This window comes from Arachis hypogaea, chromosome 13, assembly GCF_003086295.3.
Source record: "Arachis hypogaea cultivar Tifrunner chromosome 13, arahy.Tifrunner.gnm2.J5K5, whole genome shotgun sequence".
Taxonomy (NCBI): Eukaryota; Viridiplantae; Streptophyta; class Magnoliopsida; order Fabales; family Fabaceae; genus Arachis; species Arachis hypogaea.
The window spans coordinates 144,477,249-144,545,316 of NC_092048.1; the positions used below are offsets into that span (position 1 = coordinate 144,477,249).

The following is a 68,068-nucleotide window of genomic DNA, read 5'->3' on the forward strand; positions in this document are numbered from 1 at the left end:
AACTGCGATGAATCTGACCAGCACACTTTTCAACGAACTCAAAGAGCGTGTGTTGAGCAAGGCAGAATTATGGAGGATGAAATCAAAGAAGAACACCTAAGTCAATCGGTTGGTACTGCATAGGATGCATGGTTCAACGAGCTCTAACGCTCCTGTCCCCGAGTTATTATTAGGATGCTTCCTTTTTTGTTTTTTATTTGGTTACATTGCGAACATATGTAGCAATTGAAGTTTGTCTTACTGGCAAATTAAGACTTCGTGTGTTTACGGCCTTTGCCTTTTATGTTTCATCTATATATATGATGATTAGTTAAAATATTTTTAAATTTTCACCTTTCTAGCCATCAACTAAATACGCACCAATGAGTAAATACAAATCTAAATGCTCTCAATTAATAAGGTTAGTTATCTTCGCGGTGCATAAATGCGTTTTTTTTTTTGAAAAAAATGAAAATGAATATCCATAAGGATAAGATGCGACGGTTTAGGCCGAGGGAACTAAATTCGAAAGAGCGCAGTGGAATCATAAATATGTCGGCACACGTTTTTACTACACTACTGGATAACACCGTCAGAAGCATATCTCATTCCATGCCCTCATCCAACGGAAAGTTGGAATGGAGCGTTTCTCTGCTGCCGTCGACCTACCCGCGATGTTTGGTTAGCCATAGCCATTAAAGTCGCGTCAAACTCGATTGAGGACCTGTGCAAGTTCCGTATGATGGGTTGCGCTGCGCGCGATGCAGGCGAAAAGGATATTGTGTTCAGGATGGTTTCTATACCACCCTTCGCATGACATGAAGTGGTGGTGGAGACGCGACCCAATAGGACAGATTTTTCGAGAGGTGCTTTGAGGTTGGTCACCTGGAGTTTCTGTTTCAGAAGGCACTGCGGGAGCTCTACACACAACGTAATGCATCAAGCAATGGCTTTGACGCTGCCAAGTACGCAGTTTCAATGGAGTTGCTCAGTTAAAAGGACGACAACGAGGCAAAAAAAAATGGTTTGGAACTATTTCGCGCGCTTGAAGGGGGTGGTTTACTCCCTGCGTGTTACTCGAGTTGCTTGCGGTCTGTGAGTCGACCAAATGCTTGACCCGAGGCTACATGGGTCTTCTGTATGACTTCTGCCGAAAGGTGGCAAAGCAAGGGTGGACGGAGGTGCGGACCATATTCCATGCATCTACTGCCGCGCCGACTTCGAGGTGGAACGATACGTAGACATACCTAGGGTTTAGGGTTGCCATATTATGGTTGACGGATCACACTGAGTTTAGGATTGCCATATAATTAAATAATATATTGTTTATCGTATCATGAATGCTATATTTTTTTATATATAATGACGTAAATATTTGACAACAATTTATATTATTTAGCCGATTACTCCTTTATAAATCGAATCTAATATATTCGAATTACTATATAAGAAAGTGTTTATTTTTTTTTATAAAATTACTATTTAGATAGTGCTCCAAATAAAACATACTGTGAAATACAAAATTAATAAATTCTTGTGTGGTATAATTTATTTAATTTAATTTAAAAATATATGTACTCAAATTTTAAGTACAATACTCTTTTACATAATCAGTGATTTAAAAAATTTTAAAAATAATATTATTCCATACAAAATAATTTAAAAAAATTAAATTTAAATGTAAATATTCATGTATCCAAATTTTAAATATAATACTCTAGATAATTAATAATTTAAAATTAAAAAAATATTTTATTTTATACAAAGCAGTTAAAAAAATAAATTATCAAAATATTTATAAGACTTTTCAGTCCATTTTTTTAGCTCATTTTTTTAAATAGACTAAAAAAGTCTCGCGAATATTTGTTATCTCATTTTTTCTTTTTAAACTGCTTTGTATTAGATAATATTATTTTTTAAAATTTATAAATTATTGATTATGTAAAAAAGTATTATATTTAAAATTTGAGTACATATATTTTTAAATTAAACTAAATAAATTATAACACAAAAAAATTATTAATTTTATATTTTACAATATCATTTATTTGGAGCACTGTCTATATAGTAATTCTACAAAAAAAATATAAATACTATAGTAATTTGAAAAAAATAGAGTTAATTTACTTGGAGCCTGTCTATAGTAAATAGAAACATATTGTTACATTACAAAAGTGTAAATTGAATTCAATTGATTGGATTTACCAATGCAAATGAGACAGATATATAATTAATTTCAGTTTAGGATATCTGTAATTTAACAGGGTAAAGTATACTTTTTATCCCTTAAATTTGGCAAAAAATTTAAAAATACTCTTAAGTTTTATTTTGTTTCAATTTTGTTCTAAAAGTTTTCAATTTGCATCAAATATACCCTCGACGGCTAAATTTTCAAAAAAATTTAAGACCAATCTAACAATAGTGCATGAAAATTATGCTTGATTTGCTTGTATTAAAAGTTGTTTTTATGAAATTGTTGTTGAATTGGTCTTAAATTTTTTGAAACATTAGCCGTGAGGAGTATATTTGATGCAAATCGAAAACTTTTAGAACAAAATTGAAATAAAATAAAACTTAAGAATATTTTTAAAATTTTTGTCAAATTTCAGGGACAAAAAATATACTTTACCTTTTTTTTCTCAATTCATATGTCTATGTAATTTACCCAAATAATTAAGTATACTTACCAAAGCTTGATCCAACAAATCTGAACTGTTTTGTTTTCGTAAATAGTAGATGGATTGGATTGCTGCTTTGGGCCTGGGCCCGTCGCTTGAGACCCAATATTATTTCAGCAGGCATTCGGTATGGTGAATGTTTGAACTTTGAAGGGATCTGTTCAAGAATTGATTCTTGCATGAGCCATGAAGTTGCAAGTTGCAACTCATTTTTGGTTCACGCTATACATACATGATACATCTATCCTACTATCTATTTGTTAGTAGTACAGAAGCTAAGTAATGTTCGTTATGACAGTCTTTAAATGCATCACCCACTTCATTTCCTGTGTTGTCTATCGTGTTGATGATTATAGTTGTATTCCGCCTGAAAGCCATTTCAAGTTTCAACCCGCACAATCAATTTCTTGCTGAACCTTTGAATTGCTATCATCTTGGTTGTTGACTTGTTGCAATCCACCAGCGTGAATTTTGGTGAGCATTTCAGAGGAGTAAATAAATTGTTATGACTTATGATGAGTAAATAACGTTCGTTTTCTTTCTTCATTGCTGGTTCGCAGTGATTTGAAAGCAACCATTCAATGTTACAATTACTAGCGTGCCAGATCTGATGGATGTATTACGGATGCATCAGTTTGCAAGTGTTTGATTTATCAATTTGGGAGTCTGCCACGGTAATCGCGTCATTTTCAAATCATATTCTCTAATTACCTGTCTCAATAATGTATTTGTCTTTTATGAAACGTGTTCATTCATATTCCACCCAGCTTAATCCGACAAACACTTCTTATATATACTCTCGTTTGGAGACATTCTACTATACACAGATTAGAGACGTATAGAAAAAAAAATTATTTTTATAATTATTTTTTATTATTTTATTATTATCCAAAATATAAATCTCACCCTTATTAATCTTTCTTTCATTTTATTAAAGAAAAAATCTATAAATTTACATCTTTATCATATAATTCATCCTCATTTACTGATTTTTTTTGGTAAAGTATTTTTTTATTAAATTTGACAAAAATTTTAAAAATATTCCTAAATTTTATTTTATTTTAATTATATTTAAAAAAAATTTATTTGCATCAAATATATTTTTAAAATATTTAAAATCAATTCAATAATAATTTTATAAGAATAATCTTCAATACAAACAATTCAAAAATAATTATCATATATTGTTGTCAGATTGGTTCAAAGTTTTTGAGAAATTCAAATAAAAAATTTAATAAAATTAAAACAAAATAAAACCTAAAATTATTTTTAAGACTTTTTACAAATTTTAAGAGAAAAAAATTTATTTTATTTTTTTTATTATTATTTTCTTTCATTCTTAAAGCATTAAACTCAGCTTTACAAATAATAGAAAGGAAAAGTCTAGAGGGTCAGCAGTTTTATTGAATATTGGCCAGCATATAACGAGCAGAAGAAGATGAGCGATTGGATGAAATTTCACACCAATCTCACACCATCAAATCATCATTGATGGCTAGTTGATGGCTAACAATCACAAAAATTGCTGGCCCTAACATTGCTCATAATAGAAACGAAGTAACTCGATGTAAGCTAACTTACTTTCTCATTCAATATTTAATTGATTGGAATGTTTCCACTTATTTACGCATGGAAAATATTTAATACTCTTGAAAACATTATTGAAGTTTAAGATATCGCAAACTAATAACGCGAAAAAAGTTTAAGAGTACAAGCATAAAAAAGTCTTAAATAATTAAGCAATGTTTTTTAAAGAATGAAACCTTAATTTAATTTTTTAGAATGTTTGATAAAAGCATTCTGTCCCCGGCAGCAAAACAAAAGTGCTTTAAAATTATATAAAAAAAAAAAGGGGAACAAATTAGCGAGTTGGTGTGGTTGCAGAAAAGCCTAAAGCTGCAAAACTGCAAGAATAAGAACCCAAAATGTGTGCAACCTCTAACCTTGTGAGTGAGGGTGAAAGAGGATTGTTAATCCAAGTGGTGATAACTAAAAGCAGAATCATAAGGTTCTCGTAAGAGCTGAAATTCCTGAGAGCGGTTGGTGATGGTGTCGTCGCAAGTTGGGTAGGTGAGCCACATGGTGGAAGCCAATGGGTGTTGATCAGTGTGCCAGTATTCTGAGGAAGCAATAGGCAAGCGCTGAGGCTGATGAGACTCGGTTGACAGAAGAGAGAGAGCACTCTGGAAATCTTGAGTATCAGAGCACGTAGTTGAATCCTCTACACCTGAAAATAAAGACTCAGGTAAACAAACAAGAAATATCAGAGAGAGTGAGTTTGAATCAATCTGTTAAAAGTATAAGAGTCTTGCTTGCAAATGCAATGCCTTTGGAATTATCCTCTGTGACCATGCTCACAATACTTGGTATCTCATTGTTGCCTTTCACAGCCTTCAACAGAAAATCTTTCGTCTGGGGGAGCTGCTTGCTCCGCCGCATGTCTTGCCAAACTGTATTCGCGGCTCCGCTCGTTGTATAAGTGAAGGGGCTAATCTGTTGCCTCCCAACTGCTGCACAAAAATTGCAACATCAACTCGTTAACAACTTATGTTAACCATTTCAAAATATGCTTACACTTTTAGATTTCTTCTGGAAGAAGAAATCTAAAAGTGTGTAAAACAAGGAGCCATTGCAAACCAGAATCAGCTACTAATTAACAGTCATAGTCATATTGCGAACAGAGTTTTACCAAAAGGCGACGGAGTCAAATCTGATGGATTTAACTGGACAGTTTCAGGATGAGGTTTCCGGCGCCGTGCATTGTGATCTGAAAGACGCCGTCTGCAGCTTCTTTTGTTTTCATCAAACTCTGACAGACCATGGAACCTACGAAAGACAAGCAATGTATTTGATTGACTAGCTTAAATCCTAATATGTCACTCTGAGAACTATTTATCATTAATCAAACAATCAGATATTTATTTAGAAGCAAACCTGCTACATTGCTGGCAAAATCGACGTTCCAAACCAGCAATAACCACCTTTGGAGATTTGGAATGATTTTCACAAACTCTATGTTTGCGATGATAATCTTTAGCTGACAAGAGGTCAAGGCCACAACCTTCAACCTGGCAGCATGGATATTGCATGTTCTGAGCATTGGACTTAGATTTCTTTCCACTACTCACAGCTTGAATCGGAGCACCCGAGGAAGACTGGTTCTTCTTGGCATCACTTCCCGGACAAACATCCTCAAAATACAAGCGTTTACCAAGCTTTAGAGTAAGCAACGGTTCGCCAGAGCCAGGAGGGGCCTCATGCGAATGAGAGTTTTCAACCAGCTCTTCTTTTTTACCACTGGAATCATCTTGGGAACTTTCTAAGGTGAAGATAGATGTTTTGCTATCCCTATTGGAAGATGAATTGATGGAAGCAGATTTCGAGCTTCTTGATGAAGATGGGTTCATGAGCTCAGACTCAGAGCAACCACTACCACCAGAATTGTCCAACAACCCAACATTGGTTTCTCCATTTGCTTCACCACTCCAATCTGGTGGTGGTTGTAATTTGGGGTTTTCGGTTACTTTTGCATTGGAGAAGAACAGGTGCTCCCACTCCCATTGTGAGGGAGATTTTGCATTCCACTCCATCGGAAGAGCTGAGAAATTCAGTGATCTGCTAGGCACAATCCAAAAGAATTCTACTGTTAGTTTCTATACAGGTAAGGAAGAGTAATACAAACTCTTTAAAAACAATAAAAACCAATCTCAAAGAAACCATACACAAACTGAATCAATGATTCTCAAAAGCAAGGTGCACATTTGCAGATAAATCATTAACCGGGGCACTTATTAACATCCAAAATTGGTGAAACTGCCACAAATTTAATACAATCAAGGCATTACTAATTGCTAAGGCAAAATTAACTAGTTTTTTCAATCAAAACAAGAGTGTTATGCAGATCTAATTCATGTGGTTGAGAGGCAGAGAGGCGTGGCAGTAGTAGTGTAGTGGCAATAATTCTCAAGGTGATATATAACAATCAGTCCCCACCAAAAGAAAAAATAGTTTTATCTCTTCCTCCAAGTTACCAAAACTTGCCTTTGGAAAGCTTTCAAAATCCAATAATTCATGGTTATCACAGAGCAACGTCAGAAGTAGAGTCGGTCATTGAATGAGACCCCACAACAACAACCACCCAGCTTATGATGAAAGAAATATAGACAGACAAGAACTTGCAAAGTTAGAAAACAATAGCAGCAAAGCCAGATTTAAACTCTGATTTTTCCCCATCAAAATCTATGGTGGGGAACAACCTACCTCCGAATCATAAATACCCAAAACCAATGAATCTTGACCCCCCACCCCAACAAACAACAATACAAATACACAATGATTCGTGTTAAGTGTATCTCATGGATCTCCAATGAGAATGACCCCTCTAGCTGACTGTGACATTTCAATCATAAAGCTAAAGCCTAAAAACCAACAAGGTAAAGCATAGAGAGATTAAAGGGTAATTATTCTGATCAGCTACTTAAATATGAAAACCAAAGGATTAGCGTAGTATTTGCAAGTACACAGGGAAAGTGCTGGTCCCTTTACCCTGAAAAAAGCAGTGAGTGAAGCTCAATGAGCAGAGAAAGAAAGAGAGGGAGAATGGAGGAGTGAATGCAAATTTCATGAAAACCTAGCTTGTTTTTCTTGGCATTTTTGTTTTCCGAAGAAAAAAATGATAAACCAAAAAAGGACACACAGATATGAGGATGAAGAAGAAGAAGAAACCAAAAGAAGAAAATCATCTGAACCTTTACTTACATTATTTAATATCTGAGAGGCTTTCAGAAAAAGAAAGCAAAGTTGCAATGTGAGTCTACCCACAAATGGAAATAAAGAGTTCAAAAAGTGGCAGCAACATACCACACATACCAGTAATCATATTAATCTAATTCTATAATACTTAATGCTATTAATTTAATCCACATACTACAAAGCTCTTTTTAAAAAGGCTAAACCAAATAATTAAATATGAAATTAAGAAAGAGGGAAGAAAGCAGAGTCTTACATTACAGGGACTGAAGAAACATATGAATACAATAACAATTAACAAGTTAACAACAGCAATAGCAATACGAATAAGGGAACGGTTCATTTTAATTTGAAAAAGTGGATGGGTGTTTCATTTACAGAGAGAGAAAGGCGCAGTGATTCAAAGCAGAGAGCAGAGAGCAGCCACAAACAGTAACAGAAACAGACACGTGGACGTTCACGCATATCATATGGTGCACTTGTTCGTGCCACGTTAGCACCTTCCTTTTTTTCAAGATTTGTCACTCCTGTGTCCTTTCTTCTGCATTATTCCAATTCTTCAACAATATATTTAATTCATGTTGACTAAAAACAAAAGAAGTCTATGATTATTTTAACATAATTTCTCTTCAGAATTTATTTTATTAAAAATATAAGACTAAAACGCGCATCATTAGATTTTGGATATACTACTTTACTTTATTATTGGAAGTTATTAAAATTAATTAAACTAATTTTTATTTAGTCAATGCCAATTTTAAGTGAGATATCACTTAAGTACAATTAAGTCAACAAAAGTTAGCGAATAATCAATTAGATGAAACAAACGGAAATGCAAATTATATACTTTTAGCTAGCATTGGTTCATACATATCCTTTAAATAAATTGTTAACTTATGACCAACGTAACTTGTTTGAGCGAGGCTAAAATAATTTAATCAGCTTGAAATAGAATAGGTATGATAAAAGCTGATAGATAAAAAGGATTTTCACTTGTCATTCATGAGGGAGAAAAGAATTAACGAGTAATCTGAATTTCCCTTAAAAAAAACGTTTATAATTTGAAGATAGATTCAATATATCATTGTTTTCTAATATTCCAATTCAGGCTTTATAAAATGTTGCCCCTAAATTAAAATGCGTCCCATTATGCAAATAATTTTAACACGATTTACATATAACTAGGGCTTATGTAAGTGTGTAACAATTCATGTGAGAAATCAATGGCTTAGATCGTGTAACTCAAAAAAATATATTAATATATTGATAGAAACCTTTTTCTTTTCTTTTTAATGCATCTAGGTTAGAATTATTTACATGAATACTTTGGATGCCTCTCAAATCTCAATTATTGGTCGTGGAACAAATGGCAGAATAGGGAATGCAGTAATGCACAGTACATACAGGCTTGTCTGAGTTGTGTTTTTTCTTTTCTGAAAAACAAAGTTGAATAAAAAGCTCAGGATTTAAAATAAAGGGTTTAGTTAAAAACTAATTTAATATATTAATATTTTATTATTTATTGTGATTTGTGAATTGTGATTAATATTATAAGCAGTTAAGCACTATCCTACTAAGTATTAATTTATTTTTTAATTAAATATATATTAATAATAAATATGAAATTAATCAAACTAGAAAATATTTAATATTTTAATAACTGGTTCTTGGATTTTAGTATTTGAATTAATAAAATTATATTATTTATAAATCGTATATAAAGTGATACTTGAAAAAAATTGTACTCATTCAGTCATTCTCTTCCATATCTATATTATATATAGTAAATAAAAATAAATAATAGATAAATACACCGAAACAATTTATTAACTAACTAAGAATAACAAGTATAAACCAAATGCAGTGATCAATGATAAGTGAAGGTTCCAAATGGTCGGCTGAAGCTAATGGCCTAATGCTAGAATCTAGAACGATTGTTCCAACAAGCCTTATTAAGATATAAAATTAAACATAAATATCTTTTGATTTAATATTAAAAATTTTTTAAATAATTTTGACAATTATTTTAAAAGGCAACGAAGATTTTAATAAAAAATATTTTTTATTTTTAATCTCTATTTTTATAAAATTAATTAATTTTTTTGTTAATATTTTTTTATATTAACAGAATAAACTTACATAACATATTAAATTGTTAATTTATTGTTAAGAACTAATTAAAATTGATAATTTTTTTGTTAAATGTTTTTTTATTTTTTAAAAATAATTATTAAAATCGTTTAATTATTTTTTAATTTTTTAATTATATTAATAATTTTAAATTATTTTTATTTATAAAAATTAAATAAAAATTATATTAATTATTAGTATATCAGATAAATATATTATAAAAAGATAATTAATAAAAATTTAATTATATAAAATTAAATATCAAAAATCGAGATGAATATTCATCTTTTAATATTCATCTTTTAAAAGTAGATGTATAAATAAATAAATAAAATGAGAAATGAAAAGTGGAAGATCCCTGTCAAGGCTGCACATGATTAAACCAAGAAGGTCCACGTGAGCACATTCGGCGATGTGTACAGTAAACTCTGCCTCGGCCACTTGCGTTAACTTTATAGTAACCCTTCCCTCGTTTGTCGTTTCCACACTAGGCATGTGTCAAATAAAATATATAATTCCATTTAATTACAAATTAGCAAGTGTTACTTTAGTTTAGAGTTGAATCCAATTAAAAATAGACGAAGTACAGGTCTAATTAATTTTATATAAAACTAATAATAAAAATTATTAAATAATTTAATAGATTTTAGTGAATTTTTGTTCAGTTGTACTTATGGCTTTTAGATTCTGTTTGTTCTACCTAGTATGTTGAACTTTTTAATTCAAAAAAAAATTAATAAATTTTATTAAATTATTATTTAATAATTTTTAATTATTAATTTTACATAAAATTAACTAAATTTTAGCTGAGGGTTGGAGCCGGAGGGACAAATCAACGTTTTTTGTACGCAGATCGATCAAGTGACAAACCGAGTTTACGAAGACTACACTATAATAGTCTTACTATATTACATTGTTACTGAGGATTATTGGTTAGCATGAGCTTACAAGGGAGTTGCAAGTTAATAAAGAAGTATATTAAAAATCATCAATCATAACTAGCCACCATATATATTATTAATCATAACTAGCTACTATATATATATATATATATATATATATATATATATATAATAAACAATATTATTTATATATCACTTTTAGCTATCAATTTTAGTTATTTTATAGAGATATAATAGAAAAATACGGATAAAAAATAAACGAATACGAATATAGAAAAAAGACAATGTGTCTAGAAAATAGATAAATTTTTTTATTGTTTTCTGTTTTCTTCTTTTCCAATAGTAATTTTTATTTTTTTGACAGAACAATTTTATTGTATACACTTAACACTTTATTTCTCTTCTTTTCGATTGCACCTCTGCATACATTTCATTTTTCGCTTTTTTCTCTTCTCTTTGCTTCTCTCACGCACTTCACGAAAGTTTTTTTTAATACCGTTTACTTATAATTCTTATTATCTTAAGATTTTGATTCTATTTTAAAAAAAGTTGATGTTTATTGATTTAAAGGTGCATCAAACCACTGGATACAAGTCTTTTGAGCTGATGTTGTAGCAGCTAGTTGAAATTTTTTTTTTTGTTGCAAATTAGCTGATTAATGTGTTTTAGCATATTTTACTTTTTTATATTTTTATAATTTAATTATTGAATGAGTTTTATTTTTTATTTGGATTCTTAAATTTGATTATTGTATATTCTACTTGATTCATTATTTTTTACCACAATCTGTTTAGTAAAATGTCAACATATTATCATCTTAATTTTAAAGTACTTTTTTATTTGGTAAAATGTCAATTGTGTGAAAATATCATCAACTAAGTTTTATTTTTTAGTATTGGACTTTTTGTGAATAATTGCTTGTTTTTGTAATCCTAAAATCACTCAGCAAATTTAAATCTTCAACTGTTATTGCTTGTGCCTTGAGTTGGACATCTACATTTGATTTGAGAGTTACCTTTTCTTAGACTTGTTATGTTAAAGTTTTCTTCATGATAAGATTTTGTTCTATAATTTAGACCGTATTTAAATATAGTTTGGTTATAACATTAAACTTTGCTTTCGATTATTGAATTTGATTATTATGAGTCTGTTTGATTATAATCGGATTCTGTATTATGATTTAGAGCATATTTGATTATAATCTAATTATAGTATATGAGTTAGTTTAATTATGATAAATGTTTCTTTCCTCTTGTGAGCGAAGTTGAGGCCTTTACTGCTTCTGCTTTGCTCGTCTTCAGTTTGTGGCGGGCAGTTGATCAAGGCTTAGAAAGAAAAAAGAAATAGGACTCTTTTATTATTACAGAAGACTTCTACAAAGACGCTGACTCAAAACAGCAGCAACAGAAACTTCAGAAACTTCCAAACATAAATATACACAAGAAGACATCTTATCTAAAACGTTGAATATTATGAGAAGTCCAACATCACGCTATTAGAGAGTTTAGGTATTTATTGGGAATTTTCATCATTATTTATACTTGATTCTTTTATCATATTCTATTTTTCTGTACCTAGAAAAGAGAATTATACAAAATTAATTATGTGTGTAACACATGTTGTCTTGTCTCCAATTATCCTCTGTTTATCAAAGGATTTGTAAAGACTTGTAGATGTTTTGTGATGTATCAATCATTTGAATCGTTAGTTTTCTTATAATCTTTAATTTCTTTTATGGCAGTTTTAATATAACAAGATTTTGTACTATAATTTAGAGCATATTTGATTATAATATGATTATAGTATTAACCTTTGATTTTGATTATTGAATTTAATTATTACCATAAATGTGTTTGATTATAACCAAATTTTGTATTATAATTTAGAACGTGTTTAATTATATTCTAATTATAACATGTGTTTGAATTTTAGTTTGAATGTTAAGTTTGATTATTATCTTGAGTCCATTTAATTATAACTGGATTTTATAATGATTTTGAAATATATTTAATTATACTCTAATTATAGCATGAATTTGAACTTTGATTTGGACAATTCTTAAATTTGGTTATTACCTTGAATATGTTTAATTATAATCAGATTTTATAATATGATTTGAAATATGATTGTTTATAATATAATTAATGAGTTTAAACTTTGATTTGAATTCTTAAATTTTATTATAATTAGATTGTAGTTAAAATAAACGAGGATTAAGACTCTGGATACATTCATTCTTAGCACAAAAACTAAAAGTTTAAAAAGGCATGCACATAATGCAATCAAATGCGAGCAAGGTAGACAAAGTTTGGAAACATAATTAACTCCAAGTGCCAAAACATTCATTGAATTTATGGTTATTAACCAAATATTTTTTTACTGTACTACAAACAAAATCCATCTAGAATAGCATAATAAAATGTCTGAAATTGGCACTTGCATTACAATAGAAACATTAATTCATAATTCAATATAAAAGAAAGGAAGAAAATGAAAAAAGAAACTATAACATTGACTATTGAGATTTGAGACATTAACACATTTAAGAAATCATTCTTGTAACTTTGAGTCTGTATCTATTCAACATGCATATTAATTCCACAAAATTTCAACTTATACATGAGTCATTCTTACATTCAGTTCCAAAATCTCCTCGTCCTGTCTTATTGCTTGGATGATAATTATCAATAGTCATTCTCAATTCTTTGTCACACAAATGTTTAACATTATCAAGTGGATAACCTGAAAAATAACACAAGTATATAAACTGCATAAGGCATTAAACATAGCGATAAATGGGTAACATTGTCTATATAAAAGAATTAATAACTAGTGCCTTAGAATTTTTGAACAAACCGTAGCAGTATTTTTATCAAATATAAACCAACCAGTAAAACAATCAAAAGATCTCTGCTGTCAATAGTAATTTGGTTATGTTTTTGCTGGCACTGAATAGACATCAATAACAGTAGATGACTACAATTCTATAGTAAATTTCTTTTACTTGTTAGACCTTTCTAGTGACCATAAATCAAGGTAAAATCTACCTAATAATATTCAAATTGAACAAATACTAACATATGGACTATGTTTACTTTTGAGAATAGGACATGACAAGACACTGAGAACAGGATAGGACAAGACACTAATGGATTGAGACACAAAATTTTGTGTTCTTGTATTTTGTTTGGTGATAAACTAAAACAAATTATGAAAATCAAATTTATTCTCATTTTTTTTCATTCAAAACATTTGAGATGAAAAATATAATAATAAAAATATAATTATGAAAAATTAACAAGAATAATAAAAGAAAAAATAAAAAATAAGTTGTGTTAGTGTCTCTGTATCCTTCCTGTCAGAATGGACACAAAATACACTAATTTAATATCTCTAACACAATATCTCTGTCCATATCTCCTCTGCCAAACACGATCGTGTATCTTTGTGTCTCTATCTCAGTGTCCTGTCTCTATAAACAACCACAGCTATAACTCCATTATGCAAAACAATGTCAAGCATATATATTAAAAAAATTTGAACAAGGGTTTAAGAAGCATATTTTAGATACAACTTCTGGAACACAAGACAGAAGAGCTACAACAATCAACGATCAAGGGGTGGAAAAAACATTATTAAACGATTGGAGCATTAGAAACCAATTTCTTCTTGATGCCGTGACAAGTTCAATGTCTTTCAAACAAATCATGAACTGTAAAATCTCTCCATTGATCACACTTGGTAATATTATGATCAAACACAAACAATCATAGCTCATGCTATAATCAAATACCTTCGTATAGTGATAATCAAACTTCAAAATCCCTAAATCACCAATAACAGGACCAAGCAGAAAATGACCAAAATCCCTAAAATGCTTGTATGCAGCTCAACAACATTTAACATCCACATAAAAATTTAATAATAGAGTACGAGTGAAAAAGATCCAAGTATGGCAAACTAGCCAATAAAGATAAAATAAGGGGTTCCTTTGAAGTAATTAAAAAAATATGAAAAATTAACCCTTTTTTTAGTTAATACTAATTAATTTTTTTAAAAATAATTTTATTTATATTAAATTCTAAAATTTAAATTATAAACTCTTAATTATAAATTTTAAATTAAAAATAAAAAAAACTAATGTTAACTCACAAAAATTAATTATTTATATTTTTTCATAAAAAAATAGATAAAACATCTCTTCCTCTTCCCACTCTTCCCTTTCTTCCTCACCTTCTCTTTTCTCCTAAGTTTATATTTGCTTTAGTATTTTAAACTTCAATATTATTTTATAGTATTATCTCTTTTATCGTGGTGATTTTTTCCCCACTTTTATAATAGTTTGTTCGTGTTACAAATTCTGAAAATTTTATATATTTATCGAGGGAAGTTTTTTGTGTGCGAAAAAGAATTATCTACTCTAGAAAGATATTTTACTATAATACTTATGGTGTAAGTTAGAAACTAAAAAATTGTTTTATTATTTAAGATTTTTTTAATCAAATTGTGTATCTATAATACAATCCAAAAAATTTTACTTTACTTCTTTAAACTTAAATATAATGTTTTTTTATTTAATGAAATTTTATCTCTTCTGTAAAACAAAATAAAAACAATAAAGACTTTGATGAAGAGTGTGGAGGGAGAATAAAATGCTGAGTGTTACGTGATAGTGCATGCATGAGTTTTTTTTTTATATATATATAAAATAAAAACGTAAACAAAAGATGAAGGATGCATACAAAAGAAGAAGGATGCAAATATGAAATGAAAAGAAAAGGAAAAGAAACTAACCATTGTTAGGTTACTTTTCAACCAATACTTTTTTATCATTACTAGCTTGATGTTAATCTTTTTAGGTTGGAGATTTTTTTTTGTTCGGTGACTGAAATAAATTAAATAAAAAAAATAAAAATAAATAACTACTTAAATAGAGGGACAATTTCGTTTAAAATTACTCTTAAACTCTTCTTAAGGTGAAAGAAGCTCCACATACGAAAGTTGTAATTTCATCGTCATCTTTGTCATAGTATCTGCTACCGTGTTTGCATCTCTCATAATTAAACGAAAATCAACACACTAATTCCAACACATAATATCTCTTATTTTGAGCACCAATTGATCAATAAACCCAAAATCATCTTGAGTAACAAGATTAAATGCTTCCACATAATCCGTCTCACAAATAACATCTCGTTGACCCATATCCCAAACTAAGAGATATCCTCTCCAAATAGCAAACAATTCTCATTGAAGAATACTATTACTCTCAATCATTCCCAAACACCCCCTTTGCCAACTCCCATTACAATCTCTAATAACACAAGCAAAACCAACACTATCACCCGAACCAAAATAACTAGCATCACAATTAATCTTAAAAGTACCAATGGATGGGGGATTCCAAAAACCATTTAGAGTAGAGGGAATGGACATACGTTGTAATTCAAAAATATTCCTAAACTCCTTTTCTGAAGTTAATGCTAGACAAATCACTTTTTCCGGAGGCCAAGTTTAATGGGGATTAAAGATGTCATTATTTCTTACTCGCCATATCCACCAAAGTCCCGAAAAGAACTTGAACGGATGCTCTCTATTATGATACAAGAACCAGCTCTTCAAATCCAAAGGATGACAAGAAATATCCAACTTATGCCAGACAAGCTGAGCTTTTGGACAATTCCGAATACAATGTAAAACTGATTAGTGGCTAGAAAAACATCTTGGATACCTATCCGATGACGACATCCATCTTCTAAAGCGAAAACTTGCAGTAGGAAGAGCCTCCTTAAGACACAACCAAACTAAAAACTTATGCTTTTCCGGAACAAGCTGACGCCAAAATCAAAGTTAATTATCCCTCTCCTCCCAACCAAACAGCTGCTTACACAACCACAAGTAACCATTGCGTGAGTCATAGACTTTGGCAGCAGACCCACTCCAATACCAACCCACTTCCGAACCTGCTTGCTCATCTGGATTGTAAAAGAGAATATTACCTTTCAGATTTTGAGATAAAAAAAATAAAGAATATCTAAATGCCACCTACCAACCTACCAAATACCACTTTTAGGTTTGAGATTGATGCTTTACAACACCTTTCAGTGCCATCCTTCATTAAGTATGCACCCTCCAATTCTTTATTTCCCTTTTTTACGATGTTTTTAGTCATTTCTTCTATCACTGTCCATACCTCGTCCGATGCTCTTTTTTTAAGGAAATTTTCAGTCGATGAATCAATCATCATCTTTGAGACTTGTCCATCATAAAAGAATTGGACTAAAAGCCATTTAGGTAGGGCATAGTGTGGATTCTTTTCTAACAGCTTCTTATACCTTTCACAAGTGTAATATAATGGTTCACCCTTCTCTTGAAAAAAGGTAACAATAGCTTTTCTTATCTGGTCTAAATCATCTTCTTCAGCCAACTCTTCAGTTGCTTCCGAGAATGGAGTTTGAAAAACTTTCACAGAGTTGAGGAAGAATTCTTCTTCAATAACCTCTTGCACTAATCAATTAATTAAGTTAACTTTCATACAACTTTATGCTTTATTTGGATATTGTATGGCTTTAAAAACATTGAAGATCATTTATTCATTATGAATTCTTAATATTATTTTTTTTTTGAACATCTATGAATGTATGTCCAGTGATTAGGAAAGGTCTTCATGTCCAGTGATTAGGAAAGGTCTTTTCAAGATTATAAAAGCACTCTTATCTTTTTCTATATCAATGATCACAAAGTCTGTAAATTTTTTTTTTACCTTGACTAATAAATTTTTCACGACTCCATAAAAAAATTTTATTGATCTATCCGCTAGCTGGAGGGATATCCTTGTGGCGCAACTTTTTCATTATAGACAGTTACATTAAATTGATACTTGTTCATAGATTATATAGTGCTTTTCCAATGGTGATTTCTCCAATAGTGTATGAAATTTAAAAGCTCTCAAGATCTTTTAATTTCTATGGCAATTTCGTTTGAATGATAGCATTGCATTCTTTGGTGAGAATTACTGTCTTATCTTTCTTTAGAGTTATTTTTTTATTAAGCAATTCTTTCATGAACTTTGCATATAACAACATTTGCTCCAAGACTTCTGCTAATAAGACGTTGATTTGTAGTTTTTTAAACACTTCCAATGTTTTTGATATAAAAAAGGACCTAGTTATAAAATTAAAATTAATATAAAAACTCAATTAAAAAAAGAGATATAAAAATTAAATTGTAAATTTGATAAAATTATAGACACTAACAGAATAATTAAACCTTACTATTAAAATTTTTTTTTTTGGTAGTATCAACTATTAAAGTTTCAAAATTTTGGTCTATGAAAAATGAGCCCTTTTTGTTTTGCGCCTGACAAGGCAGTTTCTATTTGGGCCTATTACTATATTATTAAATGGCCCATTATAGTTGTAACCAGATAGTACTAGGAAGGGGCCTAGCCTAGCCTATTAAGAACATGACCGGGCCCAAAATATTAGCACATTAAACGATGAACTCCATGAAGTTGTCGAGGCCGAAAAACAAAGGTCCATGAGCTTCCCCTGTCAGATTCAGATATGTGCAATGATGTTCACACTTGAGCGCCTGCCTCATTCTCATGGATGAATCATTATCAAAGTCCCCAAATACGTCATCATTTTCAGGCAAACAAACAACAATTCACTAATTACTTACACATATTTTATCGAAAGCATGCATCCAATGGAATGTATTCTCACGTTCTGGAGAATTGCTTGTCTCTCTTCTCTTTTAATTTTGTTTTTGTAAACGCCAAGAAATTAAATCATAACACGTTATTCCCCAATATATTCTATGCGTATTTGACCGGAAATTTGTGTTTGTCAAATAAATGAAGCACATTTTCTAAGAAAAATTGTATTAAGGAATATGGTGCCCGTAGAATCATTAGAATTTATATGAAAAGGAAGGAACAAGGAGGGAAGAAAATAGAAAATAGAGTTGGTAAGATCGGCAAGGCGGTGAGATTAAGGAATATAGAAGATAAAAAAGGGATCTGAAAGGCACACGTAGAAGTAATGGATGGTTAGATGGATGCAATTATGCACACGTAAAAGAAGGGAATCCATGATGATGATCATCATGAGTTATCAAACCATATATTTATGTACCAACCCACCAAAGGGAGGGTGGAATATATGAAATTATGAATATAACCACCTAAGTAGTACTTATCTATGTATCATTTCCATATGGGTAGCAAATGAAATCATTACTCACCGCAAAATATGCATCCCCATCCCTCTTTGTTTTTTTTCACTAACCTAATCATTCTATTCAAGTTTCAAAAGAACCCACTCTAATCCCCCTCTATTACTAACTCCTCCTTTTTAAGTCTCTCATTAATCATGACACTCCTTAACAAAGCTTCCCAACTTTATCATTTTTTTCTTTTCATTATACATACCATACCATAGTCCCCATTATGTTTATTAGAATAAAGATGAATAAAAGTTTCACTAGTCAGCTTCTATATTCATTATTCATGAAGATCAATTAAATGACAAGACAATGAAGAGAAATATCTTCGAAATTATAAAGCTTTTTTATTTTGGAGAGGTTTCGTCCATTTGGGAAATTTTTAAGTATTTTGGGATTCAATTTTTATTCTATGCAATTGTAAATAGCTTGGGAATGTTGGTATGTATATGAGTTGATTTGGTGAAGGAGTACTTGCTACCTACAAATACCCATCTTCTAAGTCACGATTTTTTTTACAAAAATAGACTAGCCAACAACAGTCATTCATTTAAATACTAATTATTATACAGACATATATGTTAATACAATGATGATATTGCACTGTATTAGTCTAACATTCATTATATTTAATTTGTAGCATAATTTCTATCATAATACGGCATTACTCCAAATAATTGTTTATTAAGTGGCTTAAAAGTGTAAATTCCAATGGCAGAGAGATTTGAAACCATAGGAGTCCCTATGTTTTGTATTTGCCTAACATAAAGTATAAAATAAGAAATTTATAAAAATGGATGAAATAATGATAGATGATTAAAGAAGCGAGTCAAAAGGCGTGGGGAGGCATAATGACTACCCCTTGGCGCAAAGGCACTTATGAGGAATGAGTAGTAGTGGAGGGTATTTGGGTAAAAACACGTGACGATGGAAAAAAGGTGTGACTGTGTGGCACTGGCCTGCATTCTGTTGTGCTGTGTTGGTTGGTGATCGTACTGAATTTGCATATATGCAATTATTCAGTGCTCAAATTCATTCCAATTCTCAGACTCTTCTTCAGTCGTACATATTTTCAAAGTTACATTCACGTTTTTGCATGGAATTGGAATCCCACAAGGCTAAGCCAATTTACTGGGCGATTTTAAAAATAGTTAAAAAATAATTAAGGAGGGAGGGGGATAAAGTAAAGTGAATAGTTGATAAGAAAGGAAAATGCGGAGTGAGTGAAAGAGAGAGAGGATAAAGTGGGCGCACGGGTGAGCCTCAGCTTATAACTGCGCTGTTTTTCTTCTCTTCCAACGTGGAAATTCCTTCCATACTCAGAACACGCGGACCTCTCTGGTTATGGGTTAGAGAGAGAGGGGGGTTTCAGAGACACAGAACTGCAAAAGAAGAAGAAGAAGGAGGAAGAAGAGGGAGGCTGCCATGCTGAGGCACCTAATCGCTCACCTGCACCAGCTCCTTCACACATCTTCAACCACTTCCCCAACGTCTCCTTCATCTTCCTTCATCCTTCAGTCTTCTTCTCTTCACAATCATCCCAGGTATCTCTCTTTCTCTTTCTCTTTCTCTTTCTCTTTCTCTTAGATCTATTTCCATTTTCCCATGCCTCTTTTGCTTTTTACTCTCTTTAACCCTCCTTCGCCTCGCTTTCTTTCTCTCTGTTCTGCCGCCCTTCAATTTCTGCTATCGCCTATATCGTTGCGGTTCTGATTCCCTAATTTCTGGAACGGTAACCTAGTAAGACGCTAAAGTAACTCGCTTTCTCCATGTTACATTTTCTTTTTCTTTTCCCTGCCTAATTCTATCACGTTACAAGCATCGTTTGTGAAATTCATCACCATATGTCTTCCCATTTGCCCCCAAAATTCTTCTTCTCTCACCTTTCCTAACTAATTCATCATCCCTTCATGACTTTGTTACTTATTTGTTTATTTTAAATTTGCTGCATAATCCCATTCTGTTTATTTTTAGTTTTGGAAAATCAAAAATTGGTTTGCTGATCAGCCAAAATTGAATGCTATGAACTTGAACTTGAAATACTCATTGTTCAGGAGTTTAGAGCAAAGTTTTACAATAAAAGGAGATAATTAACAGAAGAGACATACTCACACTGTAGAGAGACCTGCTATTAAGAACATTAGAATCTTCTTATTTTTACTTATTGCGGTTAAGGGTGCTTTATTTTTTTTAGCAGCAAAGTGTTAAGAACGATCATTACTTTCCTTTGCATTTGAATGCGAAGATGTGTTTGTACATTACAATACTGTTTGACAGTGATTTACTATTAGCATTTTGAAGATTTCCTGTTAATAGTAGATGGATCACCTTGGTTTGCTATCACCCCCTACTAAATATGGTTGATTTCGTGCACTTCTAGAGCTAGGAATAGTGACATAATGAACTGTACATTTGACATTGCGTTAAGCAATCATTGCAAACTTCATGGCTGGATTTTTCTACTTATCATGTACTTGCTACTTAGTAATAGTATCTCTAGCAATAGCTGTTTGGTTTTTTACTATTAACTAGATTATATTTGAAACAGCCATGTTTGTGGTGTGAGCTGAGATTTTGTTCACTATTGACTATGCAACATATATTCTGGATATTGTGCATTATTTGCATCATGGTGTTACATTCTCGATCGTTGAAGTATGATGTGGCTCAATCTGAATTTCAAATAGAATATCACTTTGTATATAAATGTGTAACGATGATTTATTATTATTATATTGTGAATCATGCTGATCTTAGTATGCACATTTATTTTGCTAGTTAATGGTGTGTAGTATGTTAAACATTTTCGCTTATATTTTTTACAGATGGTCCTTCCTTGATATTGATGATAACTCTGTAGATGACTGCTGTGGCCTTGTAATGGCAGCTGGAAAGTCTGGAAATTTGAGGATGGTGGAACCTCTAAAACATCCATCTACAAAGAAGCCCCGAAGAGATCAGAGCAGGGGGAAATCATCTGGAAGGTCCTCTATGACTGAAGTTATGGAACAACAAATTTGGAAAGATTTTCCAGAGGATTTAATAGAGGCTGTGATTGCTCGACTTCCCATTGCCACATTTTTCCGTTTCCGTTCTGTATGCTGGCGTTGGAATTCCTTGCTGAATTCTCCAAGTTTTTCTCAGCATTGTGCGCAAGTTCAACACGCAAACCCGTGGTTTTATATCATAACCCAAGAGCGTGCAAATTCAGGAGCCATGTACGACCCTTCTATTAAAAAGTGGTATCACCCAACCGTGTCAGCACTGCCCTCAAAGTTGATTCTTTTCCCAGTGGCATCTGCTGGGGGGCTAGTTTGCTTTCTTGAAATTGGTCAGCGAAACTTCTTTGTTTGCAACCCATTGACTCAATCCTTCAAGGAGTTACCTGCTAGGTCAGTTAAGGTCTGGTCTCCGGTTGCTGTAGGGATGACAGCAAATGGGAACTTAACTGGTGCAGGCTACAAGATCCTATGGGTTACTTGTGATGGAGAATATGAGGTTTATGACTCCATGAGGAAGTCTTGGAGCCGTCCAGGAAACATGCCTGTAGGTATTAAGCTGCCATTAGCACTCAACTTCAAGTCCCAATCTATTTCTATTGACAGCACAATTTACTTCATGCATTCGGATCCAGAAGGGATTGTTTCCTATGATATAGCAACTGGGGTTTGGAAACAGTACATAATCCCAGCCCCATTGCATCTAACTGACCACACATTGGCCGAGTGTGATGGCCGGATTATGCTTGTTGGGTTGCTCACAAAAAATGCAGCCACCTGCGTATGCATATGGGAGCTGCAGAAGATGACGCTCTTATGGAAGGAGGTAGACAGAATGCCAAATGAATGGTGCTTGGACTTATATGGGAAGCACATTAAAATGACTTGCCTGGGGAACAAAGGTTTGCTTATGTTGTCCTTGAGATCGAAACACATGAATCGATTGGTTACTTACGACATAGCAAGCAGGGAATGGCTGAAGGTTCCTGGGTGTGTGGCGCCACGTGGAAGAAAGCGGCAGTCTATAGCATGTGGTACTGCATTTCATCCATGCTTAACTGCAGTGGCTTGATTTAGCTTTTACGATACAGCAATGGTGTGACATTTTCCCCTCCACTGATGTGTTTTCTGGCTGTTGGTGCCGATGTATTAACGATAAGTGTTCATTGCTGGCTAAACAAAGTGTATGAAAAGATGATATAAGTTTGTAATGATTTGTGTTTCTTCATGCTATCAAGCATGTACCTGATAACCTAGTTTTTTATTCAATATGTTTGTGAAGAAAAGTGATTGCTATGGTTTATACTTTATAGGTTACAGCGATTCAGTTTCTTCATACTGTCCAGTTTTATGATTGTGTAGGTCTCTTATGTTTTGAGTGATTGGCTTTCATTTGAATCCTTGAGGGCGAAGGTTTTGATTTAGGGACGGATCTGCTTGGATCTATGATAAATGTTGAGGTTTTTCTTAGTGTGTGTGTGTGTGTACGCAAGCAATGTCCCCATTATTTTATTTAAACTTGATTCCACATTCAAATAAAATTGGTGTAAAATGTTTTATATCGTCTTTGATCCACTAAAAATTTCCTGAAGCAGAACAGGGTATCGAGTTACCAAGTATGCCACATGTCAAGGGGTCTCAAAAGTCAAAACGATGGTGAATTCTTGCTCACACGTTACAAGTGTGACAATGATTTGTACTTTTACAATTTGCAAACTGTACTTTGGAAGTAGCTGGGATTCCAGCTTTGATGCCCCAACCAATCAAGGTACATTTTAACTAAACTTATGAAGGTAATTTTCTCCATATTAAGCCAAAGAAACAAGGAAGCAACCGCTGTAATAGAGAAATTAACATATCTATCAACATTCAACACTCACTATTTGACATGCAATATATAAAGTTATAAACTGAACACAAGGCCTTATGCTACATCTATCTTGAAGGCAGTCATAGCGAATAGTTTTGGGATGTTGGCGAAGACGTGAACAGATGCATTTTGGTGTGTGCTGCTTTGATGAGAAACCCCGATCGTTCTAAGCCCCTTCTTACCAATGACTTGCTATAAATTTTTGTATGTACCTATGTACATTTAATGTGTCTTATAAAAGTTAAAAAGAAAAAAAAAATCAAAACTCAAAGATTATAATTGTTTATGAACCATACATTAAATGTGTTCCGGCCTGTGAACATCCAAATATTTCTCATGGCTCTACAGTCTAAACAGAGAAATATATGTATTTTTATCTTGTATTTGAACGAATAGTAATCAATTCTTCATTTTCTTTTCTAACATTATCTTTGTTGTTTTACTCTTCTATGTAGAATGATCCACCCACGAAAATAAATCCATCTAAGAGAAAAAGATAGATAAGGGAAAATGAAGAACGCCGAATGAAGAGACCCATTTTTACGTAGATATAAACCCATCTCTTTTGGACATTGATCATGGTAGTTTATGAAAGGAGCCACTTCTCAATGCCATTTAGCTTAATGATAGAGCTAATGCCCTATGCGGCCATGCGGGCGTGTTGGCAAATGTCAATTGGCCCCCTTACCTTGTGTCATCTGCTAGAGACGGATTTTGGCAATCCGCCGCAGCCTATTAGTTTTCGTCTCACTATCTCGCCCCTCTCAAATATGCTTGTTCTTATTTTAGTTTAAATTTACTGACACCATCAAAATATGTATGGATAAATAACAAAATGCATGTATCTTACTAGAAGTCTAGTTTATTAACTATATTCTTTTAATGCTATATGTATAAGGACGTTTATATACCAACTCCTACCCAACCCCGTGACAAAAATTGATGTTAGTATTTTATAAGGTGGCACCAGTTACGTGAAAAAATGATGGTTTTATTTTATTCAACAAGTGCTTTTTTTCCACCTCTATCTCTTTGCAACGATCTATCATCTCTTTTGGTTTTCCCTATTTTTAGTCTCTTACAAATCATGGTTTAATTATGAACTATATTATTGCTAAAATTAATACAAAAGTTAAAGCAAAATTAAATACAATCCTAAGTTAACTAGTTTCAGAAAGTCATCCGGTCTGTATAAAATTAAAGTAGGCATAGATAGCAGTAGTAATACTGTAGTAGTAGTAATTTTAATTAGAAATCCTCATAGTTCATCAAAACGTGAACAGGAACCGAGTCTAGTACAAGTACAAGAACGAGTACAAAAGTATTGCCATTTTCTACAGCGCTAAGAGATGACGACACAGTCCAAAGCATATAACTCAAATTATGCCATGCCTCCACTCGTTGCTGTCCTGATTATCTGAAAGATAGCTGCCAAAGGAACCCACACAAAAAAAGAATCAGCAACACTGGAAAATTGAAGGCCATGAATGAAGATGCTAATGGAAGAAAGGCGCACACAGTATAAAAATATTACAAATCAGCTACCAAACACTATCCTAATATTCAAGAGAAAACTCTATGTCATCCATCCCTACACTTGAAGGAGAAACAGATATGAAAGCAAGATCCTGCATGAGTCACCAAGTAGAATTGCAATACAATCGACATAATTTTCCGAATTTTGCAAAGGACATTGCAGAATATCACCGATGTTTTTTTTTGTGTAAACAACACATACATCTACCAAGTAATTACTCTATATCATTATGATCGGTAAAATATTAATCCGAAATAAGAATGTAGTTCTAATAATAACGGCAATTTAGAATGAGAAAGAGAAAGGGGAAAATTAGGAACAAGTAGACTCACATGATCCAATGACAACAAAGACGAAGAAACCGAGCAGGACTGGACCAACAGGATAGTCTTTTCCCTTTTTAGTGTTAGTTTCTGGCACAAACCCTCTTTTTGTGATGTTCTTCTCAAACTTCTCTACTTTCCTGTCCGCAAGTCGCCTTGATGTCGTCTACACCCAATTTCCCCATTTTTATTAACAATAATAATAATCTCAATCAAAATCGTTACATGAATTGAATCAATCCAAATCACAGAACATCACATTGGGAACACATAATTGACTTGTTCACCGAATTAAGATCAGATCCCTAACCCTAAATTAACCTAGGGGCAATACGATCCACAAGCTATTAACGAAAATTCTAAGGAACCGTAGGGTTCAGGAATTAATTAGTTAATATTGAATATTATCACATGTTAATTAGAAGAAATCCGATCAGAATTGAGAGAAACCAATTTTCATATCAAAGCATCAAACGCAACAAATCCGGTTCGATAAATAAAGAAAACCTAACTGCAGCTGAGAATCAAGAAGCGAACATATTAGATCTAAATCTAGGTTGAGATTCAAGAAAGATGAATTTCCTTAGATTAATTTAACCAAAAAAGACAAACATAAAGAAAGGAGGAAAAGAGGAATACCATGGTTGCTGGGAGATGAGATGGCCGGAAACGGTTGGAAGAAAGAACGATATCGCCGGAAAACGAAAAGAGGGTTTTCTGTTTCCCTTCCGGCACAGACTCCCCAACCTTATTGATTTGAAGTGGGTATGCGCGTGTCGGACACTGCGATCTGAATGAAAAACGATATATTTCGCCGTTTTATTTATTTACGGAATTATGGATTTATAATAGCACGTTACCTAATTCAGATGAAACCTTAAATATAATTATAAATTAACGGGGTCCCCGAGCATTGCGTCACGCCTTCTTTATGATTGGCCAAAGCTATGTAATTCTTACCACGCGGCGTCTTCCTATTGGAGGATACTCTAATTTACCTACATTCTTTTATATTAATAGAAGAGGGATGAGATAAATATAAACTATTTCCTAAAAAGTGACAACTGTTGCCTTCTGTTTACCATGGGATTTTTTTTAAATAAATAAATTAAATATTTTATTTACTTAAATACATAATTTAAACTATTTTTAATTTATATAATATTATTTATTTTGTTTATAATGTGAATGGAATAATTATATAAATATTTCGTTTCCAGTGATATGTCAATTTTTAATGTTATATTTTGAATGCAAATAAAATATATATAGAAATATTTAATTTTTTTAAAATATTTATAATATAATTTAAATTGTTTTATAAAATAAAAAATAATATAATTTATTATTATTTAGATCGAATTAAATCAATTTATTAATAAAATTTAAATTAAAAATAAAATTTAATGATAAATTAATACTGTTCACCAAAAAAATCACCTAATTTTTAAAAAAATAATTGTTTTTATCTAAAAAAATAAATAATTATTTTTCTTATCATTGGATATCCACTCATTTATCTTTATCGTTTACATTATATTTTTTTTAAATTTTAAAATTTTTTATATATTGTTTTGAATACTAATTAAAAAATTAATTTTAATTAAATAAATTTTAATATAACCTTTTAAGTACTAATTAAATTAAAAACAATTTAAATTGATAACATGGTATAAAATTACCTCACGTCTTCTTCACGATTGACTAAACTCGATTTTTTTTTTACATATTGGTATAATTTTGGTGTAATACTTAATCATTGGATTTTACGGTGTTTTTTGAAATTGTGAGAACAGTACAATACGTATTTGACAATACGTCCTCCTTGTATTATATATTTTAAATTAAAATATACAATACAAAGAGGACATATTGTCAATACAAGAGGGGCGTATTGTATTATTCCCACAATTTCGAAAAATACCGTAAAATCCAATAATTAAGTATTACACCCAAATTTTTTCAATATATAAAAAAATTAACCACTAAACTCATGAACTCCGACATTTTCCTATTGGAGGACACCCTATCTTAGCGCGTGGGATCAGTCCATTTTAGCAGCTAATCATGTATTACCTACACATTCTTTTATTTTAACAGAAGAGGGAAAAGATAAATATAAACCAATTTCTTAAAACTGTGGCCTTCCATTTAGATAATACAAAGATTTTTTTCAAATAAATAAATTAAATATTTTATTATTTAAATATGTAATTTAAAATATTTACTAATTTATATCGTATTATTTATCTTATTTACTAATTTATATGTAATTATATAAATATTTCGTTTTCAGTGATATTAATTTTTATTTTTAATTAATTATATCTTGTTGTCTTAAATGAGATACGCTTATATTACACCTAAACATCAAAATAAGATATGAGTATTTATATATATAAAAAATTTAATCTTCTCCAAATATTGATAGTATGATTTGGATTGTTTTACTAAAAAAAGATATAATTTAGAATAAAATGATAATTAGATCTTTAAAGAGGTTGACTTTGGATTGATTAGGTTTTGAAAAAGAAAAAAAAAAGTGTTAATTAAGTCCTCAAAGATAACAAAATGGTGGATATGTATGGCTTTCTATCAATGAATAGTACAAAATAAAACTAAATTATTCATGTATTTTGTTATTTACAGTGATGCATGTCTCATTATTGTCACATGAGCAGAAAAGTGATATAATTTCTATTTATCACAAATTCTATCAAAACAAGTTAAATTTCGTTCCAAAAATTATTATCTACATGACTATCTTTCATAGATAGACATATCAGAGTCATTAACAAACAGTACATATAAGTACTACTATTAAGTTTTAGTTGATGAATTGATAGAAAAATATCATGTGCCTATTGTTTGTTATCCTAAAAGATCAAATTAGTACTTTTTAAAGACCTAATTATTATTTTATTCTATAATTTATTATTATTTAGATCAAATTAAATTAATTTATCAATAAAATTTAAATATAGTATAATTTAAATTAAAAAATTAATGATAAATTAATTTTGTTGCAGTTCACGAAAAAAATTACCTAATTCTTAAAAAATAACTACAAATAATTTATGTCTCAAAAAAAATCACCAATAACTACTTTTCCAAAATAAAAAGATTACAAACATATTTGACTTGGTTGATTTATTGATTTTTTTTCCCCTTCAAACCAGCTGTTTTGATGCAATTTTGAATTTTTGATAACTACAGTCCCATTCCATACGCGCCAACCACCTAGTACTACAGCCTACATACTTGTTAGCTTTTGTTCGGGTTTCTGGTACACTTGTTAGCTTCCCATCCCACTGACTACCACATTGACATACATATGAATGATAGGATTATATTAACGGTTTCAAGTTTCCACCAATGATAAAATGAGTAAAAAAATAAAATATTATTTTAATTTTAATTTTTAACATTTTAAATATTTTATTTCAATCTTAAAAAATTTTAAATATTTATTTCAATTACAAATTTTTTTTAAATAAGTTTAATATTATTTTATTATTAAATTTAATACAAATAATTAGCATATTGAAGAGTCAATAAAATTTAATTTTAATATATAAATAAAATTGATTCATTAATGACCATTGATATAAAAAATTTTCTTTCAATTTTAAAGGGTTGATGATTGTTGCTATGATTTGAAATTTTGTATTAAAAAAATTCAAAAAAAGAAGTGTTACAAAAAAATTTTATATTTTTTTAACACATAAAAAAATATAATTTAACTAATATCGTTATTAACATTTACTTATTTTGTTAACTATTTATGTCAAATTTAATGATAAGATAATATTAAATTTGTTAAAAAAATTTAAAATAAAAATAGAATATTTAAAATATTAAAAATTAAATTAATTTTTTTATATTATCAAATTAAAATTAATTTAAACATTAAAAACTAAAATACTAGTCATAGAAGCTCAATTCATAACAAAAATGAAGTTGGACCTTATCAAAATTGCCATCAACTCCAAACATACACCAGTTCTTCTGTATAAAAGATAAAAAATTAAGTATAATTTTGATCTTTATGATTTAGATTAAAAAAAATTTTTATCTTCAATATTTTTTTTGCATACAAAATTATCTTTAAAGTTCAACATTTTGTTTTCATACATTTTCTTGTATATATATATGTATGTATAAATATATATAAAATAATAATAATATATAGATATATAGTATGCACTAACTATTGAAATATATATAAATAATATTGAATTAGTTATAAATTTTATTTAGATAACTTGATGTAAATTTATTCAAGAGTTTAACTAATATGTGTCTATAAACGAAAAGTTTTAAATATTTTTATTTATTAAAAACTTAAATATTTCATATTTTTTAATGATTTTTTTTTTAATTTTGTAATCTTAACGTGTGTCCTTAGAGCACATAACAGTGGTACCTTGCAGCGATGTGCATAATTTTAGGCTGCAACCAGTGACGGACCCAGAAAAATTTAGTTGTGAGGACAAAAAATATAATAAAATTTAGATATAGATATTTTTTTTACTTTTCATGATACTCAACAAGTTAAAGATTAATCTATCGAAAATTTGAATTTCATTTAATAGGGCCAATGAGTTATTATACATACAAGACGAAATTCGAACTCACAACACTTGCTTAAGTGGACGACTAAACTAATATAACTTAATTTAATTATCAACTAATTAACTAATATAATAAAATTAATTATCATTTTTAGTTTATTTTGTTTATTTAATTTTTTATTTTATACTAAATCAAATTTAACAATATAATTATTATTAAATGCTAAGTTTAACAAAATATTTTTTTTAACATAAAACATAAAAAATTATTTATATTTTATTTTAGAACAAATATAATATATATATATATATATATAAGTATTAGTTTTTTTTTAAACCTTGTGGGGGCAAATGCCCCCTCTTTCGTCAATGTAGGTCCGTCCCTGGCTGTAACCATTTATATTTATCAGTACTTACACGTAATCTGTGATAGGATATGGCAGTTTACATAAAAAAAGTAAAATTTCTATAACCTATAGCCATTTATATAGATTAGAGTGAGAATCGAAATATAAACTGTTTGAGAATATTACAATTATGTAAATTTGAGCTTCAATATTTTAATTATGTAAATAATTATTCTCCACAGACAAGTCATTTTTTTATATTAGTCCATATAAGTCATTTTATCCTAATTCACCTCACGCGCTTCTTAATTTAATTAACTGTTCAATCAACGCGCGAATATATAACTGCCTTTTTCAAAAGGATTTCATTTTCATTTTCGAATTTTTTCAATGTTTTTGATCTACGTTCTCTTCCATCTCTGTGTTCATTCTCTACGTTTTTTAAATCAATCTCTAAAATCGGTTTTGAATAGTTATCTCGTTGTTAAAGATAATGACGAATTCAAGTTCAGATTGTCAATTGAACCAGAACGAAGTTGATTATTGTTTTGAATTCAATCAAGTGGCTGATATGTGGTTCGATTCTAGTTAATGTTTTCTTTAGTAGTTTATGATTCTGTAGGTGAATAATGTTGTTTTTGTTTGTGAAAATTGTTGTTCATCGTTAGTGGTTTGAATTGAATATAATGTAAGAGTTCTGCATGAAAGAAAATATTTTTCTGCATTTGCAGCAAATTTGAGTGTAACACAAAGATATTTAAGTGTATTGTTTAAGAATTTTCGGTGTATGTGTGCTGATAAGTTCTACATAATTCAAAACTCTTTTTCTCCCTCATCCTCATCTTCTGTTGCTTCTTTTTTTTTTCTTATTCATCTTTTTTTTCTTATTTTAGCTTCTCAAATTTCTTATTATTTTACTCTTTTGACAAGAATAAAAAAAAGTCAAACAAAAAAAGAAGCAGAAACACATAATGCTGCAAAATTACTTGAAAGAGAATGAACTTACATTAATTCAACAAAAAAAAGAAGAAAAAAATGCAATATTAGAAGAAATATTTTTCTATATTTGCAAAAATTTTGGGTGTAAATACAAAGATATTTAAGTGTATTGTTTAAGAATTTTTTGTGTATGTGTACTGATAAGTTCTGTATAATTCAAAACTCTTTCTTTTCTTTCTCCTCATCTTCTGATACTTTTTCTTCTTCTTTTTCATCATCATCATCTTCTTTTTTTTTTTATTCATCTTTTTCTTTTTCTTTTACCTTCTCAAGTTTTTTCTTATTTTACTCTATTAACAAGAATAAAAATAAAAAATCAAACAAAGAAGAAGAAGAAACACATAATGCTGAAAAATTACTTGAAAGATGATAAGTTTACATTCATTCAACTAAAAGAAAGAAAAAAATAAAGAAAAAAAAAAGAACAAAAAAATGCAGCATTAGAGGGAACATTTTTCTGTATTTGCAACAAATTTAGGTATAACACGAAGATATTTTAGTGTATTATTTAAGAATTTTTGGTGTATGTATGCTGATAAGTTCTGTATAATTCAAAACTCTTTCTTTCACTCCTCCTCATCTTCTATTACTTATTCTTTTTCATCATCATCTTTTTTTCTTATTCATCTTTTCTTTTTTGTTTTATCTTCTCAAGTTTTTTCTTGTTTTACTCTCTTAACAAGAACAAAAATAAAAAATCAAACAAAAAAGAAGAAGAAATACATAATGCTACAAATTTACTTGGAAGAGTATAAACTTACATTCATTCAATTAAAAGAAAGAAAGAAATAAGAAAAAAAAGAATAAGAAAAAAATGCAGTATTAGAGAAAATATTTTTCTGTATTTACAGCAAATTTGGGTGTAACACGAAGATATTTAAGTATATTGTTTAAGAATTTTCGGTGTATGTGTGTTGATAAATTCTGCATAATTCAAAATTCTTTCTCTTTCTCCTCCTCATCTTCTGCTGCTTCTTCTTCTTCTTCTTCATCTTCTTATTTCATTTTTTCATAATTCTTTTCGAATTCAGTTTCGCAACTTCCTTCACTTTCCGCGATAATTTTGATAGATATTTGAAAATTTTTTTATCCTTATTTGAATTTTAAACGTTTGCGATTGTGATCGAGGGAGAAGAACCATTTGCGCTATTTAAGAATTGGGGAAGCGGGTGTTTACACGCAATCTAAATTAAGAGTTATTTTTATTAGGTTTGGACCAACTTGTATGAACTTGTATACCAAAAAGACTTATATGTGTAATAGCCCTCGAGTGACGTGGCACGTCCCTTTCAGGGAGACTTGGGAAGACACACCAAAAAGAAGTGGACAGTGATGGTGATAAACCCCAATTTTATGGTTTATCTTGTGTTTAATTTAGGAAATTTTATCAACTTTTCTCACATTTATTCAATGAAATAGCATGCTTTTGTAATTCTCCCTAATTTGTGCTTAAGAGATAAAAATATATTTTTTAGGCCTTAAATTTGTCAATTTTAATTTACTTTAATTCCATTTGATGCCTTGATATGTTTGTTGAGTGATTTCAGGTTTATAAGGCAAGTATTGGATGAAAGAAGTAAAGAGAAAAGCATGTAAAGTGAAGAATTCATGAAAAAATGAGCATTTGGAGGACTCAAAGCCACGCGCACACGTCATCCACGCGTACACGGGAGAAGGACATTCATGGCCACACGCACGCGTCACCTACGCGTACGCGTGAGGAGGAAATTTGCCAGCATCGTCCACGCGCACGCGTGACGCTGATCACGTGACCTCGTTAAAGTGAATATGCGGGAGACGATTTCTGAGCTTTTCATGCCCAAATCCAACTCATTTCTGAGGCTATTTGATGCAGAATTCAAGATTTGACAAATGGGGAGCAATTAGATTAGCTTAGGACCATGATTTAGGTAGTTTCTAGAGAGAGAAGCTCACTCTTCTCTCTAGAATTAGGTTAACTTCTCTTATATCTAGGCTTAATTTCTTGTTTTCATTTTGTTTTTTTACAATTTCTTGTTCTATTGTCTTGATTTTCCTATTGTTTCTTGTTAATTTCTCATTTTGGTTACTTTTATGTTCATGCACTCTTGTTAATTTTTATTATCTTTAATGTAATTTTGAGGTATTTCATGTTTAATGTGCTTTCATTAGTTGTTATTATTAATTTCTTGCATTGAGTAGGGGTAGATTTTGTTATTCCTTGTAATGTATGATGCTTTCATTTTATGCCTTCCAAGTGTTTGACAAAATATTTGATTGGATGTTAGAGTAAATTTTGTGCATTCTTGATTTGGAAAGAAAAATTAGGTGCTCTTGTGTCATTAATGCCCAACTTATATTGGTGAGTTAGAGTTGTTAGTTAATATTGTTTCTATTGACTCTAATCTCTTGCTAATTCAATTAGTAAGTTAATTAAAACTTTTGGATTGAGATTAATTAGTCTTATTTGACTTTCTCTCAATGTGAAAAATAACATTATACCTTTTTCCTATGTTGGAGATGACTAAATAGGATTAGCTCTTGTTAATCACTGTATTATGATTAGTGACTAAGATAAAAAACTTACATTCTCAATCTTTGCTATGAATGTCTCTTTTTAGTGATTGTTATTTTTAGTTGCTTGACTTATTTTTTTTGTCATTTAATTTTTTGTCATCTTATTTACAAACCACTCCTTATATATCATAACTAATAATGTATATATTTTACTGTAATTCCTCTGAGAAACAACTCAAAATCTAATATTGTTAATATTTTTATTGATTTATATTCATCACAAACAAATTAAACTTTAATTAAGTATTATTTGTCAATTTAAAATTATACTTACAATGATGTTATTTCTCTTTTACCAAAAAAAAATTCTTAACCGATGTTTTACTTCTTGAGATGGCCTAATCACTTCTTGGCTATTTCTCCGTTGAAGTGCAGTGCCTGTGCTTGGCACTCTTTTATTTTCTAAATTACCATTTTATCCACATTCTTTGTCCAATATTTGCGTCTTCTTGACCCGTGGCCCTATGATTATGATATAAGGTGATTTTTACGTGTTTTTGTTATGGTGTCTAAATTGTTTAATTTTTTTTAAAAATAAAAAATAAAATATTTAAAATAAAAAGTAAATCATATAAAATTTATTAAATATTATTTATTTATCTTTTTTAGTAACTTAGGTAAAAAGTGATAGACACCATAACATTCACCATGATATAAACACATCAACGAAAGTTGGTCCCCAAAATCCTAGAGTAGAGTTGTTACTAAATTTCTCTATAAGCAATCGACAAAAGTTTGGTACTAAGTACTAACAACAATGGCATGGTTGGGTGGCATGACCAATATCTGAAAAGGGTAAATATTTAATTGAATCTCTTTAAAAATAAAAGAGAGTGAATATTGACACTTCTAATTAGTTAGTTGTGGAAGGAAAAGGGTAGTGCTAGTGCTAGCTGTAACAAAGGCAAAGCAGTAGTGCTAACTTGAGAGGTTCCAATCATGTCATTCATGTGAGTGTGCCTTGCAATTCCATTACTCGCCCTTATCCGTAACTACTCTTTTGACTGTTGGTCCTCCCACTGCAACTTTGATCAAAATATAAAGTTGTAAAGCACTAAGGAAGAGGGTATTTAATCTAAAGTTAATGCCATTCCGCGACAAGAGAACTTTATGCTTATTCTCCAAATATATTAGCTTCATGCTTCAGGAGGGGTGCATTTGCTCCAATTACAAACACACCCTCAGTAACAAGAGAAAAAGCAGTTATTTTTGCCGCCATGTGGGACTATATTCCTTTTCTACCCTCTATATCATTATCATGCTATGATAAACTTTATATCAATCATCCTTAGCTAGTTAAAATATTAATATTTATTGCTTACCTGCTTTGTTTTCTTTTTTGACTTTTTATTGCATAGTTTTAGCTTTGAAGAGATAATATATAGCCTATTGGCCTATACCTGACAACAGTTTTGCTACCATTAAAATCATGTTTCTTTAGTAAATTATGTTGTGCCGGCTCCATGCATGAGCTAATTCTTTTTGGGGTGTGGATTCTAAATTCTGATAGAAAACACCGCTGCTGGGGGGTCAAACCACTCGGAAAACACTCGCGTCACGTACTTATGTTGTTTCTTCTTTGGCTATAGGAGCTAGCCGAGCAAGCTAGCATTTCTCTTGTTATGTGATGACACAACTAACTGTGGATTTGATCACCAAAAAACGAATCTTTTGTAGGTTTAGTGTTGGCCCCTACTCGTTTTGTTTTTATTTCTGATTTTTGGTTGGTGGCTACTGCTACTGCTAGCTGACAAGAGTATATATCTATCAAGTATCAACTTCTGCTTGGAATTAGAAACGATTTTTTTATTCTTTCTCAAGTATCTGCCACTCTTCCTTTTCTTCTTCTTCTTCTTGGGAGAGATTAGTGGTTAACATTGTGGAAGATTGTCTGGAACTGTTGATACTCAACTTGTGTTGTTTACTGTTGTGGGCGAGTTTGATCCATGGAGTTGGGTTTGGTCTGAAAGTGGGGCATTTATGTTTATTGCTATGTTCCTGGCTTGTGTCTGTGTTCTACCTCACGTGGTTCAATAGCAGTGGAAGATTGAAGAGCAAGATCTCAGGGAACGGGTTCAAGGTTCAGCAACACAAGTACCAAAGTATTGGATCCATGAAACTGAAGAGTGGTTGGGTGAGAAGGGCTTTTTATTCATGGATTCTAGTTTGTACGTTGGGAGGTTTGTACGGGTTCTGGCGCATGAGCATACATGCTTGTGAGCAGAGGAAAGAAAGTCTAATAAGCATGTGTGATGAAAGAGCAAGGATGCTGCAGGATCAGTTCAATGTGAGCATGAACCATATACAAGCCATGTCCATTTTGATAAAAACCTTCCACCATAACATGAACCCCTCGGCCATCGATCAGAGCACTTTTGCTAGATACACTGAAAGAACTTCGTTTGAGAGGCCCCTCACAAGTGGTGTTGCATACGCTGTAAGAGTGCTCCATTCTCAAAGGGAACAGTTTGAGAAGCAACAAGGATGGACTATCAAGAAGATGGATACTTTGCAACAATCCCTTGTTCAAGAAGAATATGCTCCTGTCATCTTTGCACAAGATACAATTGCACATGTCATTTCTCTTGATGTGCTATCTGGAAAGGCAAGTTTCATTTTCCAATTTGCTCTTATCAATTCCAGTTCTGCTAGCTTGTAATTTCTAACCAAACTCTTACAGGAAGACCGTGAGAATGTGCTCCGAGCAAGGGAGTCAGGCAAAGGAGTTTTAACTGCACCCTTTCGGCTTCTCAAAACGAATCGCCTTGGGGTAATCCTCACATTTGCTGTCTACAAGAGAAATCTTCCATCCAATGCAACCCTTGATCAGAGGATTCAAGCAACTGATGGGTATGCTGTATTCTACTGATGATTTGTATAGTCATGATTAGTATTTTAATGTGTCTAACTAACACTTGTGAGCAGATATCTTGGTGGAGTCTTTGATGTTGAGTCGTTAGTGGAGAAACTACTGCAACAACTTGCTAGTGAGAAAGCTGTAGTTGTTAATGTGTATGATACTACCAATAGTACACATCCCATTGTCATGTACGGTTCAAATATATCAGGGGACTCTTTCTCTCATGTCAGCACTCTTAACTTTGGAGACCCTCTCAGGAAGCATGAGATGCACTGCAGGTACAAGATGTATACATGATATGAATCATATAATTCAATCATATAATAATACAATAGCCATGTCAATACAGGTTCAAACAAAAACTGCCATGGCCATGGTTGGCATTTAACACTTCTGTAGGAGGCTTTATTATTTGTGTCCTTCTTGGGTATATTTTCTATGCCACCTGCAATCGAGTTGTCAAAGCGGAAGAGGATCGGGATAAGATGACTGAGCTTAAAAAGCGAGCTGAGGCGGCTGATATTGCAAAATCCCAGGTATGCCTCCTAAGTCCTTACTTCTTTTGGCTCTGATCATGTGTACTAATGAACTAATGCATTTACAGTTTCTTGCTACTGTGTCCCACGAGATTAGAACACCAATGAATGGGGTTTTAGGTGAGTAAGAGTGAGTTATATATCCAAGTTGTTGTTTAAGCATGTGAGTTGGCTCTGAAATTGTAACTTCAGGGATGTTGCATATGCTTATGGACACGGATCTAGACGTAACCCAACAAGAGTATGTGAGAACGGCGCAGGGAAGTGGAAAAGCTTTGGTGTCACTGATAAACGAGGTATTGGATCAGGCAAAGATTGAAGCTGGTAAGCTGGAGCTCGAAGCTTCGCTGTTTGACTTGCGTGCTGTTTTGGATGATATATTATCATTATTTTCAGAAAAGTCTCAAGGAAAAGGAATAGAGGTGATACCTATATATTATATGTTACGTTTTATCATGGTAGAATTTTTTCAATGTCTAGTGATATTGATCTATATATATATATAAAACTTGCACAGTTGGCAGCTTATGTATCAGATGAGATTCCTGAGCTGTTAATAGGTGATGCAGGAAGGTTTAGACAAATAATTACCAATCTCATGGGTAATTCAATTAAGGTAAATCTAAAATTGAAGTATATGGTATATAATATTTGTAAAGCAAGTATGATGAAAAGGATTATGCAATTGTTTGGCAGTTCACAGAGAAAGGGCATATTTATGTGACTGTCCATCTTGTTGAGGATGTGGTCCATTCAATACAGATTGATAAAGAATTAGGCATGGAAAATGTGAATACCCTGAGTCTGAGTGGTTTCCCTGTTGCTGATAGTCGCCGAAGCTGGGAAGGCTTCAAAGCATTCAGTCAAGTAGGGCCTATTGGTTCTTTCTCATCCTCTGTTACAGATGTAATCAATTTGATTGTATCGGTTGAGGACACTGGCGAAGGAATCCCTCTGGAAGCGCAGTCTCGAATCTTCACTCCGTTCATGCAGGTTGGTCCTTCTGTTTCCCGGAGACACGGTGGAACAGGTATTGGCCTAAGCATTAGCAAGTGTTTGGTTGGACTCATGAATGGCCAAATTGGATTTGTCAGCATACCAAAGATTGGATCCACCTTCACTTTTACTGCTCTCTTCACCAATTCAACTGACTGCAAAATTCAGCAACTCAACAACAACAACAGCCACTCTAATCCTCCATCTTCAGAATTTCAGGGAATGACCGCGTTAATCATTGACCCTAGATCGGTTAGAGCCAAAGTGTGTGGATATCATATTCAGAGGCTCGGCATTCGTATCGAATTGGTTTCGGATTTAGCCCAAGGTTTATCCACCATAACTGAAGGTAATCAGATTATCAATATGGTACTTATTGAGCAGGAAGAGTGGGATAGAGATTCAGCCATGTCATCTCGCTTTGTCGATGGCGCCAGTAGAGTAGGCGTTCCTCCTAAGTTGTTCATTCTTGTTAATTCTAATGGTTGGACGTCAGGTATTGGTAATCCAACTGTGATCATAAAACCTCTGAGAGCAAGTATGCTTGCTGCCTCGCTGCAGCGAGCCATGGGTGTTACTTGCCGAAATGGGGAGCTTCCGAGTTTATCTGTTGGCCACCTTCTTGGCGGGAAGAAAATTCTAATTGTAGATGACAATGTTGTGAACCGCACCGTAGCAGCTGGTGCTTTGAAAAAGTATGGAGCAGATGTGGTGTGTGTTAGCAGCGGAAAAGAGGCAATCTCTAAACTAAAACCACCCCATGAGTTCGATGCGTGCTTCATGGATATTCAAATGCCAGAAATGGACGGGTATTATTTAGTATCGAATTCTCATTTATGTTATAGTTTCCATGTTGTTATGAGTTGCTAATAACACAGAAATCATTTGTCAACAGTTTTGAAGCTACAAAGAAAATCAGGGAGATGGAACGTTGCGCCAAGAGAGAAGGTTTTGTAGATAACTTATCAAAGTGGGATGTCCCTATTTTGGCCATGACTGCAGACGTGATCCAGGCTACCCATGAGGAGTGTGTAAGGTGTGGCATGGATGGATATGTTTCTAAACCGTTTGAAGCCGAACAGCTTTATCGAGAAGTCTCAAGGTTTTTCCACTCCTGAATAATGTCCACCATACAGATTATTTTAGTAGTACTGTACTTTGGAGGCTAGGAGCCAAGTTTGTTTGTTGTGATTGATAAAAAATTTTTCTTAGGGTATTAGAACCCGTTGATTCTTCCATGTAGCATCTGATCTTCATCCTCGGTAACTGTAAATTGAAAATAGTTGAGGGAATTTGAAGAATCAGATATACTATATTAACCAGATTCACATTATGCTCCTCACCTTTGTGCATATGATGTAATATTTGTAATAATTCAAGTTATAGTACTCCACCCTGCTAATGTTAAATTTATGTAACTTATAAGAAGTTGATTTATGTATAAGTAAATAGAAGAAAGAAAATCACCAATGTATAGCAGCAGCCTTGCTTTCTTTTAATCTTTAGAGACCCAGAATTTAACTATCAAATATTTGACTCATACCTCAAGTGCAGTTAATTTCATAAAAAGTTGATAGTGGAGGACTTTGTTTTAGGATTTTATATAAGTAAAGATAGTTAACAAGTTTCAGCATATAAGTCGATATGTCCGAGTGGTTAAGGAGACAGACTTGAAATCTGTTGGGTTTCGCCCGCGCAGGTTCGAACCCTGCTGTCGACGCAATATAAATTTTTTTGCCATGCCATGCCAAAATTTTAAAATCAATCAACTAAATTAAAAAAAAAAAAAGGTGAAAAACGGCTGGTTGATTAACTCCTATATTAATATTAGATTATTAAGAGTGTGCGTTAGCGTTAGGGTTGTGAGGGAGCGAGAAAGAGTGATAGCGTGAGAGTTAAGCGGAAGGAAGGAAGCAAGAATGGATGCAGATGCGTTGGCAAAGGCGTTCGTTGAACACTACTACACGACGTTCGACAACAACCGCGCCGGACTGGTGAACCTCTACCAGGACAGCTCCATGCTCACCTTCGAAGGCCAGAAGATCCAGGGCGCCCAGAACATCGTCGCCAAGCTCACCTCTCTCCCTTTCAACCAGTGCCTTCACTCCATCACCACCGTTGACTGCCAGCCCTCCTCCGCCCCCAACGGCATGCTTGTCTTCGTCAGCGGCAACCTCCAGCTCGCCGGCGAGCAACACGCCCTCAAGTTCAGCCAGGTACACTCTCCACCATCCCCATTCCACTTTTTCTCTCTCTCATTGATTTCAATTTGTAATGGATCTGCGATTGTCTGAAGAGAGTTGGTTCACTTACTTTAGTGTCAGATATAAATATGAATTTATACACCGTGAAACTAAATTCTTGATTAGTCTATTGAAGAAGGTAAACAGCCTGTGATTGACATTCTAGGGCAGCTAATTATGCATTTGATCCATCCCTCTATTAGAATTAAAATTAGATCAAAGATATTCTTGGAATGGCTATGGATATCGTACAGAAGATCCCTTGCATTAGATATTCAAAGGATACTTGCCTCGTGTTACAATGTGCCTTCAACTCGCTTTGATGGCAGCAATGATCTCGCAAACGGTTCATCAACACAATCTCCTACATCCCATACTATTGCCTGGTAGGCAATTACAATTCCCCTCTTCTAAGCTCATGGCCTATCTTGAACCAAGCTTTCATTTTGCAGCCTATGGTGTCCTTTGAAATTGACTTGTTTCTAATGTATCCACAATAGCAACTGATGACTGGGTTTTGCCTTCTTCTCACAGCTTTTGGTTTTCTTTTTTCTTTCTTGTCCTCCAAATCTTTTCTTTGGAAAAGAAAATCCAAAAATTAAAAGAAGAAGATGCTCTCGCATGATCTTGTTTGTTTCCTTCGTCTCCTATCTTAGTAGTTCATACTGGTCTAGACCAAGAGAACACCTTCAAATCCAATTTAATATAACCATAGCAGTCTTCAATTTAACTTTAATGTATCTATATATGAAAAATTTTAATGTTGTCCAGAAACAAGTAGTTCTAAATTTTCATTGGTCAGCGTCTGTGATTAACTGATTGTTAATTTGTTAGTTTGAAGTGAAACAGACCTCTGGGATAAAGAAAAAATGGAGATCTTTTATGTAATACGGATACAGTGATTACATGCTTATGCCCTGACGGTGATATTTGGTGATATTATTAATTTATTTCTTGTGTCTTATTTGTTTGGTCAGTACTCAGCATGGCATTTCCAATCATCATAGCTACTAATAGAAACGATTACAGGGAGCCCTCTTTTACTTATTAAGAACATATTAAGAATAATATATTTTCTGTTAACAGCATATGGGGAAATAATTATTACATTCTGGCGGGAACCTTCTCCTTATGTGATTGTTCTATTCTATCTTCTTGTATACCATTTCCCAATTTCTGTTATCTCATGATTACTAAACTTGTCACTCTCCTTTCCCAGATGTTCCATTTGTTACCAACACCACAGGGAAGCTACTATGTTTCGAACGATATATTCCGGTTGAACTATGCTTGAAGATAGACAATGGCATATGTGACCTGAAAGGTAGAAGTTTGCCTATGGGCTATAGCTGTTTCATATCGTGACATTTGTAATTGAAAATGGAGTTATTTTTGGCTGGATGTGAACGATTAGTTGTGCCATTTCTGTTTAGAATTTTCTATTGTGATTGGTTCAAAGTCGTTGTAAGGACAAATTATCAAAAGATTACCGGGTATGAGCTGATGATGAAAACTTTGATAGATTTCTGTTCTCAGAACTGAGATATGGGATGGGGTCCAAGCATCTCCTTCATTTTTTCTTAACAAATTGGTTCATGCATTTGGTTGAACTGCACCAGGAAATCAAATTCCTTCACCCGGTAACTCCATTAGTGCAGCAAATATTGGCTTCGGTAGCATATTTGATGGTATATCATTTCTGAATGCTCATTTACGTAATTAGTACCGGGTCTGAAACCGACATCTGTGGCCATTTACCGATCGTAGCACTAATTGAACTGTTTCTGGTTTTCTTTTCTTTGTTTTTGGTCGTTGACTGTTTCTTGTTTTCTCACGCTTTCCAAAATTTCGAATGCATTTGGCTCCTGAAGAGTGATTTTATCCAGTGAAGTGGTAGAAAAAATTCATCGTTTTGTGCCGCCATGTAATCCTTCATTGCGTCTAGAGGCAGCAAAGGGAAGAAAAACGAGATTTCAACTTCTGGATTTTTAATAACAAAGATGGCTTCTAATTTAAAAACCGATATGTTAACAATGCATGTTCTTCTATCCTATCCAGTTTCGCTAAATAGCACACCAATCATAACCAACGAAAGAAAATGGTGGTTAACATCTGGAAAACTGCAAAGGTCGATATAGAAAGGGATTCACATCATTCCCGCTGTATTCAATATCAATCCCTGCATTTAATATTTTGCAAAGCAATGTTAATCGACACTCACTCACTATATAATTTGCGTGGTTATGCTGCTGCTGATACTCGCCGAAGCTGGGAAGGCTTCAAAGCATTCAGCCAAGTAGGGCCTCCAATACTGATCTAATGAATTTGATTGTATCGGTTGAAAACAGTGTTTAAGTGTGTGTGTTTTGAATTGTGGTTGGTCAAACTGGAGTTTGAATAAAAGTGATTTTATAAAATTGATTTTATAAAATTGATTTTAGATAGCAATAAGTTTGTATCAAGATAATTTATGTTTGACAACTTTATACTAAAATTGATTTTGACAAAATAAATATTGTTTGGATAATATTAGTTAAAATCACTTTTAGATAGATAATTACTAAAAAGGACATCACATTAAATTATAATGTTATTTTTTTATATTTTTTTCTTATGTGTTTTTATATAGTATATTTTTAGTATTTTTAGTACGCTATAATTTTTTACTATTATTATTATTTATGGTTATTTTTTTGTTTAATTTATTTTACTTAATGGGATCAATAAATTATATTATAAAAAGATAATAATAAATATAATACACAAAAATTACCATTATAAAAATATATAATGTTAAATAAAAAATTAGTAAAAAATATAAATAATAAATAATAGAAAAAAAGAACTCATGTAAAGAGAAATAATAAGAATTCTATAAGTAATATAATAATATGTATAAAAGATAAAGTTGGTAAAAGAAAAATAAAAATTAAATGTCATGGCTAAGAGTCAGTTAATGCAATGCATAAACTAAAAATTCTTGTTTCTTGTAAACGTGGTTTTATAACTAAAATTACTTCTGCGTTTATAAATAGAAAAATTAGCCGTCACAAAAATAAAAGCGTTTAAGAAGCTGTAACATGTTTCCTCTTTCATTGTGGTTGCGTTAGATGAAAATTATTTATATCAGACGCAATTCTGTTTAGGTAATGTAGCATTAAGAACTTTATTCAAGAGTTATTAATATTAGTTAAAAAATTTTAACATACAAGTCGATATGTCTGAGTGGTTAAGGAGACAGACTTGAAATCTGTTGGGTTTTGCCGCGGTTCGAACCCTGCTGTCGACGAAGTTTTAATTTTTTTTAGCCTTGAAACAAAAAAATTTTTAATGCTAATTAGGTAACTAAATAAAATGAAAAACGCGGGTGTATCTGTATATGTTAGATGTTATATTAGGAGTGTGGGTTAGGGTTGGTACTTGGTAGGGAGTGAGAAAGAGAGATAGCGTAAGCGTTAAGCGGAAGGAAGAATGGATCCAGATGCGTTGGCGAAGGCGTTCGTTGAGCACTACTACACCACCTTCGACAACAACCGCCCCGGGCTGGCCAGCCTCTACCAGGACGGCTCCATGCTCACCTTCGAGGGCCAGAAGATCCAGGGCTCCCCGAACATCGTCGCCAAGCTCACCTCTCTCCCTTTCAGCCAGTGCCACCACTCCATCACCACCGTTGATTGCCAGCCCTCCGCCGCCACCAACGGCATGCTCGTCTTCGTCAGCGGCAACCTCCAGCTCGCCGGCGAGCAACACGCCCTCAAGTTCAGCCAGGTACACTCTCCTTCATCTTCATTCCACTTTTTCTCTCTCTGATTGCTCTTCTGTGTTGATTTCAATTTGTTGTGGATCTGCGATTGGCTGAAGAGAGTGTATTTGGTCGTGCTGCTATTTTGTAGTTGTCTTTTGCTCTTTGGTTCACATAATTCCGTGTCGCACATAAATTCTTGATTATCAGGATGCATTAATCTATGGTTTAGGGTTGTGATAATTATTGCATATATTAAAGTGATGTTTGAATCAGATGTGCATTTGATCCATCCGTCTATTAGAATTTAAATTGGAGTATATCAATTAGATCAAAGCCGTTCTTGGAATGGCTATGGATTATTGGATCGTACACAAGATCCGTTGCATTAGATATTCAAAGGATACTTGCATCTCTACTCCACGTCCTGCTTCTCGAGTTACAGTGTGCCTTCAACGCGCTTTGATGGCAGCTAAGATCTCGCAAATGTTTCATCAATTCAATCTCCCACATTCCATACTATTATCCGGTTTGCAATTACAAATTCTCCTCTTCTAAGCTCATGGCCTATCTTGAATCCGAGCTTTTATTTTGCATCCTACGATGTCCTTTGAAATTGAGCTTGTTTCTGCTCTATCCACAATAGTCAATAGTTGATGCCATCAATTGATGCCAGGGTTTTGCTTCCTTCTCATAGGTTTTGGTTTTTCTTTTTCTTTCTTGTCCACCGATATTCCACCAATCCATTTTTTCTTAGGAAAAGTTAGCCCAACAATTGAAAGAAAGATGCTCTCACTCTCTCTCTCTCTCTCTGATCTTGTTTGTTTCCTTTACCTCCTATCTTAGCAGTTGGTACTAGTCTAGATCAAGAGAACACCTTCACATTTAAGTTAATATAACCATGGCAGTCTTCAATTTAACTGCAAGTAGTTTTCATTGGTCAGCATCTGTGATTATTGATTATTAATTTGCAATTTGTTAGTTTGAAGTGAAACAAACCTCCGGGATAAAGAAAAAATGGAGATATTTTAAGAACCCCATTTCTACAGTAATGTGGATATAGTGATTACATGCTTATGCCGTGAAGATGATATTGTTAATTTATTTCTCATGTTTTATCCGTTTGGTCAGTACTCGGTGTGACATTTCCAATCGTTATAGCTAGTATAGAAAGGATTACCGGGAGCTCTCTTTTACTTATTAAGAATAATATATTTGCTGTTAACAGTATATGTGGAAATAATTATTACTTTCTGGCAGGAACCGTCTCTTCTTATTGTTGTTCTATTCTATCTTCTTGTATACCATTTCCCAATTTCTGTTATCTCATGCTGATTAAACTTGTAACTCTTTTTTCCCAGATGTTCCATTTGTTACCAACACCGCAGGGAAGCTATTATGTTTTGAATGATATATTTCGTTTGAACTATGCTTGAAGATAGACTATGGAATATGTAACCTGAAAAATAGAAGTTTGCCTCTGGGCTATAGCTGTTTCATATCGTGACATTTGTGATTGAAAAATGGAGTTCTTTTTTGGCTGGATGCTATGAACGATTAATTGTGCCATTTCTGTTCAGAATTTTCTATTGTGGTTGGTTAAAAAACGTGTAAGGATAAATTATCGAAAGATTATCAGGTATGAACTGATGATGAAAACTTGGCTTTATTTCTTTTATGAGAACTGAGATATGGGATGGGGTCAAAGCATCTTGTTCATGGTTGCGACGGTTTCTTGTTATCTTTTTTGTTTTTTGGTCGTTGACTGTTTCTTGTTTTCTCTCGCTTTCCAAAATTTATAATGCATTTGGGTAAATAGAGACGACGCTGGAGACTGGAGAGTGATTTTATCCAGGTAAGTGGTAGATAACTTCATCGCTTTGTTCCGCCATGTAATCTTTCATTGCGTCTAGAGGCAAAAAAGGGAAGAAAAACGAGATACGGCGGCGAAACAGTAGTTTCTACTGCTAGATTTTTTATAACAACATTGCTTACCAGTTACCATCATTTTTATTTTGGTAATTGGAAAACTTCTAATCCTAAGCATCACAAATTCATACACACTATGAATTCACACATACATTTTATGGATGTAAAAATACCAAATTTTCTACCCTATCTTATCCGGCCGAACTTAACCCGATAAAAACAAATTTTTTTTATTCAAAGTGTTTGGTCTTCTTACATTTCAATATGGTATCAAATATAAGTGAATACAATATAGCATCAAATATATGACTAACAAAAGAGAGAAATTTGAGTGCTAGTTTTTAGTTTTTACTCACTCATCGTGTATATATGTATAGAATTGACTTGACACTCGAACCGACCCTTTCTGCTGCGGGTTGGATACCGACAAATGCCGATTGTGTTGCCAACCCTAGCTTCTAATTTTAAAACCGTTATGTCAACAATGCATGTTGTTCCATCATTTGCAATCATAACCAACAAAAGAAAATGGCTGCTAACATCAGTAAACAGCATAGATGAACTGTACACGCATGGACATATAAAAAGGATTCACACCAGTCCCACTATTCAATATCAACGCCTATATTTAATATTTTACAAAGCAATGTTAATCGACAATCACTATACAATCTAGACTACTTGACAACTAAAATTTAAGGTTGCTCTAAGCATCTTCTAAAGATAAAGCCAATTGACTTTACTACGTCAGAAACTAATCATCCACTCGTGAAGGGAAGGAGTAAAAGAATGAGAAGGCAAAATTAGCCCTGAGGAAACTGATACATATCATCTTCCATACTGAAAACATCCGCAATGGACGTTGACAATGATGCTTCCTCACTCGTACCCGCAAGTTCAGCCTGCCAAAGAATTAAGCACAAAGTAATGTTAACTTGTAATAAGGAAAAGAATGATTATTTTGACAGGCAACTATTTACCTTAGCTTGACGATACTTCTCAAGCATGCGATGATATTGCTGACGAGCATCTGGAGAATCAACCATGGAAAGCACCCTTGACACGGCCTCTTTTATTTCTGCATCTACCATCTGTTTGCGAAAAGGCTTGAGAATATCTTCATCTTCACTTTCATCCAAGGCACTGGTCTCCATCTCCTGTCGGAAACCTCGTAGGCCAGCTCCTTTTCTCCGCCATCGCAGGACAACCTTGTCCAAGATTCCAACTGCCCATATCACCTTGTAATGCTTTCTAACCTGGTAACCCCTCACATGAGCCTGCCCAAATAAATTGGAATTAACTGAAAATTAGACCAGGAATAATATAGCTCTTGGGAATCTATTTTTACCATCAAACTGAAAGATTAATACCTGTATCTTCACTACTTTTTGGCGCAATTCTAAGAAATCTTTGCGACCCTTCCAACCTCGAAATTTCTTCTGAATAGATAAGGCAGCAGAATTGTGATCCCGTGAGTTCCGAAAGGCAAGTTTTGACATTGCGGAAAGCTCCGGAATGTTACCAATGCTACCTGCGTTGATACCACCAGCAGTGGCAGCAGCAGCTTCTCTTGCTCTCCGCTTTCTGAAGGAATGCGAACGAAAAGCAGATTGTATACGTGCTGCGGCCTGAGTTGCATTTCTGACAGCAGCCAAGGTATGTTTAAGTGGAGCCTGATCCTCACCGGCAGCGAGATTTTCCTTGGAGACACTACTAACAGCTAAATCTGCTTCGAATTGTGCAGAACTTTTGGATAGCTCACTCTCTTGCAGTGTGAGGGATGACAGATGGCTTGTCAGAGCTCTCTCAGAAAGATATCCTGCCAGTCCCTTATGTCCACTGCTCGCTGCAATAGATGCAGCAGTTTTTCCTTTCGGATCTTGTGCACTTGGATCTGTCACTGCTCCAGCAGATGCACCACAAGCTATAAGTGAAGCAACCATTTTTTCTCTACAAATACCAAAAATTGTAACAGCTAATTTATAAAATGTTCATAATGAAACCAGACTTTCATTATTATTAGTCTTGATATGGCAGATGCCAACACTTTGAAGTACGAATGATTGCCATAGAAAGAACCATTGTAGAATTTTCTATATATTACCTTCCAAAACGTGCAGCCCAATGAAGGGCAGTCCATCCGTTAATGTCACGGAAATTTATATTCACACCACAACTGAGAATAGGGTGCAAGGCCCACTCAAAACCCAATCCAGCTACCATGTGAATGATTCCCTGCTCTTTCTTCGACAAACAACAGCCTGTTACTTCATCTTTCTCCTGGGACCTGCAAGAAAGCCACAGCTGCAGCTTATCCTTAAGAAGCTCTTCGAGAAGCCAATCGACCATACCAGATGAAGTTCCACTGCCCACTAGAAGAGCCTCTATAATATGGCTCCATGAATCATCATCGGCTTTCTGTTTTACTAGATGAGTTCCAGATTCTATGTCATCATTCTTTGTAGTTGAACCAGAAAGCAGCATCTGTGCAAATCTAACGAGTAACAGCAGCTCTTCTGGACTTCTGTTGGCTTCTGTTGCCGATGAGTTACAGTAAGTGCAAATACTTGTCTTATTACGATACTCAAACTCTCTGACTTCACTGCAGGACTGCCTATTACCAGAAGTAATGCAGAGATTAACCTTTCCAGAAAGGCGAGATGGAGCTTCACAACTGATTACACCGTCCTGAATTATCTCAATGGGAACTTCAACATCACCAAACATACAAGCCCAGGCAGAATCTGAAGGATGACACAGAAAAGACCCAACAATGATGATCTGCACATAGAACATGGGGCTTTAGGAAACAAATTCAGACTACATACTTTTTCCCAATGAATTAAGCCTTATGTTCAATGCCACAAGATTGCACGGCGTTTGCTATTATTTTTTAACAGACTGATCAACTGCTAATTGCAAATAGGTTTCAACCATGTCAAGTTTTGTATTCTAAATCTTCCTAGGAACATAGGTAAGCTACCACCAACTTATGCAAGGTTTTCATAAATGATTGAATATAGGGCACAAGAACAGTTAGGATTAAAAATATCAAAACCTTAGTAGTCTCAGTGGTATAACCCCATTCTGGGGAGACTGCCTTAATAGAAAATTTCTGTTTTTGTGAGACAGTCAAGCTTGAGTCTGCATCCAGAGATGGTCCAATTTGGCTTTGGGCAAACAATGTTGCATAGTACTCAGAATTAGCTTTTTGTGCCTCTAGCACAGAAGAATATGGGGGATATTCAACTCCACTATCACCTTCAGGTAGTGAGAAAACAGCTGATAACATGGACAGGACATCAGAGGTTTGAAGAAATTCCAAAATATGATATAAAAAAAATTGAAGTTAATAAGTTGAAAAAAAAATCATACAGTTTTCTGTGTTATTACTGTTGAAGTTTAGCCAGTGACTATCATCCTGATTGGCAATTGGTTCCTTTCTTGACGAAGAAGGTGAATTTTCCTGCTTTAAGTACTAATACATTTTAAGCATTGCACAAACACATTTAAAACATCTGAGAAAATATAAATTGCAAAACCATAAATGTTATGAACCATATAATAGCAAGTTGCAAACATGTAATACTCACTTTTCCGGCTGGCATGTATACATTTTTCTGTGGTAACCTGGCTGTGGATGACGACTTGCATGATTCCAGCACCTCTGTCCATATATCCTTTTCATTTCCATCACGGTATGTATGGTCCATTAATTCATAAGACTTATCACCTTCATCTACAAAGAAAACACTATTTTGAGCACATTTACTTTTCTCTTATCCCCATTGAAGATTAAAACTTAAAAGAAGTTAAAGTACATCCAAAACACAATAACTTCATAAGTAAATCTTTGGCCACATGTAATGTATCAAGATATTAATGCTTTGTTTATATTTTGTCTCCCAATCACATCTAAATTCTTTTTTATAACTACCTTGGGTTCCATTATGTCCATAAAAAATTAGCCCATAATCATCTGGTCTAGCAAAAGCTGCAGATTCCTCTTGCTTACAGGTCAACCCTTGATTTTGTTGAGCATTTGAATCACCTGTAATTTCTTTCTCACCGTAGAAGGAAGCAATTTCTTTGATGCTGTCTTCATTCAAACTTAACTGCTCCTCCAATCTGCGCAACAAAGCTCGAGTAACCTCAACTTCAGTTGAAGTTCCTGAGTCTGCATATGTCCCATCCAGGTGACTCATTCCATCATTCATGATGAATACATCAGAGGTAACTTCTCCGGTGCCAGAACTAGAGTAACTCTGATTAGGTTCATATGGATCACCAAGTACAGATGTTGACAATGGTGTCTGAGCAGAATATGAGCTAGGACTCTGGCCAAATGCAGAAGAGGAACTTGGTGACAATTGTGTGCCAGGTCCAGAGCTGGACCTTCCCTGCAACATGTGAGTGCAAATAGTAATGTTAATCAAAATAAGGCTGCACTGCTGAATTGTTATGCACATGGTCGATAATGGAACATGACCAAGATAATTAACATCCAGCATATCACATATTATTCATAAGTAGCTTTTAGTCATAAATTCACTTCAGTCCTAAAGCTATCAGAAAATAATGCTATTCTTACAGAAAAAGTCACAGGACATGAGAAATCTTAGTAACAAAAGCCATTTTCTCTTATATCAGTGTACTTGTCATTGAACTGTATTTCACTTCAGAACCAGAAATAGTAAATGTCATGTTAATACCAACAGCAAAGAAAAGAAAAGAAAAACCACCATACCAAACTTATAGAAGAAATATAAACTGCTCACGATCTAGCATGAGCCATTTAAATAAAGGTAAATATCAATAGGACAAAGTACTATTATCATGTTTATCGAGAATCAAGTTATGAAGAGTCACCTCACTTGTTTCTCTATAATGCACAAGAACAATATGCTCAAATGCCCTGCCATGAAACAACAGAATATCAGTTATTCTGAACAACTGTTACAATAACATATGCACAAACACATCTCAAAGAGCAGTGATGCATATATTAGGTTCATTATTCCAGAGTTAAGAAAGGTTAATCTCAGAAGTTCTTCAACATTTAGTTATCCCCAGTATGAACTTTTCCCCCACAATGGTGCTGATTGGTGAAGTGATAGTTGAAATTTACTCACGGATCCAACATCCAATAGCTCCGCCTCTGGAAAGTAGGGTTCTGCTCTCCATGTGCATAGTAACAATTTAAGGCTTCGACAGTTCCAACCTAATGATGCAAATCATTATAATTAAAGATCAAAAGGCAAAGAAGTATTCCATAAATGAAAAGTTGCAAAGCACCTTAAGGCGTTCGTGTGCCTCTCCGACAGTCCTTCCGTCTTTCTTCTTGCGCCAGTTATGGCCATCTCTACGAAAGAAGCGCAGGACTCTTCTGTTAAAGAGAAAAAGTGATCCACCTGTTGTGGAGAAAAATTAAACAAGATTAAATCATTTAAAAGAAACAATATCATGAAATTGATAAAGAGAAGAAATATTCTACTTGTTGGTTGTTGAGGGGGCTCTTGTGTGAACTGGTACTTGTCATGATTCTGTAAAATGTACATCACTTCCACAGGCTTCAGCCATCTGCTTTGAGCTTCTTGAAACAAATCATCAATATTGTAATCATCACCTGACAACAACAATAAACTCTTTATATTTTTCCCTTTTCTAAACAGATTCAAAGTATCCAAAATGGAACAAGTGCATCCTCCATGGCGGTCCCCACACAAAAGAAAGGAATCGAATGAAAAAGAAAAGTCAAAGCAGGAGGAGTAACTGACCGGTTGCCATGGCGGAAGTGAATCTGGAGAAGGGAAGCTAGAAGTGGAGAGAGACCATTGTTTTTGAGACTAGAAAAAGACCAAGACCCACTCACCCACCCCGCTTCTCAGTAAACCACACTTCTCTTAAAAATCAAAATAAATAAATTGAAAACTTAAGTAAGTTAAGTTCATGTAAAGTTGATAATTAAAAGTTTAAATTATTTAATAACTCTCAGTTATTAACTTCATGTTTATTATACTTGGCTTTTCACTAATAAATAAACGCCATTGCTAGTGTCTAAAATGTTGTTTAATTAATATTTAATTTTAAAAATATAAAAATATATTTTTTTAATATTTTAAATTTATCATAAAAAATAAATTAGATAAACATTAGGCAACGTAAAATTTACTCTTAAGATAAATCATACTAGATTCCTTTTTCCTAAATATGCTGCCAACTTGATGTAATAAAATAATTTCATAAAATCATTCAATCATTTATCGTTATTATTATAGTTAAATTAATTATTTTAGTATATTAATAAATACTAATGTGTTTATTAATCTATCTTTTTTATGAATTAAATAAACTAATAATAATAATTTTAAAATTAACTAACGTGACAATTATAATATACTAAAATAAAAAAAATTATGAGTTTAATTTTTTGGAGTTTACCCAAAAAAAGAAACGGGAAGAAAGAAGTCAAAGCAGAATTTCACCAATAATATATATGTGACTATTTATTTACCAACAATATTTCGAAGATAAATGTGTGCCACGGAAAGCTGCGTGTATTAATTAATGTGACGAAATTAGAGCGGATGCACACAAAAATCAAGATGAAATGAAAAGAATAGGTCTTGAAGGAGCACCTGGAGCATGATAAGGATATATTAATATTATTACATAATCATAATGATGAGACCTGGTCAAATGCAAGATAAAAAAAAGAGATTAATTAAGATGTAATTTTGGAAAGTATAATTAAGGTGTGGTAGTTGACATTGGAGTTGAGCGATATTACTCCAAAACATGCAATGATGCATCGAGCAATTACAGAAAACCCTAGCTACTAATTAGCTAGTGCGTGTCCGTGCATGATGCAAAAATGACACAAGGCACATTCATGTACATCCACATCATCCATTACAAAGGTTGTGCGTTTTGTGTGAGTGAATGATCATGAAGGATAACCGGATAAGACGCACGTGAAAAATAATGTTGATATATGAAATGGGGAGTAATTACTAATTACATATTCATTTTGGCTTTTCAATGGATCATCAATAACTCATATTGCCATTCCTGGTTGCTTTGCCTGTATAAGAATATTCAACGAAACGAAAAATTCAAATTACAGCAACTTGCTCAAAGGTCTTAGTAAGCAAATAAGCAAATGTCATGTATACACAGACACAAAAAAAAATCAGCGGTCAAATTATTTTTTAAAGTATTAAGGGATAATCAAATGTAACTAATATTCTATATGTGCAAGGCAGGCACGAAGTGGGTGGTGGTAGGGATAGAAATAGGCCAGATCATATTTTACTCTTAATAAATCTGATTTATCATATAGTTAATTGGTTTGAGTTTAGTTTACAGTTTGTTTTAAGCTCTTTATAAAAGTATTAAGTCTATCCTATTATTCAATCTGACCTTGTTTGAAACCTATTAAAAGCTCTAATAATTTTTTTTATAAAAATAAAAATATTATTTAAAAAAATATTTTTTAATAAAAATATTTATATGTAATATATCATATATTAAATATTTATAAAAAAATTTAAACTTTTAACGTATTTAAAATATACAAAAATATTTATAATAAAATATAATAAATTTAAAATATCTCATAATTTTATTAATAATAAATAATTATTTATATATTTAATTATATTTTAATATGCCCAAGCAGGCTTGATAAGCCAATAAGGCTTGATAAGCCAATAAGGCTAATTAGTGAACCTGAGTCTGGCCTATTAACGTATTAAGGCTTTTAAAAGAACTTGGACCTGTGCCTATTTTATAACAGGTCAGGCCAGGCCAGCCCAAACACAGGCCAAACTGCAGCCCTGATAAGTCGGCTGGCCTTTTTCCACCCCTAGGTGATAGTTGTCTTTCAATTCTTATTTTGAATCTTTTTTTTTTGTTTAAGTACGATTTTGGTTTCTAAGGCAAGGGTTGAAAATTTTCTTTGCCCTCCCTCAACTTTTTTTTTTACTTACAAAATCGTCCCTAAAGTTTATCTTAATTTTAAAATCATCCTTCGTACCAAAATATTCTTTCTCCTTCTTTTTCAAAATTAAGCATAACCAGAAACAACAACAATGTAATAAACATAAAAAAATGGATAATGGATCAATAAATTTGTATAATGAAACAATGAAACAATGTAATCAACCAGAAGCAAAAGAAAAAGCAAAAGCAACAATATAAAAGAATCATAGTAAAAAATCAACAACATAATAGAAGTAGAAGCAAAAAAACAACAACAGCAGCAAGTGATTGGCGAGAAGGACGAACAGCAGCAGCGACCGACGAGGCGCAGCCACGACTGACGACCGAACGAGGAGAAGAAGCAGAAACGGCGAGCGGCGCGCGATGTCTACTCTCGCGGATTTGTTGGCGTCGACATCGAGGACCAGCAACAAGAATTGAACGACGAGGAGCAACAGCGAGATCCAGCGACCGAACAACAACGAGCAGCAGCGGTGGATCCCCTTCCTCACCTTCCCTTCTTCCTCTTTTTTCCTAAAAACACCCGGCGTGATTCTCTTCCCTTATTCTCGAGCCCTTTAACCCATTTTTTTTTAAATTATGGGTAATTTGGTAATAAAAATTATAATTTTGGTAAAAAGAATGATTTTAAAACTAAATTAAATCTTAGGAACGATTTTGTAAGTAAAAAAAAGTTTGGGACAAAAATTTTCAGCCCCTACTTTAGTGACCAAAACTGTACTTAACCTTTTTTTTTATAAAAATCAATGCTACATCACTAGTAAATATTTTATTTTTGATCGTTACTTAACTAGTAATAATTTGTACTTATATTTATAGGAGTTTTATATACAATAAATATATAATTTGCACTTATATTTACTAGATTTGCATGTATAAATTAATACAATTTTTATTTATATTTTTTAAAATTTATATATATAAATTGATAAATTTTATTTATTAAAAATAATTTAGTATTTATGATGGTCAAATAATGAAAAAAGTTCTCTTTAGTTATACAAATTGAGCATAATATACTTTTAAGGTGCCTATTGGCAGCAAAGAGAAGCACGAAGTAATTTTAGTGTTTCCGGGCCTGCCTTTACATGCTCATATATACTAGTTGTTTCGAATTCAGAAACTGCAGAGGAATGTAACTGTACTATTTTAGTATTTTGCATACACTTTCGTTGTATATTTTCTATTTTTTATTAAAAATACAATAAATAAAGATATACAAAAAAGTGATAGAAATATTATTTCTCTCGGGTTTATCTGGAATGAATTATGAATCAACATGTATGAATGGAGTGAGTTAAGCAAGGAAGTATGTGTAAGTATGATGAAACATGCATTGATGAATGAATGATTCCTTACTTTGATGGGAAGCGGATGCAGTAAGTAAAACAGAGGAAGCAAGTTATTCTTAGTCCAAATCAAAGTGCAATCTCCCTCCAACATATATATGCAATATGATGTATGATCCTTTCGCTATCATATTCATATTAATCACCAAACAAACTAATTAAGGATGGCTGACTGGGGCCCAGTGTTTGTGTCCTTGGTGCTCTTCATTCTCCTAACACCCGGCCTGCTCTTTCAGCTGCCGGGGAGGGCAAGGTGCGTCGAGTTTGGCACCTTCCAGACAAGTGGCGCCGCCATTATCATCCACACACTCATCTACTTCGGTCTTATTTGTGTCTTCTTGCTCGCTATTAAGGTCCACTTGTACATGGGCTAGCTATATTCAACAAATTCCTCCTTTACTTTTCTTTCTCTTTTATTTTCCAATTCTTGATCTCTGCTCCTTCCAATGCTAATGTATTCATTTTTTTCTCATATCTAAATGAATTATTGACTTTTTCTTCTTTCTTTTTTTCCTTAAATGATTGCGTGTAGTTTAAAATGGAAAGGAACCTCTAATCAGCTGGCAAATGTAACAAAGGGTTGTATTATGATGTAGAAAACGAAATGTGCTTAATTTAATTCAGGTACTCACATTCCAATCTACCAATAACAATGAGACATGTAGAGTTGGAAACATTTTGTTGGTCTCCAAATTTAAAGGCAATTAATTAAAAACGTGATTATGCCCAATCGACGAAAATTAATGCATCTTTAACCACTTCTAATAGGCCCAAAAAAAAATGCTAAATCCATCCAAAACAAAATCACGATTTTCTTCGAGCCATTATTAGGTGATTTGTGAATAAAAGTGTTATAAAAACCCATTAATATCTTACTTTTAGTTAATATATCTGTGTAAGATTATAATTTATATATAGAGCACTTAATAATTTTTCATTTTGTTCTGTCAAAAAAAAAATCATGGTTTTCTTCGTCACCTTCAACTTTGATATTGTCTCTCTTAACAGAGCAACTCCACAGCTTCCTCTTTCGTACACAAAGCATAATAATAATTCCAAAAGAGTAATTTGAACAACATTCGGAGAAGATGGTAATTCTTTTCCGTCGTCAACAAAGAGATCCAGGTTCAGAAATTCTCTACGAAAGCTACATCGCAGGAGCATGATGCCCTTTTGGAGTCCCTTTTTGCATAAAAAACACATAGACTGATCTAAAGTTTAAATGTCACTCTTGTTTTCAATTCCCATTTGTTATGTTAAAATACATTAACTGTCCTTGTGGGAAAACTATTATTTTTACAGTTATTCAAGTTAAGTAAATTTTTATTAACAAGGCATTAATGAATTTAATTGTTTGACCAAACTAACCACATGTCAACATCTTATTTTTCAATTACTTTCTTTTGAGATGAAGACTTTTACCGTTGTCTTCATATAAAGTTAATAATAAAAAAACTATTAAATGATTTAACAAATTTTGATTAAATTATTTTCTAATAGTTCTTAACTATCAACTTACACATGAGTTTCCACCTTCTTCTAAATCATAAGAGCATCATCAACATGAGGTTTATAAGCAAATAAACTTTAGGTCTCTCTCCACATTATTAAAAATTTTCACTAGATAAAAAAATTTGCAACTAGAAGTTGAGCAAACTAAAAGCTCAAAATTAAAGTAGTTAGTATATCAATCTCACTAAATAATTAACAAGAATCTAACCAACAACAAACCAACAAATATTTTTTAAATTACATTCCATACTAATTAATTATCATTAATTAGTGATTATTTAATTTTTATTTTTAAAAAATATATGATAAAAACTCAGATGCAGTCGACTTCACGTGAAATTGATAGCTAAAAACCGGTAGATGAAAATTTAGTCAAATCAATCATCTCAACTATCAACTTCAGGTAAATTCAACTACACTTTTCACCTTAGTATATATATATATATATATATATATATATATATATATATATATATTATGCCATGATGTGAAACGTAATATATTAATAATGTAATGGATAACCCCAAATTAAATGAGACCCATCCCATATGAATCCCAGATGCATTGAAAGCAATATAATCGGAACATGCATGGTATAGGGAATTTTGTGGGTGTGAGATGAAGAAGGCATTGGAGGGTTTTGTATATTCGTTGCTTTGTGTGGGTGCTGCTACTTTCCTTTATTGTCATGCATCTTATTCCTTTCTTCCTTCCTTCAATAACATTGCAGCCTATTTAATAAGCATAGACCACAGTCGTCACATAGAGGGAGTTAGCATCAGATCAGAGATGTCTGCAGATTGGGGTCCAGTGGTGATGGCAGTGGTGCTGTTCGTGCTGCTCAGCCCAGGGCTGCTGTTTCAGCTGCCGGCAAAGGGCAGGGTGGTGGAGTTTGGGAACATGCAGACAAGTGGCATCTCTATATTGATTCACACCATCATCTTCTTTGTCCTCATCACCATCTTCCTCATTGCCATTGGTGTCCACATCTATTCCGGATAATCATTCTATTACTTCTAACAAGTATTGTTTCATGTCTGTATTGCTTCTATTCTAACAAGACATTTTTTTTTTCTCTCTGGATTATGTTGCCTGCCAATCAATAACACAGGTTCATATTTGACACAGCTTTAAATTTAAACTTTAAACAAGTTTAACATTAACACCGTGTTTCAATAACAAACATCAAATTATGAGAACATGTACGAAATGAATCATCATGTATAGCAATCAGGGTCCCATATTCAATTCCCATTCCAAATTTGCTTCATCCTCTAGTACAAACCAACCCCGGTCTCTGTCAATTTCCCTCTTTCTGTGCCATATACGAAAATGGGGTTGAAAAAAAGGGGAAACTGAAAAGCCTATATATTTGAAATTTACAAATGTCATAAACTTATAACAGTGAGGAAAAAAAATGATAACAGAAGAAAGAAGCTAGCAAGAGCTCCAGAATTCTTAGTGTTGAATTTTGCTTTGCTATTTTGTAAAATCAAAAGAGAAGCAATATCCACAGATTTTGATAACTTAAAGAAAAGGAGTTTATCCCACGATCCCTGCTTCTAATATAACTAATAAGAGGAGAAGCACAGTGATCTTCATTCATTCTTCTATTGGTTGCATTGCATGAGCAGCTCATGCACACAGAGCAGAGCATTCTAGTGCTCAACTCCATTGTTTTAACGCTTCACAAAAGTTTCCACTCTGCACAACAAAAACAGTTATGAAAATGTGCACCACAAATCCTAGAGCAAAGACTCCATAAAAACAAGCACATGTTTTCCAATTTGCTTATCTTATTTTCTTAATTCTGAAACAAAATCTAGAGTTTAATTTTGATTGATGTGGCTTAATGTGATTGGATGCCGTGTATCCAAATTAAATTCTAAAAACTAATCTAACTTTTGATTAAATAAAACAAGGGTGTATATTCCTTTTGTGCTATGTTGCAATCTAAAATTGAATCCCTCCAAGTTCATTGGAAAAAATAATGAAAATACAAAGAAATAAGAGGAATACCAGGAACATCCTTGCGAGGCGTTAGAAAACAAAGAAGAGAACGGCCTAGAAGGGAAAGCGTGGAAACGATGCCGGCAACGTAGAACACCATAACCAAGCCAAGAACCCAAGGCATCAGCATGAACCCTATCAAGAACGTCACCGATCCGCACAGCATCAGCGCCACCGATATCCCCAGCAAAAGCGACGCGAATCCCGCCGGCGTTATCTCTGGGGCCCTCCTATACGCCGATGCAGAGGGCGGCACAGGCACCACCGATGCCGGACCACCGTCAGGGAGGGCCAGGTGGCCTGGCAGCGGGTTCCTCAGGAGGCTGAAAACTAGGGCCGACAGCTCGCACAGAACACGGGATTGTTGATCTTGATGCTCTCTCCTCGTCATGATCCCCCTTTTTCTTTCTTTCTTCCTTCGTCAAAATTATACAACCTGAGAAAAAGATTTAATTTTGAATTTAATTTGATGAGAACGTGGTAGGTTAAATGGGCGATTCAGGAACAGAAAGACGCTAAACGGTTTTGCGGTGTTTTGTGTGTTAACGGAAAAAGGGATTGGGGTTGGGGATGCGTCGAAGGAATTGGTTTGCGTGAAGTTTGAGAGAAGAAGAAAATAATAATGAATTGCGTAGGAAGAAGGAAAGAAAAAAAAAAGGGGATGAGATTGGTTACGTGGTGAGGTGTTTCCAAAACGGATTTGGATAGGGTGGATGGAGGACTGTGGACTGTGGAGGTGCAACGAATTTTCTGGCAACTTGTTCTCTTGTGGGCCCCCGGCCCTTTCACGTGGGCCTCCCTTCCTTCCTTCGCTCTTATCTTTTCACATTTGACTATCACTTTCTTCTTTTTATTTACCCTTTTCTTTTTTTGGATATATAATTGAACTACAATTCCTTTTCTATTTTTATTTTTTCAATTCATGTAATAAAACCTGTTAATAAGTACAAAAAGGTTGTCCTGCAAATCAAGTATTCCAGATTTAGAGTACTCATATTTGTAAAATGTTTTTAACATTTTCCAAAGAAAATAAAATGGGGAAATTTATTTGTATCAGTTTGGCTAAGATGATTTCATATACATTAGGTACAGTTTTAATGCTTTAGTTTTCTATTTCCACACGATGATGCTGTATGTGGCTGATATTAATTACTCCGTCGGGAAGTTATTACAGTGTACCTTCCATGACAGCAAAGCCGGTGAACTACCAACTCTAATTAATGCCTCCTTTGGCCAATTTTCGCCATTTAAAAGGGTTTACTATATAGAAAAATTACAAACAAAGAATCGGTTTATTAGTTTGACCCTTATCATTTTGTTTCACGATGATTTTTCGTTTCTTTAGTTTCTATTTTCTGGAGCAAATTCAAGAAATTAATCCCCATACATATGCATGACATTTGGCAGTTAGAAATGAAAAATATTATGTGTCAAATTTAGAAAACCAAAAGTGAAAAATAGTGAGTAGTGACCGCAGATAATGTTTGAAAAGCTGTATGTTGATGTTTTTGGCTCTCCATATATGTTTGAAGCTGTTGTGTTCAGGGTTTAACAAAGACAAAAAGAAAAAAGAGTTGCTGAGTTGGTGTCTATTATTTGATTTATATGAATCTATGATGATATCATATTTTTTGGTTGTACATCAATAATGCAACTTTTAATTTCTTTCTCACTTTAGACCAACCGATCTCAGCCCACAATTTTGTTTATTATGTTCGATCACACCCTTCAATTAATTTCATATGTCATTTGTTTTTTATATGGTTCAAATGTCACTTGTTAATGACCAAAAAAAAAATGTCACTTGTTAATCACTGTTATTGTCAGCTGCTTGATAAAAAAAAACTGGGACCACAAAAGTGTTTAAGTTCTTTTTTTTTTATTTAATAAGTATATAGGAGTGTACATGACTATAACAATCACTTAAGAATACGGAGTTAATATTTTGAGAAAAGATAAAAAAAATTAAAAACTTAGTTAGTATTAATTTAAAATAAATATTTAACATCTAAGATTTTTCTAATTTAAATATGAAATAAGTAAAAATTATGTTTTTTCTTTTTGATGGGCAATTAAAAATTGAAAATGAAACCCACACGCATGATGTGAAGGAGAAGGGTAAGGTGGAGCAGTGAGCAACATAGCATGCGGTGCACCCAACTTTTGTGTTTCCCAGTCTTGAAGCATAATTCACCAGATTTTGCTTTCTTTCACAAACCTCAATATCTATCTATCTTATCGTCGTAACCAAGTTGGGTTGGTCTAGTGGTTAGCTCACTAGTCCGCTTAAGCAAGTGTCGGGGGTTCGAATCTCGCCTTGTGCATGCAGCAACCCATTGGCCAGCGGCAAACCCTTAAATGGAGCTCAGTACCGCGACGGATTAGTCCTTGACCTGCCGGGTTGGGGGATACCGTGGGAAACAAAAAAAAAATCTATCTTATCGTCTTTACTGACACATTCATTAATTGCTTCATTCCTATAGCTACTGCCGCCATAGCACGTCGCTTCTCCTGTTTATCATCCAAATATTCATTTCGTTATTTCTCTCGCTTTTTTAGTTGGACCATCATCAATTTCGTCACATTAAACATCTACCATTAAATAAGCACCAATACTATCTTATCAACACTAAAACTTATTTAATTCTTTCAACTAAAATCAAATCAGTCTAATTGTCAATATTTAATAAAAAAATTAAAAACACAAGAAAAAAAATTAATAAAAAATATTTATTATTCAAATATTTATTATAAATAATTTACATATTTAAATTTTAATTTTTGTCTCTATTTATAGTTATTTATCTCTTAAAATTAAATTTAATCAATAATTTAGATTAACCATTCAAATCTTTATTATAAGAACAATATTAGGGAACCAAAAAAGTATTAACAAAAAATCAGTCAAATGCTTCTGGGTGAATCTAAAATCTTTATGAGTTAATATATATGGATGTTTCTTCTGCTAAGTATCAGAATATTTCTTTTTCATACTAAATAGATGTTCTTTTATATATTTTTCGAATTTTTTTGTATTACAAATGTAAATGTCTCTAGATATTTCTTTTGTTAAGTATTAAGATGTTTTTTTCATATTAAATAAATATTTTTTTATATTTCTGTAATTGTTCAAGGACTCCTTTTAGTTAAGATAAAGTATGTAGTTTGCAGTCTTTTTAATCATCAAAACGGCACCTAATATCCCAAAACGGAATAAGGATGCAATAGGAACAAGAGCTATGTATGCTCCACGCATTTCCGATGAGTTACGCCAGAAAGTGATGTCTATGCTTTATGTTGGGATATCTCTTGATAACATAATACAGCACCACGTAGAGGTGATGCAGAAGCAAGGTGGATCCCAAAACCGTAATGATTTTCTCACTCGAAATGATGTACACAACATGGAACGAAGTATCCGTAATTCTTCACATGAACTGCAGGAAAACGATGAATGCAGTGTAAAGATATGGGTCCAGCGCCATCAGAAGCATGTTTTCTATTACCAAGATAACTCAGGTTCACAATTGAAATTCGACGAACTAGATGTTGGTGATAGAAGAGGAGTTAATTGCGGTGGGGAGGCGGAGAGGGCCTGACGGTGAGAGAGGGGTGTGTGTGATTGTTTGAGGTGTGTAGGTTAATGTGAGAGAGAAGAGAAATGTTTTTATAAGTTTTAATTAAGTTTACTTAATCAATTTTAATATTTTTTATTTTGAATTTATAAATTTAAAATTAATTAATTATTAATATAAATTAACGTGATTTTGTTTAATTTTTTGCTGATAACCTTTTGGTTTCATATACTTTTCCTTATTATAAATATCTATTTCACTATATTTTTTATATATTTTTAGTTATTTTATACTATTTTTTATATTTTTATACACTTTTATACTCTTTTAGAATGTTCTATGATCTTTTAAAATCTTTTAAAATCTACTAAAGTATTATAAGACTTTTTAAAATATTCTAAAATGTTCTAAAATCATCTAAAACATTTTCAAACACTCCAAAAATTTATACAAATATAATTAAATTTAACTTTTTAAAATTTACTGCGCTAAAAGACCAGCATAAACAATTTCTTAGTACTCTTTATAAAAATACTAAAAGTGTTTAATTTTTTAAAAAAATTCGTTAAACAAAAAATATTAAACACACATAAATTAATCATAATTTTACTTGATAATTACAATAATAATTTATCAAACAATAAAATAATAAATATAAATTTAAAATTAAACAAATCAATTAAATTTTAATAAAATAATCATGAAATTACAATTCACCCTCAAACTTGTAACTAAAAAAACTAATTTACTCATTTTTTTATTTTTTGTTTTTAATTAAAGATAGAGAAATTTGAACTCGTAACCTCTTAAATAAATATGAAAAGATTATACTATTTGAGTTATAATTCATTGACAATTTACTCTTTTTTTCTACAAATAATTAAAATAAATTTATAATTATTTATATATTGATAGATAGAGTAATAAATAATAACTAATTGAGAAACTATTTATGAGATGAACTTTATGCTTTAGCTTTAATAAGGCGGTTAATGAGTACCAAATATCATTGTTCATTATATTGCTTATTGAACAGAAATCTAAAATGTGAATGAGTTATAATTTAAATGACATAATTTTTTTATACTTATTTAAGAGATTGTGGGTTCGAATTTTCATATAAATTATAGAAGTAAATAGCCATTTTTGATCATGAAAGATTCATACGCTAACAAAACTGATTATGAATAATTTAAATAAGCGTTGTGCCCATGAATGATTATATCCGTTTGACAGTTCTAACCAAACATTAGTCTATGAATAGCTCCATTAATTTTTAATCCTACGTGACTGTTGGTTAGTAATATCATCCAAACATTTCTTTTGCTCATCTTCTTCTTCTCATCGAAATCCTAAGTCCCAATTTGTAAAGGTGAAATTAGACAAATTTAGAGAAAGACCATAGATAGCTTCAAAGAGAGAATATTAAGCATCCAATGATGAATTCACCAGCATTAAATGCGAGTTTCAGTGTAACTCACTTGCGAAGAGAAAAAAAGAGGAGAAGGTCTATGGGAGGTGCTTTTATAGGTTAAATGTGGTGTTAATGGAATCTGACACATTGACAAATCCAAAACCTCATATTCCCAATTTCTTCTTGAGCAGAAAAATTAACAGACCTCCAACTCATAAGTGGTTGGAGGTTGATTACTATGGCCAACTATAAAGCCGACACCAACATCATCAGAAAGTTCAACAATGCATTCAGAAGATTCAGAATTTTGTTGTAACAGAATGCACACCATAACATGAGATAAGAACATGTCACTGGTTGCATAAGAAGTTAGTATACGATGTGTTACCTGATTGGGTAGAATGAAAAGTTTTGATCCAATTCGTTGATATCAGTCAAAATGTTCCTAAATGCTACCCAACTTTATTTTTCATAATGGACAACGAATGAAACTTCTTTTAGAATTTATCAATGTACTAGATTCCATCAAAACCACATTCAACCCGCAAAAGCACCTCTATTGACCTTTTTCTCTTTCTTTCTCTTCGCAAATGAATTTCTGGCTACATTGAAACTCGCATTCGATGTTGGTGAATTTATCATTGGATGCTTGACATTTTTTCTTCGAACCTATCTATGGTCTCTCTAAATTTGTCTAATTTCACTTTTATAAATTGGAGCTTAGGGTTTCAATGAAAAAAAAAAAAAAAGATGAGCAAAAGAACAATATAGTCTTCCAAGAGAAAGAAAGATTTGGATGATATTACTAACTAACAACCACATTGGATTAAAAATTAACGGAACTACTCATAGACTAACATTTGGTTAGAACGGTCAAACAGATATAATCATTCATAGGTACAACACTTATTTAAATTATTCATGGTTAGTTTTATCAGCGCTTGAATCTTTCATGGTCATAAATGACTATTTACTCTAAATTATAATGTGTGTTTAGATTAGTATTTGTCAAATTAAATTTTGAATAAAAATTATCGTATAAAATTGATTTTGGATAAAAGTGAGTTTGTGTCAACATAAATTATGTTTGATAATTCTATATTAAAATTAATTTTGATAAAATGAATACTATTTAGATAATATTAATTTAAATTATTTTTAAATAAAAAATTATTTAAAAAAATATAATATTAAGTTATAATATTATTTTTTAAGTATATTTAATTTTTTATATTTTTAATATATTTTGTACATAATATTTTTTTAGTATTTTATTTTAATATGTTATAATTTTTTACTATTAAAATAAAAATTAATATTTATTTATTAAATTGAAAATAATATATAAAAATTGACAAAATATATTTTATATTAAAAAAATATATGAATAAATCAATAAATTTTTTCTGATACTTTTTAAAATATTCTCAATAATTTCATTTTTATTACTGTTTTGATTTCTAATTTTTTATTAGTTATGATTTTATTATTACTTATTTTTTTATTTAATTTATTATTTTTAATAAGAACAAGAATACATTTTATAAAAAATTAGAATAATAAACCGTATACAAAAATTATAATGATAAATTTTATAATATTAAATAAAAAATATTTTATATTTTTTAGTATTTATTCTTTTATTTAATATTAGTTTGGACTACAAATTTTTATTATTTATAATTCTATTGTTATATATGGTCAGTTTTTTATTTATTTTTATCCTTTTTAATAGGATTAATAATTTATATTATAAAAAAATTATAATAAAAAATTTAATAAAAAATAAAATTTAAAATACAAAAAAATATTAAAAATAATAGAAAAATGAAATATTTACGTTATAAATGAGTAAGATAAATCTAATAATTCTTATAAAAAAACTGTTAGAAAAATAAAAACTAAAAAAAATTAAATATAAAACACTACGTTAAGTGAATGCAGAAATAACTTTTTATTTCTGAAAAATTATGTCTGCATTCAAAGCAAAAAAAAAATTACTAAACACAAAAAAACAACTTTTAAAAAACTTAAATGCACTTAACCAAACACCCTATATTTTCAATGCTTTCCCTTGAAGTTATGAATATAATTATAATACGTTTTTTTTTTTGTGTGTGTGAGAGAGAAGAGTGTATTTCAGATGATGTGAGAAGAGAAGTATTTGACATTGTTATAGGAGCTACAAATTGATACCTTCAATTTGTTTTATTTTTTAAATAAACAATCACAAATTCAACGGTCCGATTTATAATTTTAAAAATAAAAAAAATTAATGCTAAAATTAGACTATCCGATTTAAATAAAACACCATATAAAAAAAACACGTAATCTTCTAATAACAATATATTACACATATATTTAATCGATATAAAAAAAATTAACCATTATAACAAGTTTATAATATTATTTTATGTTTTCATATCATATACCGAGCAAACATTTATACAATCATTTTCATTCTAAAAATGGCTCCACTTAGGCAAATCGCACCAACAAATTAACTAAAACAAAATGATGTAAAATGCCGAGCGAGTGTAAGTTTACAAGTGAAAATAATTGTGGCTTATTCATGATGATAAATGAAACACATTAAAATGATCTGTGTGCAAGAGTTAAATTTTAATTTAATTTTTATTATTTTAAATATTTTATTTTAATCTTAAAAAAATTTAATATTATTCTACTATTAAATTTAACTCAAATATCTAAAAAAGGCCTATTGACTTTTGGACTAATTAAGAATTTACGATTATAAAAGGGACAACTGCATCCATAGCTTGACTTTTTATGTAATTTTCTGGGACAAATCCCATAGTTTATCCAAAAAGAATTTGACTAATAATTAATAAAAAAAATTTTAATTAATAATTATTAGTGGGTCGATTTTATTCTTTTTATTAAAATCGAATGTTATATTAATTTTTAAATATATTAATTATTTATCATGTCAAATTTAACTATTAAACAATATTAAATTTATTTAAAATATTTTAAGACTGAAATAGAACATTTGAAATATTAAATCTTAATATGAGAGGCCAAAATAATAACGTTTAAAACTTTTTAAAACTAAAATAGAATATTTAAAAAATTAAAAAAACGAAAATTAAATACTAAAATAATACTTTATAATATTTGTATCTCAAACACTCCTCTTCATCCAACAATTTCTATACTAAATTACATGTTTACCTGTTTGTTCAAAAGTTGATTTCCCCCTCCCCCCCTCTTATGACCTGTTCCTGTGTGAAGCAACACGAGACAATTTGGGGTGATATAAGCCAACATTTGCCGTGATATAAGACCATTTTGGGTCATATTATCATCATATACTCATAATTCATAAATCATAATATATACTGGTATTAGATGATTTAGAAAATTGCATCATAAATATTTATTATTCATCTGACATAATACGTTGCAGCAAAAATAATATTTTATATATTTTCTTAAAGACATTTAGTCTGTGCTTTATTTGCAATTGTAATCACTCATTTTAATATGTATTAAAATTACATTAAAAAAAATAATTATGAATATAAGAAGCATGAAATCAATGTGTTAAAAAAAATTAAAATAATCTCATATTTCATATGACATTGAGTATTTAACAGATATCAAGTATTTAAAAGATAATCATAAATTACTCTAAAGTTCTTGAGAATAAATTTAAACGTATTCAATAGAGTAAAAGGTAAGCGTAATTTTTTTGTTATTCATAATATTTTTTAGTTTGACAAGTCATTAATTAATTTATTATAAATCTAAATTTTATTTAAAAGTCTGTACAAAGTAAAATTTAAATCTTCATATCAATTAATACAAAAGAAAAAAAAGTCATCTCTAACTTTTGTGATATAGTTTAGGATATAAGGCCCAATGAAATGTTTCAAGAGGAAAATAAAGGCCCAATAAAATGTTGGGGATATCTTTTCATCAACTTAGGAAAGTAATTAGTTTGATGGGTTCACAAGCTAGTTAAACTTAAAACCTCACATGGCCGAAAAGAAAAACCAGCACCCC

At 32.1% G+C, this 68,068-nt stretch overlaps 9 protein-coding genes and 1 non-coding gene across 27 annotated transcripts; 6 read left to right on the top strand and 4 right to left on the bottom strand.

Annotated features, from left to right (window-relative positions):
* Positions 1 to 4,402: 4,402 nt before the first annotated feature.
* Positions 4,403 to 7,823, bottom strand: LOC112792599 (squamosa promoter-binding-like protein 12). 15 transcript variants are annotated; one of them, XM_072212971.1, is made up of 5 exons: positions 7,416 to 7,823; positions 5,592 to 6,272; positions 5,347 to 5,483; positions 4,985 to 5,164; positions 4,403 to 4,884 (listed from the first exon to the last, which is right to left on the bottom strand). In XM_072212971.1, exons 2-5 carry the CDS (start codon positions 6,245 to 6,247, stop codon positions 4,628 to 4,630), a joined length of 1,230 nt encoding a protein of 409 aa, XP_072069072.1. In that variant the 5' UTR covers positions 6,248 to 6,272; positions 7,416 to 7,823; the 3' UTR covers positions 4,403 to 4,627. The 15 variants fall into 15 exon arrangements, with proteins under 15 accessions (XP_072069072.1, XP_072069068.1, XP_072069071.1 ...); XM_072212967.1 differs by having other exon boundaries at positions 4,970 to 5,164; XM_072212970.1 differs by having other exon boundaries at positions 7,663 to 7,782.
* Positions 7,824 to 18,937: 11,114 nt separating this feature from the next.
* Positions 18,938 to 22,949, top strand: LOC112792600 (F-box only protein 6). Its single transcript, XM_025835906.3, has 2 exons — positions 18,938 to 20,208; positions 21,490 to 22,949. The coding sequence occupies exons 1-2, from the start codon at positions 20,090 to 20,092 to the stop codon at positions 22,733 to 22,735; spliced, it is 1,365 nt and encodes a 454-aa protein (XP_025691691.1). The 5' UTR covers positions 18,938 to 20,089; the 3' UTR covers positions 22,736 to 22,949.
* A 1,799-nt stretch (positions 22,950 to 24,748) lies between these two features.
* LOC112792601 (uncharacterized) lies at positions 24,749 to 26,246 on the bottom strand. Its single transcript, XM_025835907.2, has 3 exons — positions 26,033 to 26,246; positions 25,403 to 25,559; positions 24,749 to 24,961 (listed from the first exon to the last, which is right to left on the bottom strand). The coding sequence occupies exons 1-3, from the start codon at positions 26,033 to 26,035 to the stop codon at positions 24,915 to 24,917; spliced, it is 207 nt and encodes a 68-aa protein (XP_025691692.1). The 5' UTR covers positions 26,036 to 26,246; the 3' UTR covers positions 24,749 to 24,914.
* Positions 26,247 to 35,023: 8,777 nt separating this feature from the next.
* On the top strand, positions 35,024 to 39,760 carry LOC112792602 (histidine kinase 3). Of its 2 annotated transcripts, none has more exons than XM_025835908.3 (9): positions 35,024 to 36,474; positions 36,550 to 36,719; positions 36,795 to 37,007; positions 37,079 to 37,265; positions 37,334 to 37,385; positions 37,458 to 37,687; positions 37,783 to 37,881; positions 37,962 to 39,070; positions 39,157 to 39,760. In XM_025835908.3, the coding sequence occupies exons 1-9, from the start codon at positions 35,983 to 35,985 to the stop codon at positions 39,377 to 39,379; spliced, it is 2,775 nt and encodes a 924-aa protein (XP_025691693.1). In that variant the 5' UTR covers positions 35,024 to 35,982; the 3' UTR covers positions 39,380 to 39,760. The 2 variants fall into 2 exon arrangements, with proteins under 2 accessions (XP_025691693.1, XP_072069406.1); XM_072213305.1 differs by having other exon boundaries at positions 35,220 to 36,478; positions 36,554 to 36,719.
* Positions 39,761 to 39,899: 139 nt separating this feature from the next.
* On the top strand, positions 39,900 to 39,981 carry TRNAS-UGA (transfer RNA serine (anticodon UGA)). Its single transcript has one exon. It is a non-coding gene; the product is annotated as a tRNA-Ser (tRNA).
* On the top strand, positions 39,922 to 42,025 carry LOC112792606 (nuclear transport factor 2B). The gene is made up of 2 exons (XM_025835915.3): positions 39,922 to 40,477; positions 41,724 to 42,025. Exons 1-2 carry the CDS (start codon positions 40,181 to 40,183, stop codon positions 41,796 to 41,798), a joined length of 372 nt encoding a protein of 123 aa, XP_025691700.1. The 5' UTR covers positions 39,922 to 40,180; the 3' UTR covers positions 41,799 to 42,025.
* A 1,706-nt stretch (positions 42,026 to 43,731) lies between these two features.
* LOC112792605 (nuclear transport factor 2A) lies at positions 43,732 to 45,953 on the top strand. Its single transcript, XM_025835914.3, has 2 exons — positions 43,732 to 44,272; positions 45,608 to 45,953. Exons 1-2 carry the CDS (start codon positions 43,976 to 43,978, stop codon positions 45,680 to 45,682), a joined length of 372 nt encoding a protein of 123 aa, XP_025691699.1. The 5' UTR covers positions 43,732 to 43,975; the 3' UTR covers positions 45,683 to 45,953.
* Positions 45,954 to 46,754: 801 nt separating this feature from the next.
* On the bottom strand, positions 46,755 to 52,087 carry LOC112792604 (calmodulin-binding transcription activator 4). 3 transcript variants are annotated; one of them, XM_025835911.2, is made up of 13 exons: positions 51,953 to 52,087; positions 51,670 to 51,801; positions 51,471 to 51,586; positions 51,308 to 51,396; positions 51,045 to 51,090; positions 50,113 to 50,575; positions 49,769 to 49,914; positions 49,551 to 49,641; positions 49,234 to 49,457; positions 48,280 to 48,956; positions 47,546 to 48,125; positions 47,156 to 47,452; positions 46,755 to 47,077 (listed from the first exon to the last, which is right to left on the bottom strand). In XM_025835911.2, the coding sequence occupies exons 1-13, from the start codon at positions 51,960 to 51,962 to the stop codon at positions 46,979 to 46,981; spliced, it is 2,970 nt and encodes a 989-aa protein (XP_025691696.1). In that variant the 5' UTR covers positions 51,963 to 52,087; the 3' UTR covers positions 46,755 to 46,978. The 3 variants fall into 3 exon arrangements, with proteins under 3 accessions (XP_025691696.1, XP_025691695.1, XP_025691694.1); XM_025835910.2 differs by having other exon boundaries at positions 49,551 to 49,644; positions 51,953 to 52,084; XM_025835909.2 differs by having other exon boundaries at positions 49,551 to 49,653; positions 51,953 to 52,084.
* Positions 52,088 to 55,675: 3,588 nt separating this feature from the next.
* Positions 55,676 to 58,294, top strand: LOC112784058 (uncharacterized). Its single transcript, XM_029297499.2, has 2 exons — positions 55,676 to 55,897; positions 57,618 to 58,294. The coding sequence occupies exons 1-2, from the start codon at positions 55,693 to 55,695 to the stop codon at positions 58,040 to 58,042; spliced, it is 630 nt and encodes a 209-aa protein (XP_029153332.1). The 5' UTR covers positions 55,676 to 55,692; the 3' UTR covers positions 58,043 to 58,294.
* On the bottom strand, positions 58,263 to 60,011 carry LOC112792607 (uncharacterized). The gene is made up of 2 exons (XM_025835918.3): positions 59,060 to 60,011; positions 58,263 to 58,744 (listed from the first exon to the last, which is right to left on the bottom strand). Exons 1-2 carry the CDS (start codon positions 59,439 to 59,441, stop codon positions 58,728 to 58,730), a joined length of 399 nt encoding a protein of 132 aa, XP_025691703.1. The 5' UTR covers positions 59,442 to 60,011; the 3' UTR covers positions 58,263 to 58,727.
* Between the last annotated feature and the right edge of the window lie 8,057 nt (positions 60,012 to 68,068).

Coding starts and splice junctions, on each gene's coding strand:
- LOC112792605 (XM_025835914.3), top strand. CDS start 43,976: ATGGATCCAGATGCGTTGGCGAAGGCGTTCGTTGAGCACTACTACACC. Junction 44,273..45,607: donor ACGCCCTCAAGTTCAGCCAG/GTACACTCTCCT, acceptor CTTTTTTCCCAG/ATGTTCCATTTGTTACCAAC.
- LOC112792599 (XM_025835897.3), bottom strand. CDS start 7,399: ATGATTTTCTTCTTTTGGTTTCTTCTTCTTCTTCATCCTCATATCTGT. Junction 5,484..5,591: donor TTTTGCCAGCAATGTAGCAG/GTTTGCTTCTAA, acceptor TGTCTTTCGTAG/GTTCCATGGTCTGTCAGAGT. Junction 4,885..4,969: donor CAAAGGCATTGCATTTGCAA/GCAAGACTCTTA, acceptor CTTTATTTTCAG/GTGTAGAGGATTCAACTACG.
- LOC112792606 (XM_025835915.3), top strand. CDS start 40,181: ATGGATGCAGATGCGTTGGCAAAGGCGTTCGTTGAACACTACTACACG. Junction 40,478..41,723: donor ACGCCCTCAAGTTCAGCCAG/GTACACTCTCCA, acceptor CTCCTTTCCCAG/ATGTTCCATTTGTTACCAAC.
- LOC112792607 (XM_025835918.3), bottom strand. CDS start 59,441: ATGACGAGGAGAGAGCATCAAGATCAACAATCCCGTGTTCTGTGCGAG.
- LOC112792602 (XM_025835908.3), top strand. CDS start 35,983: ATGAAACTGAAGAGTGGTTGGGTGAGAAGGGCTTTTTATTCATGGATT. Junction 36,475..36,549: donor TTGATGTGCTATCTGGAAAG/GCAAGTTTCATT, acceptor AAACTCTTACAG/GAAGACCGTGAGAATGTGCT. Junction 37,008..37,078: donor AAGCATGAGATGCACTGCAG/GTACAAGATGTA, acceptor ATGTCAATACAG/GTTCAAACAAAAACTGCCAT.
- LOC112792601 (XM_025835907.2), bottom strand. Junction 24,962..25,402: donor CTTTGTTGTCATTGGATCAT/GTGAGTCTACTT, acceptor TTCCTTTGGCAG/CTATCTTTCAGATAATCAGG.
- LOC112784058 (XM_029297499.2), top strand. CDS start 55,693: ATGGCTGACTGGGGCCCAGTGTTTGTGTCCTTGGTGCTCTTCATTCTC. Junction 55,898..57,617: donor TAAGGTCCACTTGTACATGG/GCTAGCTATATT, acceptor TGAAAGCAATAT/AATCGGAACATGCATGGTAT.
- LOC112792604 (XM_025835909.2), bottom strand. Junction 51,587..51,669: donor GCCCCCTCAACAACCAACAA/GTAGAATATTTC, acceptor TCTCCACAACAG/GTGGATCACTTTTTCTCTTT. Junction 49,458..49,550: donor CAGTAATAACACAGAAAACT/GTATGATTTTTT, acceptor CCATGTTATCAG/CTGTTTTCTCACTACCTGAA.
- LOC112792600 (XM_025835906.3), top strand. CDS start 20,090: ATGCTGAGGCACCTAATCGCTCACCTGCACCAGCTCCTTCACACATCT. Junction 20,209..21,489: donor TCTCTTCACAATCATCCCAG/GTATCTCTCTTT, acceptor TATTTTTTACAG/ATGGTCCTTCCTTGATATTG.